General features: G+C 43.8%; 4 protein-coding genes across 10 annotated transcripts; 2 read left to right on the top strand and 2 right to left on the bottom strand.

Moving 5' to 3' along the window:
• Window positions 1-4,232: 4,232 nt before the first annotated feature.
• LOC109758923 (uncharacterized) lies at window positions 4,233-8,013 on the top strand. Its single transcript, XM_073502660.1, has 5 exons — window positions 4,233-4,751; window positions 4,881-4,947; window positions 5,065-5,946; window positions 6,103-6,180; window positions 6,369-8,013. The coding sequence occupies exons 1-5, from the start codon at window positions 4,442-4,444 to the stop codon at window positions 7,678-7,680; spliced, it is 2,649 nt and encodes an 882-aa protein (XP_073358761.1). The 5' UTR covers window positions 4,233-4,441; the 3' UTR covers window positions 7,681-8,013.
• A 9,187-nt stretch (window positions 8,014-17,200) lies between these two features.
• On the top strand, window positions 17,201-37,307 carry LOC109758911 (probable disease resistance RPP8-like protein 2). Of its 7 annotated transcripts, none has more exons than XM_045230207.2 (7): window positions 17,201-17,626; window positions 32,284-32,569; window positions 32,662-36,318; window positions 36,482-36,642; window positions 36,732-36,751; window positions 36,833-36,933; window positions 36,987-37,307. In XM_045230207.2, the coding sequence occupies exons 1-3, from the start codon at window positions 17,320-17,322 to the stop codon at window positions 36,296-36,298; spliced, it is 4,230 nt and encodes a 1,409-aa protein (XP_045086142.1). In that variant the 5' UTR covers window positions 17,201-17,319; the 3' UTR covers window positions 36,299-36,318; window positions 36,482-36,642; window positions 36,732-36,751; window positions 36,833-36,933; window positions 36,987-37,307. The 7 variants fall into 7 exon arrangements, with proteins under 7 accessions (XP_045086142.1, XP_045086139.1, XP_045086140.1 ...); XM_045230204.2 differs by having other exon boundaries at window positions 36,713-36,751; window positions 37,012-37,307; XM_045230205.2 differs by having other exon boundaries at window positions 36,713-36,751; window positions 37,008-37,307.
• Window positions 37,308-38,557: 1,250 nt separating this feature from the next.
• LOC109758913 (uncharacterized) lies at window positions 38,558-39,931 on the bottom strand. The gene is made up of 5 exons (XM_020317775.3): window positions 39,798-39,931; window positions 39,419-39,583; window positions 39,241-39,294; window positions 39,014-39,083; window positions 38,558-38,871 (listed from the first exon to the last, which is right to left on the bottom strand). The coding sequence occupies exons 2-5, from the start codon at window positions 39,473-39,475 to the stop codon at window positions 38,819-38,821; spliced, it is 234 nt and encodes a 77-aa protein (XP_020173364.1). The 5' UTR covers window positions 39,476-39,583; window positions 39,798-39,931; the 3' UTR covers window positions 38,558-38,818.
• A 1,896-nt stretch (window positions 39,932-41,827) lies between these two features.
• On the bottom strand, window positions 41,828-47,541 carry LOC109758912 (uncharacterized). Its single transcript, XM_020317774.4, has 18 exons — window positions 47,246-47,541; window positions 47,045-47,158; window positions 46,778-46,903; window positions 46,593-46,655; window positions 45,572-45,679; window positions 44,706-44,783; window positions 44,452-44,544; window positions 44,016-44,102; window positions 43,786-43,887; window positions 43,559-43,678; window positions 43,389-43,451; window positions 43,163-43,308; window positions 42,981-43,074; window positions 42,809-42,867; window positions 42,612-42,651; window positions 42,424-42,515; window positions 42,261-42,330; window positions 41,828-42,167 (listed from the first exon to the last, which is right to left on the bottom strand). The coding sequence occupies exons 1-18, from the start codon at window positions 47,453-47,455 to the stop codon at window positions 42,096-42,098; spliced, it is 1,737 nt and encodes a 578-aa protein (XP_020173363.3). The 5' UTR covers window positions 47,456-47,541; the 3' UTR covers window positions 41,828-42,095.
• Window positions 47,542-61,084: the final 13,543 nt, after the last annotated feature.

The raw sequence follows: 61,084 nt of genomic DNA, 5'->3' as shown, positions 1-61,084 counted from the left end.
GTGTTTGTGATATTTAATAAATGTTTATGTGTTACAAAAAATGGTGTGTGACATTTAAAAAAATGTTTAAACATTGTAAACCAGATTTGTGTAACTAAAAATGATACGTTGCATTTTAAAAATGTTCATGCATTCCAAAAAAACTGGTCATGACATTTTTTAAATGCCTATACAATGTATAAAACTGTTTGTGTAGCTTTAAAATGTTTCGTACCATCCGAAAATGTTAAAAATATAGTTGAAAAAAGTTTCAAAACTTGTATTTGAAAAAATGTTAATCATATGTTTAAAAAGTATTAAGCATATTTTTTAAAATACTCCAAACATAGATGTATACTGGAGTATTTAAAATATATGTGTATCAAAACATAGATGTATACTGGAGTATTTAAAACATCAAAACATATGTGTATCATATGGAGTATATGTTTCAATACACATAAGTTTCAAAACTTGTATTTGAAAAAAATGTTAATCTGGACGTGTTGTGTTGATTAACATTTTTTTCAAATACAAGTTTTTGAAACTTTTTAAAATGCCGCGTACCTTTTTTTGTAACACATAAATATATTTTGAATGTCATAAACACAAGAATATAAATTGTTTTCTTACATCTGGACGTGTTGTGTTGTCGGTGGTAATGTTAGTTAACCTTGACCACAATGTCACATGGTCGAGCCATGGTGCTCACTTTTTCCGTGTTACATCTCTTGTAAAATTTATTTTCAGCCAATGTTTAAATGATACAGAAATTAGTCATGCTATATAGACATGAATGATCAGCAGACTAGTGGTTGTCCACGTGAGACTACTAGGGCACGTTGCAGCTTCAAAACCCCACATCGTTTGTTTTTCCATTTTATTTTTAGGGGCTTAATACGAAAATAAAAAAGGCAAAGGCTTCTCTACAGATCTACATGCTACAGCGGATGACAGTGGGCCCTGGCCACACTGGAATGCCACATAGGCCATGGATATGTCCGTGTACATGAGATGTGATCGTATATGAACGCTCGTGCAAGTTTGATGACCAGAAACAAGTATTTTACAAGTTTGTGCACCAAACTGACCATCGCATGCAAGTTCTATGACTTCGGGTGTATTTACCTCACATAAAAACATATAAATGTAGGTCTCTAGCGGTACAGAGATAAAGAAAACCAGAGAAAAAAAATCACAAGGGCCATGTGATGGACACTAGAGCAATCATTGGTGACAAATACTGATATCCCGCTAGCTGAGGTATTGTAGCACCAGGGATCGAATCCCATTCACGCACTTTCATTTTTCTGAACCTTGTGAGGGATTGGACCCACAGGAATTGGTCAGCCAGCGGCGCAAATCAAGCAGCCCATACGCGCACGAGAAGGCCAACTGCCCCAGCATGCCTAGCGTGAGACTCGCCGCTAGCATTAACTAACCACGATTTAAAAACGCGCCGTCGGATCAGCAAAACGGACGGAGATCAGATCGTTCGGACCTATTGCGATAATCAGAACGTTTGGTAATTACAAATTTCCCTAACCGCACCCTTAAAAATAGTGGAGTATTCAGTGGAGTAAACTCTTAGTGCTAAACCCTTTATGGAGTATATTTTATCCGGAAAAATGTGGAGTATATTTACTCCTCAAAATTTTGACCGGACCTAGCCGATCCCCTATATTTAACGAAGTAATTTTTTGTTTTTTTTTTCTAAACTTTGCAATTGCAGTATGCATTGCAACTATATTTTAGTACACATATAGAAACTGAACGTAAATTTGACTGTCCAAGCAAATCATAAGTTTTGGCCTGCACTTGTCTCTCCATATACATTTCTTTGGAGTTTGAACCAGTCATCATATCTCTCAACGGCTTTTGCAATGGTCAGAAAAATACTTTGTGTGCATCTGAAAGCGTCGGCGAAAGTACTTCTCCGGATAGGTTGGCTTTGGGTCAAAGTAGTCTCTCATGATCTTGGCATGACCCTCGGCTCTATCACGATTGATGTGTATGCGGCCAAACTGTGATCCTCTCCTAGGCCGCCGAACATCATCATTGAAAATCATGCCTAAAACGGTGTCAAAGTGATCGTCGTCTTCTTCCTCTTCAGATGACAATGAGTCCTCCAAGACCATCTCCCTTAACCTCTTCATCTACAATTCAAACGGCTCAGTTCAAAAACAAATGAATAAAAAAACTCACCTAGGCAATTCGTCGAACACTTGCGGTGGGATGGTGGTGCACCGGCCGGCCGGTGTCGTTTAGACCAAACCGGAGGGTGGCAACGTGAGCGAATGACCTGCAGTGTGCAAGCTAGATGAGATGCGGCGACCGGCAGAAAAAGAAGAAGTTGCGAAGCAATCCGATGAATCAACAATGGCGACGGGGACGGCGTTTCACCTTGATTCCGGCGACGGCGACGGGGCCGAACGGGCTCAACGTCGGGCAGAAGGGCGGCGGGGGAAAAGAGAGGCACCAAGGTAGCGGCGGGGCTGGCGGGCAGTCGTAGGGAGGCGCGCCAGCGAAGATGTAGGGGCCGGGGAGGGGGGGGGGGGAGGGGGCGCGAGGGAGAGGCGCGACTTTGACTCGCCGCCGAGCGATGTTGTATATTTAGGGAGAAGTTTGGGGCCGGAGTATAACTTTTACTCCCTTACGGCCAATTGGGGATCGGTTAGGTGCGCGTTAGAGGAGTAAAACCGACTTTTTACTCGTCTAACGCCGAATAGGGGATCGGTTAGAAATGCCCTAAGAAATTTGTATTAATATAAGTGCACATATAGTCTATTATTGTAGCTGGTCTACTATGAATGATTTCGGTGCTCAAGAAAAGTTATATTATGTGCAAATTATTTGTTAGTTAAAGACCAATTTGTTTCATTTCCATATAAAAATAAACATTTCTTATTTCTGGAAAAATAAAGTTAGTGGAATATATATTCTTCTTGATAAATGATGAATTTTATTGATTTATATATAATGAAGACGATACAAGCAAAATGAGCCCACACCGGCTTCTGCATAGTTAGGATGCACACAGGCATCACCAATGCGCGTGCGCACACACACAAAACACGCTGGCAAGTAGCAAAATCATATAAAATTAGAGCTATGTGTCATATAAAATGCATTGTGAAATTACCTGGTTGGAGATCCTAGTGTAGCCTTCAAGTACTCTTGACGCGTAAGATGCTTCTGTCGGGCTTCCTTTTTTCAAACTTTATCTTGACTTGTTTCGTGTGATACTTGACCATGCATGTCGTGGAAAAGATTCTTGGCAATATTTTCTAAGACCGAATTTACGTGATTTTGCTCATCTTCGGCACAAGTAAAGAAACCCTATACTCATGCATACATGTGCAGAGGGTGTCATGAGTACAATTTTTTTAAGCTTTTGGTATTGAGCTTGTGGTGTTCCAACAGAAGAAATCGTTGACCACCCGCATGGCGGGCATACACCCTCTTTCTTCTATCTGGGGAATCCTTTGAGTGCTTATAGTGCTCCCATGACCAGGCTGTTTCTGTGGTATCGTTCATGCCAAGGTAATGTAACTTACATAGGAGGCCAATGATGATGCTCGACAGGTGTGGCGGAAGGATGTCTACAACATGTGTGAAGCTCGTGTACAATGGAAAGCCAAGTCATTCTGTACTTGACGGAATATTCTAGGTGCGGAATCAAGTAATTTGTAAGAGTCAAGCTAACAACATGCACGGAAAGGCCCACACAACACACTTTTGTCGTCATAGCACCTCATGGTTTGCATCGGCCGCCACTTGTGAGGGAACATCCCCAACCTGCGGATCTTGACGAACAACCATCTTCCTTCGCCTCCATATCCTCCTCCTATGATGAAAGCGCAGATGTCTCCAAGCTCATGACAGGCAGGTGCAACACTTGGGACGTGTCAATGACGAGGAGCAGGTCCGTGCGTGGCCTCACCCAGTCTCTATGGTTGTTGCACGCAATGCCGTCGTCGTTGACTAGGAGGGCAATCGACGTCGGGGGTTGTAGAGGACAAATACGGGGCGACGTCCCAGAATGTGGTGACAAGGAGAAGAGCTTACTTCGCCCCTCCCGTGGGCATCACCTTTGAGAGGAGAAAGGAAGGAAGTGGTTCCACTGCCTCCTGAACCCCTCGGCTCATCTTGATGTTTTGGCAAAAGTGTGCCAAAAAACAATGACAATGAAAACATGGGCAAATCATCAAATTCTTGGCTTTGGTGGTTACTTCTGAAGTGGAGGTCATCTTAGAGAAAGACCCAAACAAGAACAAAAAATTCAGTCCGAAACCTTCTTCTTCCTCCTCTGAACCCCTCGCTCGCTCGCTCACTAGCTGAAGGTCTGAACTCCTCGACCATCGGTACTACAAGTAGCTGTCATATAGGCGGGTTGGTGCTCTCTCCCTTGCGCTCCCGGCTTCTCCATCGCCGTCCGCCTCCACCGGGATCTGCCGACGGAATGGAGGCGTCAGACGACACCAGTTCCCTCCAGGCGGCGATTCGATGGCTGCTGCACACCATCCTTCCGAGCCTCAGCAAGCTGGACGGGTGGATCCGCCACGCAGGGCTCGGCAGCGAGGTGGAGAGGCTCAGGGATGAGATCGACCAAGTCGACGGCAACGTCTCCGCCGTGAACGCCAGGTCTGATATCCGAAACAGGTCGCTGGCCAGATCCCTTTCAGCCCTCAAGGAGCTGCTCTACGACGCCGACGACGTGGTCGACGAGCTCGACTGCTACAGGATCCAGCGCCAGCTCCACGCCCACGGAGGTACATGCGTGCCTGAACATCCGTCCTCCAAGCACGCCACCTGTTTGTGTTAATTACCACTTGCGTTTTCTTTGGGTCGACTCGAGCACCACCATACTAATTTCCAGTACATGACTTCCTCTGGTGCAGGCCCATGGCATTGGCACCATCCCAACCAAATTGACGGACCAAGTAACCAGCTGCCAAGTTCTTCAAGGTAACTAAATGCTTTATTTATACCTTGCACATTTATAAGGCTCTGTTTCTATACATCTGCGTAAACAGCCCAATGTGATTCTAATAGCCAATCCACTGCACTTTTTTTTTGTCACAGGACCAGTGACTCCACTCAAAATGCAACTGCTGATAATTCATCCAGAAGAAAAAGGAGAAGGGGTGATGATTCAACAGACATCACCGCAGCCAACACAGGCCCTTGGAGCAAGGACCAAATTTCTGAAAGGATACAAGACATAACTGGTCAGCTGCGAGATATCCGAGGGAACGCGCGACGTGTTCTCAAGATGCTTGGGCCAGGGTCTCGTGCAGGTCCAAATCACTGCCAGAGTACAACCACCGCGGACCCACGCCGAGGGGCATCATCAAGTCTTGTTCAAGGGAAAGTGTATGGGAGAGCTGAAGAGAAGAGTTACATCATAGAGTTGATAAAAGCACGCAAATCAGATGCCGGGGTGACTGTTCTGCCAATTGTAGGCATTGCAGGGGTTGGGAAGACAACTCTGGCACAACTTGTATACAATGATCAAGACTTGGAGAGTCAGTTTGACCTCCGCATATGGATCTGGGTGTCTAGCAGCTTCGATGAAACTAGAGTCACAAGAGAGATGTTAGATTTTGTGTCCCTGGGAGCGCATGGAGGCAAATGCAGGTTTCCCAAGCTTCCGGAAGTCTTGAAGGATCATGTTAAATCAAAGAGGGTTCTGCTTATTTTGGATGATATTTGGGATGACATAAGTGATTGCCAATGGAACAATCTATTAGCACCGTTTAAGCCTAACAATGCAAAGGGCAGCATGATACTCGTGACAACTAGAATACCATCTCTTGCCAAAAAACGAGGTACAACTGGACCGATTAACTTAGATGGTTTGAAAATTGATGATTTCTGGCTAATGTTTAAAGCGTGTGCATTTGGTGATGAGAACTATGAAGAGCAAGTTAGTCTGGGTGAGCTTGGACAGCAGATAGCAAAAAGGTTACAGGGAAACCCATTAGCTGCAGAAACTGCAGGGACACTGTTAAGAGAGCATCTTACCATTGATCATTGGAGTAATATTCTGAAGAACCAATATTGGAAATCTTACAACTCAGTAGTGGCATCATGTCTGCTTTGAAGCTTTGCTATGATCAGCTGCCCTACAATTTACAGCAATGCTTCTCTTACTGCTCCATATTCCCCTGCAATTATCATTTTCTTGCTGAGGAGCTGGTACGTATGTGGATTTCACAGGGATTTGTGAAGTGTAACCATTCAAATATGATACAGGAAGAAGGGTGGCGCTATCTGTGTGACTTGGTAAACCTGGGTTTCTTCGAGCAAGTTGAAAGAAAAGAACTCCCTTCTGGCCATACTCAAACTTGCTTTGCTATGTCTATTCTTATGCATGATTTGGCTAGGGTAGTTTCAGAAACAGAGTGTGCAGCTATGGATGGTCTGCAGTACAATGAAATATTGCCAACCATACATCATTTGTCTATAGTAATGGATGGTCAGACTGGGAACATACCTTGTCGTGAAAAGTTTGAAGAAAAAATACAGAGCATATTTACATCAGTGGCAAAACTAAGGACATTTGTGTTGATTGGGCAGTATGAACCTTCCTTCTTCGAAGAAGTTTTCCGAAAGGCATATAATTTGCGTGTATTGCAAATTTCTGCAACATCTGCTGATTTCCATTCATTCCGGTATAGTTTGGTGAATCTTATACATCTTAGATATCTAAAGCTCGATGGTCATGGTGAGCAGGGGAGCTGCTCGCCTCAAGTTCATTTGTATGATAATTCTGCTGTTCAGGATAATGCTACTTTCCTTGCCTGGCAGAATGTGTGTCTAGAGAATTGCAGAGAAAAGCAAGCAGTTCTATCTCTGGAAAACCTTCCATTCCTTACAACATTGAAGTTAACCAACATGTGGGGAGTAAGAGAAGTACTGATTCCGTCAGTGGAGGAGCTAGTTTTAGTTAACATGTCTGGGTTGGAGAGATGTTCCTGCACTTCCTTGGGGAATCTGGTCTCTAGTTTAAGGGTACTGGAGATCCGGAAGTGCAGTGCACTTAGGGTGTTTGATCTGTTCGAGAAAGCTCACAGCTCGGAAACTCAGCTTAAGCCATTGGATTCTCTACAGCTGCATTCCTGCACGTCTCTGGAAGATTTGAGAATTGAAGACTGTGGAGGGATCATCGCAATAGAGGGCCTTCACCTCATGAAACTCAGGCATTTGAATGTATGCAAAAAATCAATTTTTCGTGGTATATCAGGGAAGGGCTATCACCTAGGATCTCAACTGGATCTATTTATAATTAGTGACTTGTCCCTCCTTACCACATCAATCTGCAAGGGGCTCACCTGTCTCCAGAGCCTAATAATTCAAAATTTAAAGTGCAAGGCCACGAGATTAACAGATGATCAAGAGAGCGCGCTTCTGCTCCACAAGTCCCTGCAAGAGCTAGTGTTTGGCGATTGTGAGTACCTCGTGCATCTTCCTGCAGGACTGCACAGCCTTCCTGCCCTCAAGATATTGAAGATCAGAAGCTGTAGCAGCATATTAAGGCTTCTGAAGGAGGAACTCCCGCCTTCGCTGGTGGAACTGGAAATCGACTATTGCAGCCTTGAGTTGGCAAAACAATGCAGATTGCTAGCAACAAGCAAGCTAAATGTCATAATTTATGAGGACTATGACCAAGAAGAAACCGATACTTCCAGCAACTAGCGTATCTGTATCGGATACCATATCCGATACTGATTCTTCCCGGATACGTCCCTGATACCTCTCAGGCTTTCGTAGTGCCGGATGCTATTGGTTCTTCCTTTTGTTGGAATCATGGATTAGAAGATACTCCCTCTGTACCATAATATTTGTTGTTTTAGCAGCTCAATTTATCAGGTTGCTTTGTAAGGTATTCTTCTGCCATTTATCAGGTTGGAATTGTAAGCAGTTGTATCATTGTATGGTACGCTCAGCCCAACTGTGTTTCAAGAAAAGAAAAGAGAAGCTAAATGTATATTCCTTCTGTTATGATATATAACACTTGGCTCTAGACTATGCACAGATTTGAGTTCCCTTCAAAATCACATCATCATGCTGTCAAGTTGGTGATTACGGTGTCTCTTAATCTTAATTTTAGTCTCAACCTGTTTGGATTTCAGAAAGCAAAACCAGGAGTCATGCTTCCATGTACAAGTTACTACTATCTCTGTGCCATATCAACCAAAGCGTTGGATGGTAAACCTGCCTGTTTCATTGTTTCTTATTTATTCATATGATGTTGTGAGCTCAGAAAGATGATTATTTTCCATTGCCATAGATGTGTTCTGCTGATCGTTCACAAGTTGACCAGAAGAAGCCAGTCCAAAAACTCTCTTGCGACGACGCCATGCACAAATGGTAGGCGGAGCAGATCCATAGGCCCGGACAGATGGAATTCACATTTGCTTCTTCAGAAATCAGGATGGTCAGTGGTTGAGAAAAAAAAACAGGATGCACAATGGTTTGAAAAAGAAAAGAAAATAAATCAGGATCGACTCACCGGTACACAGAACACTCATCTCCATCTGTCATATATTCAGGATGATATTTGTTGTTCCGTCTTTGATTGTTGTAGTTTTCTTTTGTGATCTGACCAGGGTGTGAACAATGGCAATGGCACATTCTGAGGAGTTCAAAGGTGTGTTGCTCATACTAGAACATGAACTGCTCCCTCCGATACAAATTAATTGTCGCAGCTTTAGTACTTTTAGTACAATTTTGTACTAAACCTGCGACAATTAATATGGATCAGAGGGAGTACATTATTTTGTAAAAACACCAAATAATTCATTTTCAGAAGTCAGAATCTAAGCATAAAACAATGAAAAGAGCACGGCGATAAAATTCAACAAGCATTAACCATTTAAACAACAAAAAGACTATTAATTGTCTCAGCGAAATTAGTTGATGTTCTTTGTCGTTGACATCAAAAGAACAAAAAAACTTCTATGCCTCAGTGATATGTATAATGGAGCTCCTCTACAAACTCTGTAAAATTTCTTGCATTTACAGCGCTACGTGTTGTTCCAACCAACACTGCTGCTGTAAAGATACACTCCAAAAATAACAGTCTCTTATTTTACATGGAACAGAAATGCAACCTTCTTCAGTAGGAGAAGGAAAAGCACATCGCAGGGCTTTGTGGTGGTCCAGAACCACATGGGAAGGCCAGGCGTTCGGATCAGGTTCGGATTAACTGCAAGTGCCAACGTTCAGGTTGTCCGTGCTGCGATGGATTTGGGAGGAAAGATGCTTCAGCAAAAGTAGCGGCCATCAGTAAGTATGTTTTATCATTTTTTATGGCTCCATTCGGGTTCGGTTTGGGTTGCTGCATCATTAAGCAGGGGAATCAGCCTTAACCAGATGGGTCGCTATCCTTTGCCTTTGGCTCCACAGCAACTAAATTGTTCGGGTTCGGTTCGGATCGACATAGTAGATAGATAAATTCAGTTGTTTCGTGCGTGCGGATGGCGACAGATTTGGTTTGTCAGTGTAAGGCGACTGCATCGCTCGGGTTCAATTCGGGTCAGGTTGCTGCGTCATGATTGTTAGCGATCGTGTGTACTCCATGTATAGAGGAGTGGGGTTAGTGGTTAGTGCTGCCCTATTCCTACGGCTGGTTCTCGTTTGGTTCAGTTGAGCTGTGTAACTACATATACGTGTAATCTTTGTATCAATGAAATCAAGGGTTGCACAAAACCTCTCTCTCCTACCCTCGCTCTGGTTCTGACAATGATGTAGGGACCCAGCATTGACCAGTCGGGCTCATGCCTTCCCAGCACTGCTAATGTCCCTATAGATCGACCATGTGTATATAATATAAGTAGCCCTTGAAGTGGCTGCAAAGGTACAGGCTTCCTGCACCATTCTCCAAGACAAAAAATCTCAAATCTGCTGTTGTATCCATCCTTCCTCTTTACTGCGTGGTGGCATTTGGGGGCTTTGTCGTCCTGAGGAAGGTGAAATAGCTAAAACAATCAGCAAAGAAAGAACAAGTATGTTACACGCCATGTGACGACCCTACTGACAGGGATGAATGAATCCTTCTTCAAAAATTGAACTCGGAAACTTTTCTCAAGAAGGACAAAACTAACTAGATCATCTTTAATCAGCGTATGAGCAGCGGAAAATAATTGAACTATCAATTTTGAGAAAAATCATCAAACAAGAAGTCACTTATGAATAAAATGGTCACTTGGTTGATTTTTCTAAGTAGCTAAACAAGTCCATTTTTTTCTGCAGATCAGACAATCAGTGAGAAGATCAAGAATTACACAATAGATTCAAGGACTATAGAAATATAGTTAATATTTCCGTATTATATGGAATATAATAGATAATGATTAACTGAGATACATGATTCAAACAGCTAGACATACATGAGTCAAGGATACAATCAGTTCTCTGGACTCATGTATTTCAATTTCATTGAGCTGTTTGAAAACAGAGCAATACATGAGCTGTTTGTAATTCAATGGTGAAAGCACTACTGAGACTGCTTTTGGTAACTCCATAATACACACACATCTTCCTTGCACAATAGAAGGATAGAAACATCATCATGATTCAAGAATAATAGCAGCAAAACATGAAAACCATTCACAAGAAATAGCACAAAGAATTATATGGCATCACAAACATCATGATTCAAGAATAATAGGAGCAAAACATGAAAACAATTCACAAGCCATCACAGAACTTAGAACCCGAGTGAAACCGATCGGGTTCGCTCCTTGATTCCAGTGGCAACTAATTAAGTATCATGCACGCACGGCTTGACCTGGTTGGTGGCTTTGTCACACATGGCATGGGGACACAGCTTCTACTTTTCATCAATGCACCTTTCCTCCATCTATTATGATGCTTCACCACTTGAATCCGAACCGAACCCGAAGACCATTATGCAGGCCTATCTGCTGAACAGGGCTGTCAACTTTCGGGTTTTCGGTTCGGTTCGGAACTTCGGATCGGATCGGGTTGCTGCAGCATGGACCATCTTGCTGGGCTCGTCACCTCTCTCTCTCTCTGCCTTCGCAGCACTGCGAAATGTCCATTCAGACCGGCCATGTGCATGTGTATAAAACTATAAATAGCGCCTCAACCTGAACCTGCAAAAGCGCCATTCTCTTCTCCAAGCTCTCAAAGCCCCAACCTGAACCACTCTCTGTTGTGCCGCCTCACCACGCGCAGCTCTACGGAAAGGTCAGCCATGGACATCATCTTCACCATTCTGGCCTCCATTGCTGCCGCGTGCTCCGACAGGAAGAACCTGCCCAAGGCGCTCATCTCCGGCGGGATCTTCAAGGCCGCGGCGGCGCTGTGCCTCGTCTTCTTCCATGGCCCAGGAGGCGTGTTCCTCCACCACGGGAAGGGCGCCTACTACCTCTACTACGGAATCCTCGTCACCATTGCCGTCTTTGGGCTCATGGAGGCGTCCGTGGGATGTTGGGTTTCTGGGAGGCTGGAAGACCGGCACGCCGCCGGGAAGGCGGTCCTCTGCGTGTCCATCCTTCCTCTTGTCTGCGTGGCGGCGTTTGGCGGCTTCGTCGTTCTGAGGAAGATGAACTAGATAGGTAGCTGAGCTGGTTGTGCCATCGGAATACATCATGTATATGAATGTCACATGTGTTATTTTGGCAAAGTTGGTGCAAGAATAATCAGTGCAGTGGTGTTGTGTGACATCTATCATTTGATCTCATTTGATCAAAAGAGAAATGGACTTCTCTAATATCTTTTGATCGATTATTCTAAGTAGCTAGACAAGTCCATTTCTCTGAATATCAGAAAATCTTGTTAATTTATTCAGATTCTATAGAATAGAATAGATATTGATTAACTGAGATTTTGCTAAATGATTCAATCAGCTGGACATTCATGAGTCAAGAATACAATCAGTTTTCTGGACTCATGTAATTTCAATTTTCCTTAAGCTGTTTGAAAACAGAGCAAATAACTGAGAATCAGAGGCAACCAACCAACGAGTAACGATTCAATGGTGAAAGCACCACTGAGACTGGTTTTGCAAAATACTTAAGGATTTACTGGCATAGCTAATTCGCACAGTCGAATGATATCAGTATACCAGGCAATAAGAGCAAAACATGAAAACTGTTCACAAGAAATAGCACAAAGCTGATTCATACATCACAAACATCATCTTGATTCAAGAATAATAATAGCAAAACAACAAAACCATTCACAAACCATCACAGAGTTCCGAACCCGAACCGAACCCGATCGGGTTCACTCCTAGATCCCCGAGGTAATTAAGTATCATGCACTAACCATGGTGGCTTTGTCACACATAGCATGGGGACACAGCTTGTCCTTTTCGTCAATGCACCTTTTATCTATCTGCGATGCCCCACCACTTGAATCCGAACCGAACCTGAAGGACACCACGCAGGCCTATTGTCTGGACAGACTGATTATTTATAAAATGCTAAGCATACTTAGCCCTGCAATCATCACTAGTCATCAGAGTCAGAAATGTCCTTTCGATAGTAATATCAACATAGTGTTATTCCATTTAAACTGAACCCATTTTTTCCGATTCTCTATTTTTTCTGTAGCTCATTCAATGTATAAGGGAAACTTTAAAAATTCTGAAATTACTATTAGCAAACTGAATGTGCATTGGACGGCTGCTGTTGTTTGTGCATTAAGCCCAAAATCCTGACAAGTAAATTCTTTGGCTTGTGTATCAGTGCCTTGTATGAGATAGTATTGAGCTTGGATAATAGTTTCTGTTGTCAGGCATGTACGGTGGAATCAAAAAACTTCACTGGTGTTTTATACTGTCCAACCCGAACAGAAGATTTGTAAACACGAACCGAACCCGAAAGGAAACCCCGCATGGTCAATCCCCTGCTCAGCTGCTCTAATTTCTCACTTTGCCGTTTAGATTAAGACATAGATGTGACGCGTTGACCTAACCCATGAATTCAACCTGGACCCGACCCGAACATCTCATTTCTTGAGTTAAGTTATTTGTGGGATGTTAAACAGGGTTGTGGGCAAATTAGACTCTAGAATGGGAAAATCCAAATCCTGTTTACCAAAGTGATAAATAGGTAGGGTCAAATGTGATATCAGTACATTTTAGAGAACAGAGTACAGACCCTTGTTGCATTTTGTAATGCTAATATTTGACCTGCGCTTTGCTTAAAAAGACTGGCTGGCCGGTAACAGAGATGTTTGGGGCTCAAGGACTAAGTAAGCTTAGGTTCTCAGCACGGCAGAGGGCGATGGCGACGGCAACTGCACCGATCGGGTTCGTTCGGTTCGGGTTGCTTCAGCTGCCAACGAAATTCTGCGGCAGCTTCCAGCGTGGAAGCAGAACTTGCTGACCACATACTTTTCATCCTCTGTCTTTTCGCCACATCGCTGCCAATGGCCTGCCATTCGGGTTCTCCTCGATCGGGTTAACTGGGTTGTCACTGTCCATGCCGTTCTCTATAAATACCCATGCCCTCAACTTGAAGGCTGTGCTCTTCCATTCTGCAAGACCAAAGAAGCTCGCTCAAGCAAAACCACCTCTCCACCATGGCCATCCTCAGCGACATTGTGGGCCTCATCTCCGGCGCTTTCTCCGAGCGGAAGAACCTCCCGCGGTCGCTCATCTCCTGCGGCGTTCTCAAGGCCGCAGCGGCGCTCTGCCTCCTCCTGTTCAGGGCGCCCGGGGGCATCTTCCTCCACCACGGCAGGGGGCTTCTCTACCTCTACTTCGCCGTCCTCATCGTCGTGGTGGTCTTCGGGATCGTGGAGGCGTGGGTCGGCGTCTGGGTGTCCAGCGAGCTGGACGGCCGGCACGCTGTCGGGAAGACGGTGCTTTGGCTGTCCATCCTCCCTCTCGTCTTCGTGGCTGCGCTTGGGGGCTTCAGCATTCTGTATAGAGTGTGAACTGTGTGTGATTCCTCGTGTAATCTTAATTAGGGTGTCGTCCGATGAGCTTTGGTTATTCATTACAACGATCTACTGATTGTCCGTGAGCTTTAGTTATTTTAGTATGATATTGGTTCAGATGTGGCTTTCGATCGATGTGAAATAGTAGTAATTATGTCTTAAAGAGTAATGAAGTAATTAATCTGGTTAATTTACCGTGCAAGATCCTATATTTTGTGTTCACGATTCATTTTGGTCAACTTTTGTTATTCGCTGCTCAATCGAAATCATTTCCAAAAGCAGATGAACAATTTTCTTTGAGATTATAAAACCGAACCCGAAGACTTTATGCAGGCCTATCGGCTGGACAGCGACATACTAATTAATTACCCGTAGAATGCTAATCATACTTAGCACTGCAGTCATCAATCTGCACATTTTCATGAAGGACATACTAATTGTACTGTTATTTCATTCAAACTGCACATTTTCCTTGTCTTGTACAGTAGAGAATTAGTGATGAATACTCGGTTGCCTAGTTTTTTGCTAGCTCACTCCGTGTGTAAGGGGAATTTAAACAATTCTGAAATTGCTAATTAATTACTGTTGTTTGTGCATTAAGCCCAAAAATGCTGAGAAGTAAATCCATTGGCTTGGGTATCTTCAGTGCCTTGTTTTTTAGATAGTATGGGAGCTTAGAAACAACTTCATAAGGACCAACCTGAACAGAAGAGTGGCAAACACGAACCGAACCCGAGAGGAAACCCCGCGTGGTCAATTCCTGCTCTAATTGCCCATTTTGCCGTTTAGATTAAGACAGCGACATGGCGCATTGACTTAACCCATGAATCCAACCCGAAACCGACCCGAACATCTCATTTCTTGACATAATTTATTTGTTTAGTGCTAAGCAGGGGTGTGGGAAAATTCCAAAATACCGTTTATCATATGATAAACAGTCATATGATAAACAGGGACAACTGTGGTAGGAGTACATTTTAGAAAACATAATGCTGCATCTTGGAATGCAAATATTTGAACTACGTTTGCTTAACCATACTGTCAGGCCGGTAGCTAGCAGAGATGTTCAGGGGTTCAAAGACTAAGTAAGCAGTAGGTAGCAGGGCAGTGGAAGTAGTTTACTATTATTAGGTTCTCAGCAGGGCAGAGGGTGACGTTGATGGTGACGCGACTACACCAATCGGGTTCATTCGGTTCGGGTTGCTTCAGCTTCCAACAAAATTTTCCACAAAACGGACTGAAAACAAAGAGCATGCATGTGTCAACACACCATTGGTAAGAAAAATCGACATAGACTCAAATCAAAATCAGTTGACTGATAATTAGACACTCCCTTTCTTTTAAAGGGGAGTCAACCAAAAACCTGAAAACATCAAATATTTGATGTTTCCAGAATTTTGACCATTTCTCAAACTCCTCCACATATATGCTTCACATATTTTCTATGTCCATTTCTCAAACTCCGAGAGCTGATAACTGAAATGTAACGTTCAGGTCAGGTTCGGAACTTCGGATTACGTGGGGCTGGGCGAAGATGGACGGCACTGCAGCATCTTCCTCTCTTGGGATTGGGTGACTGCGACTATGTGGTCCAGCGTTGACATAAGTACTGCCAAGGAGCATTCGGGTTCGGACCGGGTTCTGCTATCAGTTTGGGAGGAAAAGAAGTCTTCAGCAAAAGATGGCTCCATTCGCATGCATTCGTGTGCCCAAGGTCACCGTCACGGAGGATTCAATAAGAGCAAAACATGAAGACCCAATAGCACAGAGAATGATTCAGGCATCACAAATATCATCATGATTCAAGAATAATAGGAGCAGAAACAGGAAAGTCATTCACAAACCATCACAGAGTTCCGAACCCGAACGGAACCGATCAGGTTCGCTCCTAGATTCCAGAGGTAATTAAGTATCAATGCACTGACCTTGTTGGCTTTGTCACACATGGCTTGTCCTTTTGGCCAATGCACCTTTTACCTATCTGCGATGCCCCACCACTTGAATCCGAACCGAACCCGAAGAATACTATACTGGCCTGTTGGCTGGACAAACTAATTACCTAAAGAATGCTAAGCATACTTAGCGCTGCAATCACGGCTCCTCATCTGACCCAGAATGTCCTTTCAATAGTAATATCATCATAGTGTTCATCAAACTGAACATTTTCTTTGTACAGTAGAGAATTATTGATGGATACTCGGTTGCCTAGTTTTTTCGGTACCTCACTCCATATGCAAGGGGAACTAAAAAACGAAAATCTGAAACTACTATTAGGAAACTGAACGTGCATTTGACCGGCTACTGTTGTTTGTGCATTAAGCCCAAATCTGGAACTACCATTAGCTTGTGTATACCCACAGTGACCTGATTGAGATAGTATTAATTTAAAATAGAATGTTCATTTATACAAACAAAATTCATATATGTGAAAAATAATTAAGGTAATTATTATTTTTCATGTATTAGGAAGTACTCATGCTTTAAAATAATGTTCTTATGTTAGGCATGTATTTGAAAATATTCATGCACTTCAAAAAATCTTGATGTCTTATGGAAAGATATCATATATTTTAGGAGAAAAATGTTCCAAGTGTTAGGAAAAATAAAAATAAAGACAAGGAGAAAGCACAAAAAGGAAAAAGGTCAATGAAAATAAAATTGGAGTATGGATTGGTGGGAAAACGGGCAGACATACTTCAAAAAATATGAGGGAAAACTCCGAGAAACGATACCTCCGCCCCCCTCAGCCGGCAAGTGCTGCTGCACATCACCTCGACCTCCCCCACCATTATTCTGGCACCGCCTCGACCGTCCCTCTAAGCCCTATGATCTGCAAAAACTGTGACGACCCCCACACCTGCTAACCTGATTCCTTGCATCCACTTGGCACGCTGCAGCTCGCTACCGCTCCCAGTGTTGTGCCGGTGAGGTCCTGGCTCGGGCTCGCTGCGGCCGATGCCCATCGCTGTCACTCCTCATGTCGTCCTCCCCGCCAACCTTGTCGAAGTAAAAATATACTAGCGGTTGTAAAATTTATAGGCGCCTAATGTTTAGCAAACGCGAAAATAAAAGGATTATCCCAACTTTCTTGTTCGTTACTCAAAGTGAAATCATTTGCAAAAGTGAAGGAACGCTTTCTTATGTTCTTGAGATTAAAAGCAGAGGAACATCGTACTAGAATAGGAGATTTGATGGGCCACAGTGTCAGTGTGTGTGCTCGTTGGGAAGATGGCCCATGTAAGAAGCTACATTTATGATTTATGGGAGTACTAATCTGAACTGAACGTTTCTAAAGTGAACCACCTTCCTTCCTCTTCCTCTGAACCCCTCCCTCTCCCTGCCGTCTCTCCATCTCCCATGCCATAGATCTGCTGCCGCTCTCCATCACCTGCTTTCGTGGTTCCGCCGGATCTGATCATGGAGGCGGTGGAAGACACCAATCTGGAAGCCGCGATCGGCTGGCTCACAGATACCATCCTCTCGAATCTCCCAGCCGGCGGCAAGCTGGACTCATGGATCGGGCAAGCTGGCCTCGGCAACGACATCGGGAAGCTCAAGTCTGAGGTGGAGGCGGTGGAGATGGTGGTTTCTGCTGTGCAGGGGAGGGCGGCCGGGAACAAACCGCTGGCCCGATCTCTCGCGGCCGTCAAGGAGCTGCTCTACGACGCCGACGATGTGGTCGACGAGCTGGACTGCTACAGGCTGCAGCAGGAGCTCGAGCCAGGTAATTTTGGTGATTCATTTAGATCCAAAGTACCTGCTGAATTGCTTACTATGTACTCCCTCCGTTCCTAAATATAAGTCTTTGTAGAGATTTCTATATGGACTACATACGGATGTATATAGACGTATTTTAGAGTGTAGATTCACTCATTTTGCTTCGTATGTAGTCCGTATTAGAATCTCTAAAAAAAACTTATATTTAGGAACGGAGGGAGTAGTAGTATTTTTTTTAAAGAAATGTTATGTTAATTTAGATTGTAATAACAACGAATTGCGTGTTAATTGGCAGTTCCAATTTTATTTTGTTCTGTCTTAGATACACTGCTCGAAACGGATGGACATAGAACACAGCAAGTTGAGAGATCTAGAGAAAATGCTGATGTGCAGAGTAGCAGCAATGGCAATGGCAGGTTACGTTCCAAGGAATGGAATCACTTTGACATCACACAGTTTGAACAAAACGGAGGGCCTGCCAGAGCAAGATGTAAGTACTGTGAAACAGAGGTTATGTGCACAACCAAAAAGGGGACATCAGTTTTGCGCAATCATCTCAATAGCAAAGGTTGTAGCAAGAAACGTGAAGCAACTGACCCTTCTTCAAGGTGCCTAGATTTTTTTTCCGCATCGCACCGGCACACTTTTGCGAGTCTTTTTTAATCACGTCTGCTTAACTGTGCATTAAGATTCTTACTGCCAATCATGATCCATGTATTATTGCAGCATCGTTGATGCTACTACAATTCATGTGCCCGTTGCAACTGGTAATTCGTCCAACAGAAAAAGGATGAGAACTGGTCAGGAGTCAACACACATCACCGCAGCTAACCCAAACGGGTGGAACAAGGATTCATTTCCCAAAAGGATACAAGACATCACTAGTCAGCTGCAAGGCAAACGAGAGGCTGTCACAAGGATTCTCAAGATACTTGGGTCAGATTCTGGTGGTGCAACCTCAAATCACTCTCAGCTTATGGTCACAGATCCACGCCGAAGAACATCAAGCCTTGTTCAAGGAAAAGTGTATGGGAGAGCTGAAGACAAGAGTTACATCAAAATGTTGATAAAAGAATGCAAATCAGATGCTAGTTTGACTGTTCTGCCTATTGTAGGCATCGGAGGAGTTGGGAAGACAACTCTCGCTCAGCTTGTATACAACGATCCAGCTTTGAAAAGTCAATTTGATCACAAGATATGGATTTGGGTGTCTAACAACTTTGATGAAATGAGACTCACAAGAGAGATGTTAGAATGCGTCTCCCAAGAATCACATGATGGACTATGTAGCTTTCCCAATCTTCAGGAGATCTTGAAGGGTCATATTAAATCGAAGAGGTTTCTACTTGTTTTGGATGATGTCTGGAAAGACATGGATGATGGTCGATGGAACAAATTATTGGCTCCTTTCAATTCTGGTAGTGCAAATGGCAATATGATAATTATGACAACTAGAAAACTTTCTATTGCAAAGAGGAGAGGAACCATTAGACCAATTAACTTAGGTACTTTGGGAAAGGACCATTTTTGGCAGTTGTTTAAATCATGCGCGTTTGGTGACGAGAATTATGAAGCGCAAGCAAGTCTAAGTGACTTAGGACAGGAAATAGCACAAAAGTTAAAAGGGAACCCATTAGCAGCACAAACTGCCGGGGCACTATTAAGAGATCATCTTACTGTGGATCATTGGAGTAACACCCTGAAGACTGAAGCTTGGAATTCTCTGCAACGCGCTGATGGCATCATGTTTTGTTTGAAGCTTTCCTATGATGAGCTGACCTACCCTCTACGACAATGTTGCTCGTATTGTTCTATATTCCCCTACAACTATCAGTTTCTTGCTGAGGAGCTAGTTCGTCTTTGGATTTCACAGGGATTTGTGAAGTGTGATCATTCAAGTAGGAGTTTGGAGGAGATTGGATGGTACTACCTGACAGACTTGGTGAACCTCGGCTTGTTTCAGCGGGTTGAAATAGAAAAACCCTCTATTGGTAGTCAAACTTACTATATTATGTGTGGCCTGATGTATGATTTTGCAAGGCTAGTTTCAAGAACTGAGTGTGCAACTTTGGATGGTTTGCAGTGCAATACAGTTTTGTCAACCGTGCACCATTTGTCTATAGTAACTGATTGTATATATCGGAGGGATAATAAGACTGGGAGCATACGTCGTTGTGAGAATTTTGATTTTCTTTCGCAAAATATAGTCGCATCAGTGAGAAAGTTGAGAACAGTGGTGTTAATTGGGGAATATGACTCCTTTTTCTTCAAAGAATTCCAAGATGTATTTGAAAAGGCACATAACTTGCGTCTGCTGCAAATGTCTGCAACATCTGCTGATTTTAGTTCCTTCATGCGTAGCTTGGCAAATCCTACACGTCTTCGGTATCTAAAACTTCAGAATGGTCATACTGAGCAGAAGGCTTTGCCTCAAGTTTTGAACAAGTTTTTCCATCTTCAAGTATTGGATGCTGCTTTCTGTATGTCATTGCATATGGTTGATCTAGAGGATTGCAGTGAGCAGAGAATACTTCCATCTCTCGAAATGCTTCGGTTTCTTAAAAGGTTGAAGTTGTGCAACATGCGGAGAGTAAGCGAAGTATTGGTTCCGTCATTGGAGGAGCTGGTTTTAGATGGAATGCCAGATTTACAGAGATGTTCATGTACTTCCGTGGGGGGTATGAAGTCTAGTTTAAGGGTGTTGGAGATCCAGAGATGCCCTGTACTTGACGTGTTCGATCTGTTTCAGAAAGGTTGTAACTATGAAACTGAGCATAAGTCATGGTTGCCCAGTCTGAGGAAACTCATTATGTGCGATTGTCCTAATTTGCAAGTACAGACCCCCCTTCCACTTTCAGCCATATTTTCTGAACTATTAATCAGCAGAGTTTCCACAATTATGACAATGGAGGGATCTTCCATGGGAACATTCAAAAGTAATGGAAAAAGAATTTGGGATATGCCTTTTGTTCAGACAATGGCACTTGATGACAGAATTTTGGCATTCCATAATCTTAAGGATATCAAATGTTTGGAGATATCGTCGTGTGGAAATTTAACATCTATTTCATTCAAATGTTTAAGTCAGCTCATCTCGTTAAAGAGTTTGAAAATAGTGGACTGCACAAAACTTTTCTCACCAGATTCTGTGCCAAAGCATACCCATGAAGACACGATAACCGTAAAAGATGCTGCTCTTCCGGCTCTTGAAAGTCTTGATATTAGAGGATGCAGAATAATTGGGAAGTGTCTATCTCTGATGCTGCAACATTCGCCAACCCTGAAGGATTTGTATTTATATAATTGCTCGCAGTTGACACAGCAGAGGATAGAAGAGGAAGGAAAAGTCTCAGCTTCTTGGACATCAAGATATCTATGCGATGCTTCATCAGGATATGCAGATGACACACGGCCATATGCAGATGACACAAGGCCAAGCTCAGCTGTAGAAGATCTCGTGCACATTCCGTTGGATCTCAAAAATATAACAATTTGTGGATGCCCTCATCTGATAGTTGACGGGAGTAGGGAAGGCTTTGCTGGATTTACCTCCTCCTCACAGGTAGAGAATGGAAGATGTCTCCTCCCGCAATCACTTGAACATCTTGATTGGTCTGATTATTCCCGAAAAGCTCTGCGGCCCTGCTTTGTGGGTAATCTCACCTGCCTCAAAAAAATAAATTTAAATAGTGGGAGAAGTTTGGAATGTCTACAGCTGGATTCCTGTACGGCCTTGGAAGATTTGGAAATTCAGGGTTGCGATCAGCTCGTCACCATAGAGGGCTTGCGATCGCTTGGAATCCTTAGGTCTTTGAAATTATCTTATAACTCAAGATTGAAATCTCTACAGCTGCATTCCTGCACGTCGCTGGAACGTTTGGAAGTTGGGTCATGTAGTTCACTCGTCACACTAGAGGGCTTGCAATCCCTCGTGACCCTCAAGCATTTGGAAATAATCGATTCCCCTGCCTTGGATTCCCTTGCCACGTTGCAGAGTTATGAGCCAATTGAGGGAATTTCAAGTCATATCCATGAGTTATTCCCTGCACTGGAAAGTCTCAAGGTCGATGACTTGTCTCCCCTTAACACATCATTCTGCAAGGGCCTCATCTGCCTTCGAAGCCTAAATTTTATTTCTTTGGATGCAACCATACTAACAGATGAGCAAGAGAGCGTGTTTCTGCTCCTCGGGTCCCTGCAAGAGCTCCAGTTTATAGATTCTAGGCACCTCTTAGATCTTCCTTCGGGGCTGAGCAGCCTCCCTTCCCTCAAGACGTTGAAGATCATAGGTTGTAAACGCATCTTAGGGCTTCCAAAGGAGGGCCTCCCACCTTCGCTGAAACAACTGGTAATCAAGCAATGCAGCTTCGAGTTAAAAGAACAATGCAGATCGCTAGCAACAAGCAAGCTAGAGGTGTTGACTACGTGGATTGATTTCTGAGTATCTTTCTAAGGTACACTTCTACCATATACCCAGTTATTTTCAACTGAACACCAAAGTCGTTCAATTATATGCTATTGGAGGGATTGCCGAGGCCATCCCTGTCCTGGGTCATCACTCACCTGTCATTACTTATATTTTCTGAACCTTCCATGCAGCAAAGGAGGATCCAGATTCCAGGGGCATATGTTAGTGAGGAGTCACAAGTTGTTGGCCTATTGTCAATGCGTTTGTTTATCCTGAAGCTTATCTGTGAACCAACCAGAAGATGGATTTCAGCGGCATTGTGGGTGGCGAAGGCGCATTTCTGGTCAACCTTATGTTTTTTTTATCCGCCAAATGCAGTTCTTGAACCCCATCAACTTGTTAGATGTTGTTCTGTTACCATTTGTTCAGACGAATGCTTCCTTTATGCTAAGTCATGTTTTTTGAGAGGTGTTGCGACGTTGCTCCTCCAGCGGCTGTTTGATGATGCCATTGATTTGAAAATTTAGAGATACTATTAATTTCACACTACAAAGTTTAATACTACTGAAACAACGTCTACCTGAAAGTCTGTTAGCTTCTTAATTACGGGCATAGTACATAAGAACTAACCTGTCAAAAAAACAACACAGAACTCCAAGTTGGTCAAGCAAGTTTGTAGAGAGACAAAATGTACGATTTCGCCTCTCTGGGTAGAACTCTGAGGAGCTTCTTGTCGATGCGTCCTTCATCGGTCACACGACTCATTAGTCCAAAAAGATTCTGCCCTAAAGCTCAGCAAATCTTACTCTTCTTCTCAGATGAGTGCAACACAATAATTTACTCTTCTTTCTCGAAAAATCACACACAATAATTTACCGATACAGCTTCACTCATGCCTAAGCGCACAAGCCTAAGCGCAAGTGGAAGCGCAAGATTTATCCAGCGTCGGCTGTGCGTAGAAGCGCTAGATCCGTACGACTAAAAAATTTCATGATGAGTTATGAGAGGAATTTTTTGGAATAGCAGAGGTCTGACAGACTTGGCTAAAAAAAGATTTCTAGCGGATGCTTCTATCGAGCATAGGTTGGATTTTATCGCCCTCTCTGAAACAGGAAGGGGTAATTTCCCCCCGCAATTCCTAACTACGTTATCAGGAGGTGTCGATTTTGATTGGCACTGCCTCCCCGCGAGAGGAAGATCAGGTGGAATCTTACTTGGGGTTAGATGCGAGACGTTGGAAGTCCGAAGTGTGGTTATGGGAGATTTCGCCGTCAAGTTTCGGGTTAGATCGAAGGCCGATGGGTTTAATTGGGCACTGGTGGCGGTATATGGGGCCGCACAGCCAGAGCTCAAACCAGATTTTTTGGCGGATCTTGTCCGTATTTGCGGGTTTGAGCAGCTTCCAATCTTAGTTGGGGGTGATTTTAATATTATTAGAAGGAGAGACGAGAAGAATAATGACAATTTTGATGGCCGGTGGTCGTTCATGTTTAATACTATTATTGAAAGCTTGGATCTGAGAGAGATAGAGCTTTCGGGTAGAAAATTCACTTGGGCTAATACTTTGCCAACCCCCACGTTTGAGAAGCTTGATCGTGTCCTCACGAGTGTTGACTGGGAACAGAAGTTTCCTCTAGTAACAGTCCAGGCGTTATCGCGTGGAATCTTGGACCACACCCCTTTACTGCTTGACTCTGGTGAGGCAACGGATGTGGGGAATAAAAATATTTTCTCTTTCGAATTAGCGTGGTTTGAGAGAGAAGGTTTCTTCGATCTAATAGCCAGGGAATGGGCTAAAGATGCAGGAGGAAGGACTTCTATTGAGAGATGGCAGAATAAGATAAGACACTTGAGAAGTTTCTTACGTAGATGGGCTAAGCATCTCAGTGGGATTTATAAGGTTGAAAAGGAAAGGCTCCTTACTCTTATTCAGGACCTAGATGTAAAAGCCGAGTCCACAATCCTAGATTCCACGGAACTTCATGCTAAAGTAGACGCGGAGATGAGATTAAAAGAACTCCTGCGAGAAGAGGAATTGGAGTGGGCATTGCGGGCTAAGGTTCGCAAAGTTGTCCAAGGGGACACCAACACTCAATTCTTTCATACGATTGCTAACGGCAAACATAGAAAGAAAAGAATCTTTCAGCTTGAGCAAGACGAGGGGACGATCTTAGGACAGGAAAACCTTAAATTATACATTACGAACTACTACAAGCAGCTTTTTGGGCCTCCGGAGGATAATTTCGTGTCCCTGGATGAGTCGAGGATTGAGGATGTTCCTCAACTTGCTGGGAATGAGAACGATATTTTAACTGCCCCGTTTTCGGAGAAAGAGGTGTTTGAAGCTATTTCTCAGATGAAAAATAATAAAGCTCCAGGGCCGGATGGATCTCCAGCGGAGTTTTATAAAAAATGTTGGCATATTATCAAAGGGGACTTGCTACCGATGTTCCATGACTTATTCTCTGGACAGCTTCAGTTGTTTCATCTGAATTTTGGAACTATTACTTTGCTTCCTAAGAAAGAAGAGGCCGTGAGAATTGAGCAGTTTAGGCCGATCTGCCTTCTTAACGTAAGTTTCAAAATTTTCATCAAGGTTGGGACAAATAGACTCACACAGATTGCGCACTCTGTGGTGCAGCCGTCCCAAACCGCCTTCATGCCGGACAGAAACATCCTAGAAAGGGTTGTGGTCCTCCATGAAATTTACATGAAAAAACTAGACGGGGTTGTTTTCAAAGTGGATTTCGAAAAAGCGTACGACAAAGTCAAATGGTCATTTTTTCAACAGGCTTTGCGTATGAAAGGATTTGATCAAGCCTGGAGACAATAGGTAGAATCTTTCACGCAAAAAGGGAGTGTTGGAATTAAAGTGAATGATGACATAGGTCACTATTTCCAAACACATAAGGGCCTGAGACAAGGAGATCCGATGTCACCTATTCTGTTCAACATTGTAGTCGACATGTGACGATTCTAATAGGGAGGGCTAAGGATGCTGGTCAAGTAGGTAGTCTGGTACCTCATCTAGTTGATGGAGGTGTTTCTGTCCTACAGTACGCCGATGATACTATCATTTTTATGGAGCATGACTTGGCAAAAGCGAGAAACATGAAGCTGGTGTTATGCTTATTTGAACAATTGACTGGACTAAAGATTAATTTTCACAAGAGCGAATTGTTCTATTTTGGAAGAGCCAATGAGGAACAAGAGGCATATAAGCAATTGTTCGGATGTGAGTTGGGGGCTTTACCTTTCACATATTTGGGTATACCAATTCACCATCGAAAGCTAACAAACAGAGAATGGAAGTGCATTGAGGATCGTTTTGAGAAGAAACTAGGTTGCTGGAAGGGCAAATTAATGTCATATGGAGGCCGTTTAATTCTCATTAATTCGGTTCTCACAAGCATGCCCATGTTTCTTCTGTCTTTTTTCGAGGTACCAGTTGGAGTTCGGAAAAGACTTGATTTCTATCGGTCCCATTTCTTCTGGCAAAGTGATGACCTGAAGAGGAAGTATAGACTCGCTAAATGGGACATTATTTGTCGATCGAAGGACCAAGTGTGTCTAGGTATCGAAAATCTTGAGGTGAAGAACAAATGTCTTCTTAGCAAATGGCTGTATATGCTATCTGGTGAGACCGGGGCTACATGGGCACAGATTCTATGTAATAAGTACCTTCATTCCAAAACTTTATCCCAGATGACAGTGAGGCCAATGGATCCGCCTTTCTGCAAAGGACTGATGAGAGTTAAATCAGTATTTTTTTAATCGGACAAAGTTTGTTATCGGTAACGGTACTTCTACGAGATTCTGGGAGGATACATGGCTAGGGGACACGCCCCTCGTGTTTCAATATCCTTCTCTCTATAGCATTGTTCAACGGAGAGACGCAACTGTTGAGACAGTATATCAGTCCACGCCTCTCAATATTCACTTCAGGAGAGCGTTAGCCGGAAACCGTTGGGAAGCTTGGCTCCATCTTGTGAGAAGATTGATGGATGTCCAACTAACTCAATGACCCGATCAGTTGTGTTGGAAGTTGACTAGGAATGGAGAGTTCACGGTCAAATCCATGTATTTGGATGTTATTAATTCTAGCTCTATTCCTACTTCGAAACATGTTTGGCATGTCAAAGTACCCTTGAGAGTTAAAGTGTTTATGTGGGTTGTACACAAACAAGTTATTTTAACTAAGGATAACTTGATAAAACGCAACTGGATTGGATCCGCTAGATGTAGCTTTTGTGATCGGGATGAATCCATCAAACACCTCTTTCTTGATTGCCCTTTGGCAAAAATTCTTTGGCGGACAGTTCACATAGCCTTTAATATTACTCCTCCGAATAATATCAACACGTTACTTGGGACATGGCTAGATGGGATTGAGCCCCAAACAGCGAAACACATTCGTGTAGGAGTATGGGCTTTATTATGGGCTATCTGGAATTGCAGAAATGATTTAGTTTTTAACAGAACAACAAATACTCATTTTTTGCAGGTTATCTTCCGAGCCACTGCGTTGATCCGTTTGTGGTCGCTACTCACTCCGACGGAGGCCAGGGAACGTTTGGTTACTGGATCTATCCGATGGAAGATGGTAGCATGGGTTTTTTCAACCGGTTTGGATGGCGGTCATGTAATAGGATAGGCAATTAGTTTTCCTATCTTTATCTTGCTAGCCGGTTGTGGCTTTATTCTTGTTCTTTAGCTCTTTGTGAGCACTTTTTGTTCTTCTTTGTTTGAGACTTTGAGACCTCTGTCGAACTGTTTTGCTTGGTAATAAAGGTGGCCGTATGCATCGCTCTGATGCAGAGGCCGGGGATATCCCCTTTTCGAAAGAAAAAAGCTTCACTCATAGGTTTCAGACTCACACTACCAGCTTTGCAGTTCACCACTCATGTCCAGTAGCACGGTTACTTTCACTCTTCCAGACAGCACTAACACTTAACATCGTATTCATGTCCAGTAGAACTTCATTTCACTTTTCATCCATCAACCCTGCTAGAGTACAGTTCCACAGGTAAAGGCACTACACATTTTGGCCTGCAGGCAGCCATTGACAGGCAGTACTACTTGATTTCAAACTATTCCCAGGCGTAGGCATTAACACATCAGAGCCTTCCAGAAGATGGATGACATCAGGTGTTTCTATGCCCAACAATGACCAATGGACCAAGAAAACAACGACTGATCACAGAGAAGCTCCAGGAACACACTTTAGAGTAGGATTCGCCTGTACACATCCGTGAGGGGCTGCAAATCCAAGTAAGAAAATTTACAGGACTCTATCTATTGACGGGCAAAGGATGACAAACTCAACTAGAAGTAATTAATCTTACACAGTAATTTGCCTGGAATGCCACAAAAGATAAACAAAACCCCTGTTTCTTCTCAAAAACCTCCAGGGTCAAAACCACTGCTCATCACAGAGATAGGCTTACAGCAGGACAATTGAGAGAGCAGAGTGGCATCTCCCCTGTATCCATTCCCTGTACAAGATTGCAAGTACATGCTCTGGCTGATATATGGCATGAACACAAGTGATGTTTACTAGTACAAGAAAAAAGGTTAATTACTGCCTGGAAACCAACACAAGAAAAAAGGTAACATGCATACATCGGAAGTAGGAACTGAATACTCAACAATTGCATACATTCGTCTCACACCCATAACTACTCCCTCCGTTCAAACTAGGACGTAAATAGATGCACAGACCCCTTTCCAACACATGCCACTGGATAATCATGTCACCGCATAATCGGTTCAGAAAGACTCAAGCAGTAGGTCTACTTGGCTCAATCATATCATCGTATCACCTTCATAATGTCTATTTTGACTACAGTCCCGTATATAGTCTCCATGTTCAGAAATGATTCATTCGTCTCACACTCATAATTAGCAACCAGCTTGTAGCGACACAATTATTACACAGAAAGCTACATGAGTTGCACGTTGTCTAGCACTCCTAAGACAATCGTTTAGAGAGGATTCACGGAGAGGGGTGGATGAATGAAGCAGCGTAAGTTGCAATTTGAAATTTCTGCAGTGAACCTTCATGATGCCTGATACAGCTTCTGCAGCTTCGCCTTGGTCATATCAAGTTGCTCTGAATAAGAATTAGAGAAGGAGGAATCATGTCATGTTACCACAATGAAGCACCACATAGACAATAAGAAAACACCACCACCACTTCCAATAACAACAACAACAAAAGCGATGAGCAATCGTACTCTGTTGGGATGCCACGGCAGATTTGATGTCCCGGTGCGTAGCTGCATCATTTATTTATTTCACATAGTGAAATATCCTGCCTTACTCTTTGTTCTTGATTAAATAAAACTTTGAGGCTGGTGTTAAATCTTTTTTTTCAGTGTGCTCTGTGTTAATATTTTAGCACAATTCATACACTATTCAGTCGACATTCTATTCTCTTTTTGAAGAACAAGGATCTCTCCCCGGTTCCATTGCATTTAAAATTAAACCACATTGTACGTGTAGTTCAAATCACCCTCCAAATCGACCTGCACCCGGCGAGCTCTCTTGCGACCTTCCATGGCGTCTGGCTGGCCGAATCACGAACTCGTGGAATGCTCATGAGCTGGGGATATGTTGCAGGCAGGCCAGAAATTTTGGGTTCCTGCACTAAAACCATAATTCGAAACAGAGATGGAATTCCTATATATAAATCCCCTACCCCTCCCTCTAGAATTCGTGGAGAAGAGATGGGGATGGTGGAGGCTTCTACCCATCTACACGTGCCAGTACTACATCCGCATTCCTCTAGAATCCGTCGATTTGCGTGGACGAACGAGAATGGCCGCCTCTCCTCTTACCCACTTGGTAATCTAACTGGAGTATGTTATTTGAATAATATAGTTTGTTCATTTAAAGTGTCTCAAGATGGAGACTAAAGCCCATGTCCCAGTGCGAGAGGCACAATGTAACCATGTGCACTGACATCCGGGAGGAAGCCTGCAACATCCTGCACGACATGCGCAGCGAAGCTTCTGCTCTTAACAAGACAACAAGGTAATTATGATTCTTCCACAATAAAAAGAGGAATTCATTTGTTCTTGTCCAGGATATGTATGTGATGTGATACATAGTATCTTGTATCTGCACTGTCGTTTCCGGATCTACTAGCAGCAGCAGCAGCATGGAAAAACTTGTAGTGAAGTTTGTTTGTGTTGAATCTAGTGACGAGGAAGAGCCTGCAATGAAGCTTGGGAGTGAAGGATATCCTTGAACGAGAGGGAGGAGGACATGGAGAATGTATGTACAATAGGAAAAAGAAGAAGCACGAGGACTCCGAATTCTAGCGGAAATCACAACTTAACTGTTATCTTGATTAAGCTAATGGGTTGACCTATATGTATTGATTTTGAAGTTTGGTTTATACAGAGCAAGCCTACTGATATGCTGTCAGAATATAGCAAATGCCATTTTTGTGCTTGTGCCCGGCATAGGGACTTGATAGAGAACCCTAACCTCGAGAGAAAGTGTGCCGTGTCACCAGAAGAACGTTGGTAGTGACAGAGCCAAAGCTCCTAACACCTCCTCAGGTTCATGAGACACACGCAGGGGATAACAGAAATGAAGGTCGACATAATCTGATAACAGGGATGGCTAAGGACATTGCTATCATTAGTGAGAGACATGAGAAGATGTGACAAAAACAAGAGATGGACTATGGGCATTCGGCATCAGGTAGCAAGTCGGCAATCAAGCCCACGGTCTAAGGATTCCCTCTGATCCTCTTTATTTCAAACAAATGAACTAGCATTTTGCTTGGTTGTAGGGTACCATTTGATTAGAAAAAAAATATTGTTGCTGACAAATTGGCCGTGTAACCAAATTAAACTAGTGCCACAAAAGATTTACATATGCTTCTAGATGTGTGCCACAGAACCAAAATGAGCTTAACAACCACCAAAATGCAGCAGGGCAAAACAAGACACGTGGCATTATCACTTTGTAGGTCTTCCAAATCTTAGTGAACTTGTGCACCTTTGGAAAACCTGCAATAGATCAGAAAATGTTACATACAACAGTTGCATTTAGAACTTAAGGAAGATGTTACAACAATCACATATAACAACCGCATATGTTCTGAAATATAGAGCAACCAGTAACATCACTAGAATAAAAAGACAATCACATATAACAGCTGCATATGTTCTGAAATATAGAGCAACCAGTAACATCTCTAGAGTAATCACTACTATAGTAGAGAACATGTCCTGCACATCAACATGTCCATTTTTTATCATCTTAACAATAGCAAGCTGATCTTCTCATCAAAATGTAGTGTGCAACGTGTGTACAAATATTAACATGAAGATGTTATAACAGCCGCATATGTTCTGAAAGATGTTATAAGCAGGTAACATGCGCAAAGTTACTGTACTAGCCAGCGAATTAAGTTAGCTTGTATTTGGGCTTGCTTTTCCTTCTAAGCTCTCTGAATCTACTACACAGAATAAGAGGGGAACTAGCTGGAGCATATATTTCAGGATCTTCTAATTGGGGGTTGTTTAGTTCCCTGGTTCCATGCTTTTGTTGGACAAGTTACAAATGAAGGTCCCCTAAAATGGTATCTGATTAGTGGACAAGCCCACAGATTTACAAATCCACTGAAACGCTAAGAACATTTGGTTCAATAATAAACATTTTTATCGGTTCACCTTCCTACATCACGCACAACAAGTTGAATTAGCCTAGAAAATTAAACCAAGGCTTTCTACAGACAAACAAGCTGAAATACTTCATGTACATGAAAGAAAGAGGATCCAGTTACATTCAATTGTTGTGAGCATGGAATCAAATGAAACTCATTACTCTACATGGCGGAGTCTATCATGTACATGAAAGAATGATGATCCAATTGCAGTTTATATTTGTAATGGACTAAAATAAGTACTGTAGGAGTGTCTTTTTTTATACCTGCTGTCAGAGTATCTATATATACAAAAGTTAATCATTATGCTTGTGAGATCAGAGTAACCATATTTATTCAGCTGACCTCTCTACAAATTCATGGCGGTTGGACACAAAAGCCCACTTCTAAAGAACTATAATGATCTGTTTGAATTACTAATTAATAATATAAACTGGAACAGGAGGTCAAGTTTCTTGGACACAAGTTGAACATGCAACAACTACATGAGCAAAGCATTACTATCTGTGACAAACCTAGAAGCTTGATACAAAACGTTTTGAACTGCAGAGACAACAGAATCAACTTTGAATATTTTCTAAGAACAAACCAACAACATCTATGAACTAACAAAATTGTAACATCAAAACAAGAAATCATAAAAGCACTAAATACAGGCCGAAGAAAATGATATGGCAGCTGACATGTACATTCACTAGAAATATAAGACCTTTTTTTAGTTCAGTTTGAACTACAAAAACGTCTTATATTATGGTACAGACGTAGCAGTAAGCAGCAAAATGCAAGGTCAAACCATTTTTACACATGGTATGCTTCCTTTTTTTTTCCAAAATTGCATGCCAAGCATACACTGAAAGGGTTAAACTGTACCTAGTAGTGGTGGAGCTGCTGCTGGGCCTGGGCAGCGTACACTGCCGGTGCGGTACTGTAGTACACCACCGGGACGCTGGTGGCCACCGCGAAGAGAGCCGGCACGCCGGCTGCCAAGTAGAGACTGCAGGTACCGTCGGTGAACTTGTGGCACTGGTGCAGGGAACGGCCCACCAGGTCTGACACCGTCAACGAGCAGGCAGAGGAAACTAGCAGTAGGCCCATCATCACCTGTGACAAGAAATTTTCAGTTACAAAACATGGTATGTGCATATGTGGATGTTTATGCATACGTGATAGCTCACCGTGTCAAAGAGGCCAAGTGCAGTCAACGTCCCAGCACCTACTGGGGCAACTGCCCTGCAGATCATGGCCCCATCGTGTACTACACGAAGAAGGCTCACGGTCATCTGCAAGGGCAGGACGTAGCGCAGAAAGCTATAAAAGGAAATATAGTTAATTGAGTTCATGATAAAATATAGTTGAGCAGTGTCTCCAAATTACTTGTCGCTGAAATGGATGTATCTAGATGTATTTCAGTTCTAAATACATCCGTTTTAGCGACAAGTAATATGGATCGGAGGGAGTACTACGTTTAGATCCAAGTACCTGCTTAGTTGTTAGTAATTGGCAGTTCCAATTTATTTTTCCTGGAGCACGACGACTATGCTAAATGTCTGCTTCTCTTTTTCTTCTGCCTTAGAGACACTGCTCCAAACGGATGGACATGCTGGAGCGCAGCAAGTTGAGAGATCTAGAGAAAATGATGACGATGTACAGAGCAGCGGTAATAGCAGGTTCCAATCCAAGGAATGGAATCACTTCGAAATCACAGAGTTTGAACAAAACGGAGGGCGTGCCAGAGCAAGATGTAAGAGCTGTCAAACAGAGGTTATGTGCGAAACCAATAAGGGGATATTAGTTTTGCGCAATCATTTCAAAAGCAAAGGTTGTCGCCAGAGACGTGGAGCAAGTGACCCTTCTTCAAGGTACCTAAATTGTTTAATGCCTTCTTTTGTGCATCAGCTTAAGAGCGTATTAAGGTTGTTACTGCCGATCCATGATCTATTTCTTATTTCAGCACCACTGATGCTACTACAGTTCCTATGCCTGTTGCAACTGGCAATTCGTTCAGCAGAGAAAGGATGAGAACCGGTCAGGAGTCAACACACATCACCGCAGCTAACCCAAACGGGTGGAACAAGGACGAATTTTCCGAAAGGATACAAGACATTACTTGTCAGCTGCAAGATGGACGAGAGGCTATCACAAGGCTTCTCAAGATACTTGGGTCCGGTGGTGCAATATCAAATACCTGTCAGAGTACAATCTCAGATCCATGCCGAAGAACATCAAGTCTTGTTCAAGGGAAAGTGTATGGGAGAGATGAAGAGAAGAGATCCATCAAATCACTGATAAAAGAACACAAAGCAACCGTCGGTTTAACTGTTCTGCCTATTGTAGGCATCGGAGGAGTTGGGAAGACAGCTCTTGCTCAGCTTGTATACAATGATCCAGCTGTGGAAAGCCAATTTGATCACAAGATATGGATTTGGGTGTCTAATAAATTTGATGAAATGAGACTGACAAGAGAGATGTTAGATCACGTCTCCCAAGAAACACATGATGGCATATGCAGCTTTTCCAAGCTCCAGGAGGTCTTGAAGGATCATATCAAATCAAAGAGGGTTCTACTTATTTTAGATGATCTCTGGGAAGGCATGGATGATGGCCGATGGAACAAATTGTTAGCTCCTTTCAGTTCTGATGGTGCAACTGGCAATATGATAATACTGACAACAAGAAAACCGTTTGTTGCCAAAAAGAGAGGTACAACTGGACCAATTAACTTAGATGGTCTGAAAAATGGTGATTTTTGGCCAATGTTTAAAGCATGTGCATTTGGTGATGAGAATTATAAAGAGCAAGAAAGTCTAAGTGATTTAGGACAGAAAATAGCAGGATGGTTGAAAGGAAACCCATTAGCAGCACAAACTGTTGGGGCACTACTAAGAGATCATCTTACTATGGATCATTGGAGTAACATTCTGAACACTGAAGATTGGAAATCCCTACAACACACTGCTGGTATTATGTCTGCCTTAAAGCTTTCCTATGATGAGTTGCCCTACCCTGTAGGGCAATGCTTCTCATATTGTTCCATATTGCCCTACAACTATCCATTTCTTGCTGAGGAGCTAGTTCATGTTTGGATTTCACAAGGATTTGTGAAGCGTGATCATTCAAGTAAGAGTTTGGAGGATATGGGACGGTACTATCTTACTGACTTGGTGAACCGGGGCTTGTTTGAGAAGGTTGAACTTCAATGCCAAACTTACTATGCCATTTGCGGCCTGATGCATGATTTTGCAAGGCTGGTTTCAAGAACAGAGTGTGCAGTTTTGGATGGTTTGCAATGCGATGAAATTTTGCCAACTGTACACCATTTGTCCATAACAACCGGTTTTGTATATCAGAGGGATGGTCAGACTGGGAATATACCTCGTAATGAGTGGTTTGAACTTTCATTGCAAAGTATAGTCGCATCAGTGAGAAAACTGAGAACATTGGTGTTAATTGGGGAATATGACTCCTTTTTCTTCAAAGCATTCCAAGATGTCTTTGAAGAAGCACATAATCTGCGTCTGCTGCAAATGTCTGCAACATCTCCTGATTTTAATTCCTTTCTGTGTAGCTTGGCAAATCCTACACATCTTCGGTATCTAAAAATTCAGGATGGCCATACTGAGCAGAAGGCTTTGCCTCGTGTTTTGAGCAAGTTCTTCCATCTTCAAGTATTGGATGTTGTTTTCTTTAAATCATTGCATACGGTTCATCTAGAGGATTGCGGAGAATGGATAATACTTCCATCTCTGGAAATGCTTCGGTTTCTTAAAAGGTTGAAGTTGAGCAACATGCGGAGACTAAGAGAAGTATTAGTTCCGCCATTGGAGGAACTGGTTTTAGATCGAATGCCAGATTTACAGATATGTTCCTGTACTTCTGTGGGGGATATGAAGTCTAGTTTAAGGTTGTTGGAGATCTGGAGTTGCTCTGCACTTGAGGTGTTTGATTTGTTTCAGAAAGGTTATAACTATGAAACAGAGCTTAAGTCACCGATGCCCAGCCTGAGGAAACTCATTATGGTCGGTTGCCCTCGTTTGCAAGTACAGACCCCTCTTCCGCCTTCAGCCACACTTTCTAAACTAATAATCACTAGTGTTTCAACAATTATGTCAATGGAGAGACTTTCCATGGAAACATTAAAGCTTTATGGATATGGACTTCCAAGTGAGATGATGGCAGTCGATGAGAAAATTTTGGCATTCAGTAATCTTAAGGATGTAAAATACTTGGAGATATTGTCAGGCAAAAGCATGACATCTATTTCATTCAAAGGTTTAAGTCAGCTCATCTCTTTAAAGAGTTTGAAAATAGAGTACTGCAGAGAACTTTTCTCTTCAGATGTTGTGCCTGCAAATGAGGATGCTCTTCCATCTCTTGAAAGTCTTTATATTAGAGATTGTGGAATAACAGGGAAGTGGCTATCTCTGATGCTGCGACATTCACCAGCCCTGAAGGAATTGACTTTATATGAATGCCCGCAGTTGAAACAGCTAAAGATAGAAGAGGAAGGAAAGGTTCAATCAAACTTTATCTCAGCTTCCGAGGCTTCGTCATCAGGATATGTAGATGATGCATGGCCAAGCTCAGATGTTGACGGAGTCGTGCACATTCCGCTGAATCTCACAAAGATAACCATTGGTAAATGCCCTCATCTAATATTTGAGGGGAGTAGGGAAGATTTGGTTGGATTTACCTCCCTTGATGAAGATGCCCAAGAGAAGGGAAGATGTCTCCTCCCTCAATCACTCCATCAACTTGTTTGGACTGGTTGTCCCCAAAAGACAATGCGGCCCTGCTTTGTGGGGAATCCCACGTGCCTCAGAAAATTGGAATTAAATGGAGGAAGCTTAGAATATTTACAGGTGGATTCCTGTACGGCGTTAGAAGAATTGGAAGTTGAAAATTGTCATTTGCTCGTCGCTATAGAGGGCATACAGTCACTTGGAACACTCAGGTCTTTGGTATTGCTTGTGAACTCAAGCATGGAATCTCTACAGCTACATTCGTGCACGGCGCTGGAACGTTTGGAAATTCAGTACTGCAGTTCGCTCGTCTCACTAGAGGGCTTGCGATCCCTCGTGAACCTCAAGCATTTGAAAATACTCTATTCCCCTGCCTTGGGTTCCCTTACCCCATTGGAGAGTTATGAGCCAATTGAGGGAATTTCAAGTCATAGCTATGAGTTATTCCCTGCACTGGAAAGTCTCGAGGTCCATGATTTGTCTCCCCTTAACGCGTCATTCTGCAAGGGCCTCACCTGCCTCCGAAGCCTAATGCTTATTGAATTGGATGCAACGAGGCTAACAGATGAGCAAGAGAGAGCGCTTCTGCTCCTCAGGTCCCTGCAAGAGCTCTGCTTTGTTGAGTGTGAGGATCTCGTACATCTTCCTGCGGGCCTGCATGGCCTCCATTCCCTCAATACGTTGAAGATCATAAGTTGTAGTAGCATCTCAGGGCTTCCGAAGGAGGGCCTTCCACCTTCACTGGAAAAACTGGAGATCTACGACTGCAGCGACGAGTTATCAGAAGGATGCAGATCACTTGCAACAAGCAAGCTAGAGGTCGAAATTGATGGGTGCTATGTGAACTGATCGCTGAGTAACTTTCTAAGGTATACTTCTATCATACATGCCCAGTTTGTTTTGGGACTAAATACCTATATGCTACTGGAGGGATTGGCCAGGCCATCCCTGTCCTGGATCACCTATTACATTAGTTATTATATTTGGTTGGGAGGGAAAATGCTTAACGTATTTTTCTTGTGATATGAACAGGCTCGGTTTCACTTCAGAACCTCGTCCTCACGTGGTCATGATAACGGTGTTTTACACTCACAATCTCAACATTTTGTTCCCCACTCGTTGGGTCAGAAATGGGGATTCATGCTGCCGGAAAAGCCTCTATTTTCGCTGTCATATAAAATAAAATGAAAAAGGTAAGCCTGCTTTTCGCTGTTCATTATCCATCTCATGTTTTGAAGTGAAAACAAGGTGATTGTTTCTCAGGTTTCTTGGCTGCACGCAGAAGATAGATAACGCTGGGAGGTCAGTTGATAATCAGAACCTCATACCCATGTGGCCATCTTTGATTTCGATGTCTCGATAATCAGTACCTCTCTTCTCCAGTTGCTGGGGTTTCAGAAAACAAACTGGGGATTTATGCTGCCATGTCGGAAAAGCCTACCTACTATTGTGCTGCCATATCAGAAATCTGAAATCTTCAACAGGTAAACCTGCTTTTTTCGTCTCTGTTTATTATTCACAACATGTTCTGAACTAGTTCCTTGACTGCATTCAGAAGACAGATCCAGAGATGCTGGGACAGGAATTTGATGATGAGACCAGACCAATATGCTAGGATTGATCGAACTCGTATCTCCCTCCGTCAGAAATTTGTGATAGCCTTGCCAGAGGACGTACATTCTCAACTTGTTGGCCTATTGTCAGTGCATTTGTTTGTATTCTGGTATTGACGGTGGTTTGTTGTCTTGCGTTTATTTTCAGTGGCAAAGTCGCATTTCTTGTCAACCTTATTTTTTTTCTGCCGAATGCAGTTTTTGAACATCATCAACTTGCTAGATGATGGTGTGCTACCATTTCAGAAGAATGCCTTCCTTTATACACGTTGCTGGATTACCATTTTTATGTTGGGAAGAATGCCTTCTTTAGGTCAAGCGACGATGTCTTCGAGAGTTCTTGCAAAGTTGCCCCTGCGGCGCTTGTCTCATGATGCCTTTGATTTGATACATTTAAAGATGCTGTTAATTTAACACTACAAAGTTCAGTATGTTAATACTATTGAAACAACGTCTACCTGAATGCATGTTGGCTGCTTACAGGCATACATCACAACAAACCTGTCAAAGAAACACAACACAGAACTGCAAGTTGGTCAGGCAGTTTGCAGAGAGACAAATGTACAATTTCGTCTCTCTGGGCAGAACTCCGAGGAGCTTTCAAAAATCAAAATCATAGAGACAAGAAAAGAAAACGAATTTCTATGAAATCAATAGAAGGATCGTTTCCCTGATTTGAATCCCGTCCTCCTTAAAATAGGATATCTCTCGTCGATGCGTCCTTCATCACTTACATGACTCGTTAGTCCAAAATAAATCATGTGCTAAAGCTCAGCAGATATTACTCTTCCCCAGCACTCATGCACTCTTATTCAGGAACAACACAATAGTTTACCGATACGGCTTGCAGGCAGCCATCGACAGTCAGCACTGCTGAATTTCAAGTTATTCACAAGCATAGACAGTAGACACTTATTGACAGGCAAAGATTGAGTCAAAATCTTCCATAACGTCACAACTAGAAGAACTCCACATCCTTCTCATGCTTCCTCTTGCTGCAAATCCAAGTAAAAGAATATCACAGGATTCTATTTATTGACAGGCAAAGACGAACCTGAAATGCCAGAAAAGAAAAATGAAATCCTCTTTCTTCTCAAAAACCTTCAGGGTCAAAACTAGTGCTCATAACAGAGATATGCTTACAGCAGAACAGTGGAGAGAGCAGAGTGGCCTCTCCCCTGTACAAGACTGCGAGTACATGCTCTGGCTGATAGACATGACAAGCTACGACATGAAACAAAATGATGTTTATTACAAGGTTAATTATTGTTGCCCGGAAACCAACACAAGGAAAAAGGTAACAGGCTCTTCAATTGCATAGCCTATAAGCTGAATGCTCAACAATTGCATATATAGCCTATAAACAAAATACTCAACAATTGCATAGCCTATAAACTGATGCACAGATTCTTCGCTGACACATACCCCTGGATCCATAATCCTGTCGCTGCATAATCGGTTCAGAAAGACTCGAGCAAGCAGTAGGTCAGCTTAATTAGCTCAATCAAATCATCGCATCACCTTCATAATGGGTCTATTGTGACAACAGTCCCGTATCCAGTCTCCACCATATTCAGAAAGAAATGATTTGTCTCGCACTCGTAACTATTAAACACACCATTATTACACAGAAATCTATATAAGTTGCATCCTAGTCAACTGGCACACGGAAGACACTTGATTAGAGAGAATTCAGCGAGGTGGATGGATGAAGCAGCATAAGTTGCAATTTCAAATTTCTGCCTGCAGTGAACCTTCATGATGCCTGATCCAGCTTCTGCAGCTTCGCCTTGGCGATATCAAGTTGCTCTGAGTACGAATCAGAGAGGGAGGAACCATGTTACCACCACCAAGAAGCACACAGAAAAAGACGAAAACAATTAACACCACCAATTCCAAGTTCCAACCACAACAAGAAGAAGAAAAGCAATGAGATGAGCATCGATCATACTCTGTTGGGACGCCACGGCCGACTTGATGTCCTTGCGGAAGAAGATGTTGCAGGTCTTCTGGTAAGCGGCCTGCGCATCAGACAAGTGGCAAGTGGTCAGTTTCTACTACCTAGCAACTATCAAGTCATCATCACAGTAAAACAGCCCAAATTGACCATCGCCCAAATTCATTCAGCAATCTATCGTAAAATAGTTCACCGGGTCCAGGAGGAGGAGGGATGCTTACCCTGGATGGAGGAAGGTTGTTGAGCTCGCCGATCGCCACTTGGTGCGCCCTTACCTGAACCGAATAACACACACATGCGGGTTATCTATCTTTTACTGTCGTCGAACAAATCGAAAGATGAAGGACTGCATCAAGGTAGAGAGAGAAACATCCATCAGAGGACAGATATCCCTACTACCTCCTTCATAAGCTCCATCTTCTTCATGTCCACCTCCTTCCCCGCCGCGGCAGCCATGTCCCGCCGGTGCCGGACTTGGAGCTCTGCTTCAGCTCCAGACCTCCAGTACACCTCAGTCAGGCGACCGCAAATCAGCAGCAGCTACGGATGCCTAAGCGAACGAATCTGGTTCATACGGAACGAGAAACGACTCTTAAATTAAAGCTCAAACCACGCCGCCGGCAAACATCGAAGCTACTGAAATTCCAAACACACTCCAACCCCCAGCGAACCCACGGCCGATCCAGAAGCAAGCTATGAGAAGGGAGAGAGAGTGGCGGGAGATGGAGAGGGTTCTAGCAGGAGGTTCCGGAGAGAGAGAGGGAGAGGGAGAGGAGACCTGACGGGGTGGCGTCGCGGCGGAGACGGGAGGGCGGAGGACGACGGCGGCGCGGCGACCGGGGAAACAGGGGACGGAACGAAGAGACGAGACGGGGCGTGTGTGTCGGCTCTCGTCAGGCCCTGCCTAACGGCCCACTACGGCCTGGCTAAATGCCTCAAAACGAATATGGGCCCCCCTGAATCGCGCGGGCTGGCTCCTTCTTCCGCTCGAGTGTACTAGGTTCGTGTTTCTCAAAAAAGAAAAAAAAAAGAGTGTACTAGGTTCGTTCCACAGAAAAACGAATATCGGTCAACCAGCTGATTAATTCTGGTACTAGAGGACCTCACTCAGCGATAGTACATGAAATAACAGAACGGAGTAGTAGTTTTTATTTTGTGCTCTTTTGTTCATGAGCGTAGGAACCATAATTTCGAAGCTCATAATCTCACCAAATCGGCCTGTAATCTAGGCCTAGGTAGACATGTTTGGTTGGGCACTCCTCATGACCCGAACCGTGTACCTATGAACATTATTGTTGAGTCATAAAGTGGCGAGATTTCTCAAAAAAAAAAAAAGCTGACTGACCGATGACCTTTTAAAAACATCTTTGCGAAATTTCACAAAGTTCATGGGTTCGAAAATGATTAATGAACACATAAAAATGTCCACCCTTTTTCTAGAAAAGTAAAATTCAAAAAAAGTTCAAGAATTGGAAGAAGTTCACGAATTTGGAAAAACATTCGTTAATTTAAAAAAGTTTCATGAGTCTGAAAAAAGATCATGAATTTGAAAAAACAAAAACCCGAATGAAAACTGACCTGCAAAAACAATAGAAAAACTGTCCAAAACTGCTGAGAAAAAACATGCACAGGCAGGCCCATATTGGAAGTAGCATAGGGGGGTTTGTGAGCGCGATGATGCTATCTACAGCTAACAAGTGTTTGACACTTATTTAAAAAAGGATCAAAAACTCAATGTATTAGAAAATGTTCACTGTGTTTAATAAAAATATTTGACATGCATTAAAAAAGTTTTACATGTTTTAAAAATTGTTCCTCGTGTAGAGCGAAATAAAAGGCAAAAAAACTGGATTTAGCTCCGTCAATGGGCATATATGGCGAGTTGAAACTGTCAGAATATTGATATTCGAGAGAAAGTGTGAATTCCAGATTGTGCTGATAGAAAAATTATCACTCCTAAAGGGGGTCACTTGTTATCTCGGATGGCGGACTTTATCGTTCCGGTATCTAATAACTGCGATGAAGATCTGGTTAGACAAACTTTGTGGCCTATTGATGCACAACATGCCCTTGCTATCCCTCACCCTCAACATGACATGCATGATTTCGTCGTTTGGAGTTACACGAAAAACAGATTGTTTTCGATTCGATCAGCCTACTTTGTGGAATGGGATCACCAACATGAAATGAAACCGAGACGTGCTAATGGAATGGATGATAAACCACTGTTAGTCCTATTTTGGTGTAAGATTAGGAAGCATTCTCGCCCGGCAAAAGGTAAATATTTTTATCTGGCGTACATTGCATGGTACTCTCCCATGTCGTGTTACGCTTGCCAATAGACATATGGAAGTCTCACCCTAATGTCCGTCCTGTTCTTCAAGTCCAGGGGATACAAAACACATAGAGCCTATGAAGTTGATGGCGGCTCTGGAGTTCCTACTTCTTTTGCCATAATAGGATTTGTCCATGATGGATATTCAGCATGTTCAAGAGATGATTGCACCTGGTATTTTTTATGGAAAAGGCATAAGCTGTTCCATGAGATTGACCTAAGGGGTGACAAAGGCAAATTCATTGCAGGGGGGACGGGAGGACCGATTGCATATGACAATATTATTTTTACGTGGTAATAAAAGGCCCTTTTTCTGTTCAGCAATTCAAAAATATGACACCTTCATCTCACACCAAGACTCTGATTTGTCCGGAAAGATTATTCCCTAAAGCAACTGTTCCCCAGCAGAGCACTCAAAGCTCTCTTCTCAGATGAGTATAGTACAGTACAAAATAGTAAATTCACCACGTATGTCGATCATAGCAAACTTAGCATATCATTCTTCATAACAGCAATAAACTAATGCTAGCAGTTACATTTAACATCATAACTTGTTCTCATGCATGGACTACAGCTTCATTTCTTTTTTTTCGTCCGGCCTTCTCGTCCAGCACTTCAACATTTGCCAGAGGCCAAGTATACATACACAGCTTGATTTAGAGTAGAGTACAGGCTACAGGAAGAAATGGAAACATCCTCCTCCTGGGAAGCGGAAGAGCAACGGTAACAAAACGGCGCCGTCTAGAACTTGAAGTCCTTCTTTTTGGAAGATTTCCCGTCCTTCTCGTGCTTCCTCTTCCTCTTGCTCGCGTTCTGCAAATCGGAGAGGGAAAAAAGATTCAGCTCGGTGAAAGTTGGTATTTGCTTCTGGCTCAACAATACAGAAGACTGCTCGTAAAAACATACCTCCGCCACCATGTCGCTGAAATCTTCCTTCTGGTTCCGTAGCTTCTCCTCCTCCCGGGCTTCTTCGTACCTGTTTCATCGTTTTAAAGGGAAGGCGTTAGTGTTTCGATTCATGGCTACTGACAGGCAAAGCTTGGCAGACGCGGGGGAGAGGTGATCTTACTTGGCTGCCAGAACATCGTCCATAACTTCGAGCTCCTCGGGATGTATGGTGACATCCACTTTGTCGGACTTTTGATTCTTGAGAAGATCAACCTGCAAACAAAAACCACGAAGGTGTGTCAATGAATCATCGAGCATGCACGGTATGGGAATGCTTGTATACTTGGGGCAAGGTATGTAAAAGCTCACCCTTTTAACCCCAGCCTTATCCTGTGCCCCAACCACATACCTGCAAAAACAGCAAGATAGAAAATGAGTTCTCCACATGATTGAAACAGGAATCTATCAGATATTATTGATACAAAATGAGTTCTCTGTATGGCTGAAACAAAAATCCATTGGAAAAAATATTGTAGAGATGACTAAGTTGTATTAGAGTTGCATACGTATGGCTTGACCCATAGAGGGTTCCAGGTGCGATTTTCTCCTCCTTCTGCTCAAGAACCTTCAGATGAAAAAGAACAAATTGTTGGTTATGAACTGCAATAAGTAAGCCAAACTAAAGCTCCATAATAAGATTTGGCCTGAAATGCCACAAAACTGAAGCTAAGCCCTTACCTGGTATAACTGCTTATCTGTTGGCCTTTCAGACTCTTTCCTCTGTTGCTTCCGAAGATCAATGACGTCAGGTGTTTCCACGCCAGTGGGAGTGCTATAAACAGAACAAGAAGAGGCGTCAAAACGTAGTTCCTTTAGGGAAGAACCTAAGCTAGTCATCAAATAATTATTATAGAAATAACCTCGACATGGTGTCGACAGACTGCATGCCAGCTTCCATGTCTTCATCTTCCATTAGTTCCTCCTCCTCTTCCTCCTCATCATCTTCCTCCTCCTCCTCTTCCTCCTCCAAGTCTCCCCAATGCTTGCTGCGGTCAACAGGCTCCTCCTGGAATACAATGCAACACAAGTCAGTTAACTAGTAGAGCTGCAGTTCAATTTCAAGGAAAATTAGCCGATCAAACATACATCATAATTAGGTTCATCCAGCTGTAGGATACCAAAAACATCTCCATAGAGGGGGCGTCCATGCTGTTAGCCAAAACAGATAAATAGATCAGAAAAGAAATTTATTTTCATTACAGAAGCCACATTTAACTACAGCCGAGCCCATGAAAAGCACATTTGTTGTAAATTACCTCATCCACAGGAGGCTTTCCCCATTCCCCGGGCCGGTAACCAAAAGTAGCACCAAGAGGAATTGGGGCATTCAGACCAGGAATCTTCAGTGAAGGATAAGAGGGCGGAGGACCATATCTCTGCCAAAATTATTTGATGTCAGTTGATATAGCTGGCCAATAACAAGAGATCAGTCAACCAGAAAACCAGCTGCCTGGAGTTTTTTTCTTCTTAAAAAGAACAATACCTGCATGTTTATAAGCCATGGAGGCGGTGCACCTTCTGGCATACCAAGTGCTTCTTTAAGTTCTCGGGACAGCATACCTGGCTTCATTTCCCTGAGTTTGACCTGTTGAGTTCATACATGTATTATGCTCGGTAAGACAGGTTTGAGAACACAGACATATGGATCTCCCAAACAAATATCAATTATCTCTGTTTCTGACACTAAGAAGAGAGCGAAGCAAAAAAAAGTACCTCAAACTCTTTTCCTTCGTAGTAAAGGTCACCATGACTAGTCAATTTTGGTTTTGTTTGATATTTGAAGAAGGCGTCGTGTAAAACCTGCACACAACAAAATTACGGTGAGACTTCCTTTCCTGCACATTCAGAAGTTAACTCATGTCTAAAATTTGAACATATGGAAGAAACACATCGTACTTATCAGCTATGATATTTTCACGTGTACATTATCAGTATTAGTCATGTAATTAAACACCTGGCAAACAGATATGCATGTAGAGAAGTATAGCACAAGGAGAAAACGCAGGCATGTGCTTGTATGCGCAACTATAATCAGGGGGCAAATAAATAGTGCTCTGTATCCATCTTGCACATTATGGCGAACACACAAATATATATGGCATGTGCTTCTATGTGCAACTCAGATTGGCCTCAAGAGGAATTAACTGACCTGATAATCTATATCCATCTTGCCCATTTTTGGCTGCATACGCTCCCGCTGCTTCTGCTTCAACTTTTTGCTATCCTCTTTCTCGATATATGCCTGAAAATGCATTTGGAAAGGTACTTAAAATTTGTCCATCTTGCCCATTTGTGGAATAAAAATTAGAAGTGACAATAAAACAAAACTCCTGAAGTTACCAAGTTGACAAGGGAGATACAATGTCCATAGCATTGCTACAAAGGACCAAGATATTAACATACCTGTCTAATTTTTTCTATTCCAGTTGCAGCAATGAAGTCAGGAAGTTGGAATGGTTGTTTTTCGATACCTCTCTTGCCCTGAAAGAAATAACATGGTGATATAAAATCTATTCGACAAGATATAGATAATATGAAGCAAAGCGTAATTTCATGTTTTGGAGATATATACAAAGTTGCAAAGGCCTGGGCAAATGATATACTTGTATACGCAAACAAAGGAGGACCAAAGGTCAAGATCCTAGATGGACCTAAATGTCTTTCAAGGGAATGCCTAGCATGAATCAACTAGATCAAACACTTTAGCATTCATACTACAGCAATCACTCAAGTACAGTACCACCAAGACCTCGCTCCCAGGAAGTTGCAGCATCCCTGCAAGAATTATATATCTGTATAAGAGGGAGGGGAAAAACCTTATCAACTTTATGTTCCCTGCCCTCTACTAATAAGACCCACCCCATGGCACTTTGCAATGAGTTACACTAGCATATCCGTGCTGGCCCGAACAGTTGCAGTTATGGGCTTACACTTTTCAATGATGCAAGGATAAACCCCAAGTGTGTTCGACATTGAGTGAATTCAGGCCTGGCATATTGTCTGTCCCTTGGCCCTTATGTTTGTTTGAAAAAAAAAAACCTCTGTAATACATGAAGGCATGCAGTGTTTGTTCAATGACAGATATTAATTGAGGGAGATGCTCCAACACTTTTTTTCGAAGAAAACTGATGGTCTGTTTGCATCTGCCTACCACTCCACTACTAACAACACTAAATTATGATTGTGTGGTTGATTTCTCAGAGGAGCATCCAAGCACTCATTACGAAATTATGCAGAACAAGATTACTCATGGTACATGTATTACAAACCTGCAAGAATTTCCTCTTTTGAGACCAGTGCCTTGGGACAGGTACTGTGTTCCTGTAAGACTTCAGATAGACAAGTAACTTGGGATCTGACGCAGTCGCATCCCAAACCTGGCAGGAATAGCATAATTGCATCAGTTGAAGCTAATCCATAAACAATTTTACACTGCTAATGGCAATGAGTTAAACAAGATGGCACACAACAAATAGTTTAGTGACATTATCTCATCTTATGTTCACACCACCGATACAAGCTGCATGGGTACACGTGTGTGCATGCTGTCATGGCCTTTAATAGGAGAAATACATCTTAATCTTGGAACTGTGAAAGGTGAAAGTTGCTGGCACATTCTTCTAGCAATCTAGATTAAGATAAGTCTAAGTTGCCATGGACCTTACTACGGGTTATTTACTCAGATAAAACAGAAAGTTGACATAATTTCAAACACGTCCTCACTAACAAAGTGCATTGTTACAAACTGCACAGCCACTGGAAACTGCATGACCGGTCCAGAATAGTAGACAGACTTGAAACAAATTCTCCAATGCAACTTTAGTTATATCAACAAGAGGTGATGGTAAAAGTTGCAAGCACAGTTTTCTAGCAATCCAGCCTAACATAACCTTTTACAGTTGCCTTGAAACTTATTATGTATTATCTACTTGGATAAATCAGAAAGCTTAAATGACACCCAAAACATCCTCACTGTTAGGAACCAAGGACAAAACAAAATGTGTTGTTACAGAGCCTGCAGCCAATGGCAACTGCATGACCAGACGACAATGGTACATGACTTTAAGCAAAAACCCAAGTGCAATTTGAGTTATATCAACTAGAGACCATTGGTAGTGGTCAGATCACATTAGCATTGGCAACCTTTGGCAATGCAAAACACTAGACGGGCAAGCACAGAAGTATAGGATGCTGCATCAACACATTCATTCAAAGCAATACAGGCACACCAGACTGCCAGCAGCCCAGCACACCTGGTTCACAACAAAAGAAAGAGAGGGGGTGGCTTACTTCGACGACGTCGGGCCTGTTGCATATCTGCTTCAGCTCCGCAATCTTCATCCTTTGCTCCAGCTACAAAACACAAACCAAAACAGCAGAATTCATGCTTAGCGCCTTCTACGAAACCACAACAATCGCGCATAAAAGAACAGGTAATTCAACAATCAGGCAGACACAGAGAGAGAGAAGCAAACCTTCTTCTTCTTGTTGGAGATGCCCCCTTCCTTCTTCTTCTGCTGGGTCTCCTGCTCGTCGTCGTCCGAGTCGGACCCCGACCCCTTCTTCGCCGCGTCGGCCGCCTCGTCCTTCTTCTCCCCATCCTGCCAGCACAAACTACCAACCCATTAAGACTAGTGTAGGTTGCCGAGCATATGTATACCCAATGTCCACGGCAGAGCAGGTAGAACTAGAGAGAGATTCATAGGTAGGGTTTTGCTTTGGTAATCGACGGGCTCGGGTACCTCGGCGGCGACGGGCTCCTTGAAGGTGAACTTGTCGAAGATGCTCTTGAAGTCGGCGAGCAGGCCGTCGGCGAGGTCCGGCTCCTCCGGCACGTACTCCACCTCGATCTCCACCTACACACACGGCACCGCACAACCCAGCGTCAGAGAGGCCGTCGCGAGCCCCACCCGAAGAAACCCTAGGGGCGCCCGTCCACGTACCGGGGGCTTGGAGTCGGGCTTCTCCTCCTCGGCATCTGCGGCCGCGTCGGCGTCCGAGGCGGCGGCGTCGGAAGCGGGCGCCTTGCTCTTCTTCTGCTTCCGGCGGCGGCGGCGGCGCTCGCTCTCGCGCGACTTCTTCTTGTCGGCGCCCGCGGCGGGGGCGGGGGCCGGGGCCCCGTTGGCGAGGTCGGAGCTAGGGTCGGCGGCCATGGCGGTCGGCGATGGGGAGGGGAGGGGAGGAGGAAGGGCCAGAGGGCTCCGGGGTCAAGTAAAGTTAGCCACGGCGGTTCTGGGTCGGTGGGCTGTGCAGTTCAGGCCCAAACTTCTTGGGCCGGTTCGTCGCCGATACGGACCGAGCTGCTTTCTCGCAGCGGATCCTCTCTGATCCCCGCGCAGGTCGGGGAATAGCGATCAAAACGCGCACCTGGTTATCAATGGGTCGGGGAATAACATTTTCTTCCATATCACAAACACTTCCTAATTCGTCATAATTTAATTTAATTTGTGGGACATTTTTTGAGATTCTAAAACATTTTTTCAAACCATGGAAAATTTTAAATTCATGAACATCTTTTGAAATAGAGGAACATTCTTCAAAATGCGTGAACAATTATCAAAATCCTGGCAATATTTTCGAAGCACATTAATGTTTGCATAATTCAAGAACTTGGGAACAACAATAACAACAACAAAGCCTTTAGTCCCAAACAAATTGGGGTAGGCTAGAGGTGAAACACATAAATCTCATGACTAACTCATGGCTCCGGCACATGGATAGCAAGCTTCCACGCACCCCTGTCCATAGCCAGTTCTTTGGTGATACTTCAATCCTTCATGTCTCTCTTAACGGACTCCTTCCATGCAAAATTCGGTCTACCCCGACCTCTCTTGACATTCTCCGCACGCTTTAGCCGTCTGCTATGCACTGGGGCTTCTGGAGGCCTACGCTGGATATGCCCAAACCATCTCAGGCGATGTTGGACAAACTTCTCTTCAATTGGTGCTACCCAACTCTATTTCGTATATCATCATTCCGAACTCGATCCTTCCTCGTGTGGCCACACATCCATCTCAACATACGCATCTCCACCACACCTAACTGTTAAACATGTCGTCTTTTAGTCGGCCAACACTCAGCGCCATACAGCATTGCGGGTTGAACCGCCGTCCTGTAGAACTTGCCTTTTAGATTTTGTGGCACTCTCTTGTCACAGAGGATGCGAGAAGCTTGGCGCCACTTCATCCATCCGACTTTGATTTGATGGTTCACATCTTCATCAATACCCCCATCCTCCTACAGCATTGACCCCAAATATCGAAAAGGTGTTCTTCTGAGGCACCACCTGCCCATCAAGGCTAACCTCCTCCTCCTCACACCTAGTAGTACTGAAACAGCACATCATATACTCAGTTTTAGTTCTACTAAGCTTAAACCCTTTCGGTTCCAAGGTTTGTCTCCATAACTATAACTTCCCATTTACCCCCGTCCGACTATCGTCAACTAGCACCACATCGTCCGCAAAGAGCATACACCATAGGATATCTCCTTGTATATCCCTTGTGATCTCATCCATCACCAAGGCAAAAAGATAAGGGCTCAAAGCTGACCCCTGATGTAGTCCTATCTTAATCGGAAAGTCATCAGTGTCGACATCACTTGTTTGAACACTTGTCATAACATTATCGTACATGTCCTTGATGAGGGTAATGTATTTTGCTGGGACTTTGTGTTTCTCCAAGGCCCACCACACATGACATTCCACGGTATCTTATCATAGGCCTTCTTCAAGTCAATGAACACCATATGCAAGTCTTTCTTTTGCTTCGTGTATCTCTCCATAAGTTGTCGAACCAAGAAAATGGCTTCCATCGTCGACCTCCTAGGCATGAAACCAAACTGATTTTTGGTCACGCCTGTCATTCTTCTTAAGCGGTGCTCAATGACTCTCTCCCATAGCTTTATTGTATGGCTCATCCCCTTAATTCCACGATAATTAGTACAACTCTGAACACCCCCCTTGTTCTTTAAGATTGATACTAATATACTCAGTCTCCATTCTTATGGCATCTTGTTTGCCCAAAAAATGAGGTTGAAAAGCTTGGCTAGCCATACTATCGCTATGTCCCCGAGGCCTTCCCACACCTGAATGGGGATACAATCAGGGCCCATCGCCTTGCCTCTTTTCATCCTTTTTAAAGCCTCCTTGATCTCGGACTCCTTGACCTCGAGAACTTGGGAACCTTTTTTGAAATTCAAAAACAAAAATTGTGAATGTTATTTGAAATCGAGAACATATTTTGAAATTCAAGAACTTTTTCTCAAATTTGAGGGAAAAAAATTGAAATTCACTTTTCTCAAATTTGAGAACATTTTTTGCAATTTAGTAGCATTTTTCAAATTCTTGAAATTTTTTGAAATTCAAAAAAAATGTGAATGTTTTTTGAAATCGAGAACATTTTCAAATTCGTGAACAATTTGTAAATATTGAGAACATCTTTTGTAATCATGAACATTCTTACAAATTTGTAAGAAAAATGAATTTAAAAAAAATGAAATCCCAAACATTGGGATTCATGACCATTTTTCTAATTAAAAAATAGCACAAAAAACAAGGACTCCACACCCGGTACTTGGGCCGGCCAATGGGAACGCTTTTCTGCACATATGACAGGTGGGGCCAGGCACCCTTTGATGAGAAGAGAGAGCAAATTCATTTCTCAACACCTCCATCTGGTCAGATGCAATGAGAAGTATGTATATATATGGAATAGCCCATTTCTCAACCAGTGGAAATTTGCTTATTATGTATACATAATTATGTTCCTTTGATCAGAATAATCCATTTCTCAACACCGCCAGGCACAAGGTCTTTTGTGCAAACAAACGAAGGCCATTTGATTTGGAGCATGTAAAGATGAATCAATGCACCTGACCTATTATCTATCTACTATCTACGTACAGTTATATATCATATATAATAAATCCACCGTCATAGTTTGATGGGACATCCGACTGAAAACCGATCAACATTTATTCGAATTTTGCAGGCAATTATAAGCTGACAGGCACTAAGGCCCTATATTAGCATGACCGACGTCTATTGAGAAATAGTATAACGAGGCTAGTTAGGAGCCTCCACAGTCATTTGATTGTCTCAGCCGTCAGATCTTTCAATCTATGATCCAGATACAGTATAACGAGGCTAGTTAGGAGCCTCCACAGCCATTTGATTGTCTCAGCCGTCGGATCTTTCAATCTATGATCCAGATTAGCGCTGATCGTCCCAGTTCGCCCGCTTGCCTCACATACCGTCTTGCGGGCCGCTTCTCCACGGAATGACCTGGTCTTTCTCTCCTTAATCGGGCCGTGCAAGGCCCACTTGTTTCCAGTTCGCTGCTAACAGCCCACGTGGTACAGTTTCGAGCGCTATCCCTCCCATCGCAGTTTCTCTATTCCTCCTGCGCCGCCCTAGTTTCTCTGTCCCTCCTCGATGCGCCGGCGTCCTGCCGTGGGCGAGCTTGGCGACGATGGTGCTCCTTCGAGGACTCCGGTCCCCTCCGTCCCGATCTTCTGGTCCTCTACCATGTTTTCACGTGCGGATCTTAAACATGTATTGGTTGCTTATCATTGCTATCGCCTAATTTCGTTTGCGATGCGCTGTATTCATTGAACCACATGGCATCTCAAGGTTCCGGGTTGCATCCAAACAACGAGACTATCTTTGTTTGCTTCCCACCCAATATGCTATATTGACTGTATTTACTAATTTACTGCTAACTGGTTTATGCTGATTTGTATCAGATCTAAGAATCTTGGATCCCCAACTAATGGAGGGCTTGGAAGCTCTGCACGTGTAAGTATGCTATATGCCTTAATGCCGCTCTTTTTTCTATACTGTGTTTTTCTCTTCATCTCATCACTCTTTAAGACCGTAAGGGTGATAATGATAGCCCAGCGCCGCTGCCCCACGCCCATGTAGATAGAAGGCGGGGATTACTTTGTCCGGCCGATAAATGATCAGCAGGGCAATAGACCTAACCAGCCGCCGGAGAAGATCAGCCCCATCCGCAGGAGATTGAAGTATTTTAGCAAGGATTCAAGTGCACATGTAGTCAAACGTCAGATATATGCATCTCATTGGTAAGCAAAATTTCAGTTGCCAGATCATCATATTAGTTATGGTACATACAGAGTCATCCAAAGTATTGAATTATGGGCTATCGAGAGGCATTTTTATTAGTGCTATTAGTAATTTTCTAAGGTTGCTTCATGGCCAGTTGATAATCTTAATTATTTACTTCATGCGATGTTGGATATGTAGCAATAATACATTCTGTGCAGTTTTGCAAGAATATGTGAGTACTGTATTTGTTAAGGCTGGTATTTTTGGAACTTCCAGAACTCTCTTTTGTTTTAAAAAAAAGTCACCGACGATAGAGATGCACTGTTGGCCCTATGTTCTGAACTTCTGGTTTCATTTATTTCAGTACCCAGCTCATCCTTCCTGTCACCGTGGCTCATGATAGGAATTATTTGCTTAACCCATTCCAACTATACGACTACTCTTTTTCTACAAATCCAGTTTTACTAATGAAGTTTTTGTTTTAAGAAAACGGTTTATGCATGGAGAAGTGGCGTTCAGGTGGGAAGGCAGATACAAGCCAACTGATGCAATTTGTTTGCACACTCTTAATTCATTGCCTATCTAATCAAATGTAGTATCTGGTTTACAGATCGCGAGGAAAAAGAATCGATGAATGTTAGTTGCCTCCAGGCCAGGGTATGCTTGATCAAGGGCCTTTCTGAGCAACTTGGCCATTAACGCTACTTCAAGTACCAAGAATCGGCATGGAAGGTCAGGCAATTAAGCTCGCGTGTATACCTAGTGCTTTTTGGATCAAGCTATGCATGATTAGTACTACTAATAATTCATTCAGAAATGTGAATGATATGCATTCAACTAAACCACAAATGACTGTTGAGGGATGAGCGCGGCAACGCGCGCCATTATGTTCTAGTAACAAATTAATACTTGACCAGTGGACAAACTTTTAGCAACATTACCAGCAAAAAACCTTTTAGCAACATTAATATTGGTTTTTTTTTTTTGAATTTTCACCGGGAGGAAGGGAAGCCCTTCCACCACATGAATCTATAATACCTAAATAGTTCATCCCCACTAAACTAATTCTCTTAACATGCAAGCTATCCACATCATCATCCTAGCCACGTCATCGTTTCACTACCGGCTTACATGAGGGACCCAATGAGAAGCACAAGTTACCACGTGAGCACTATAGAGACAAATCCTAAAAAAAAAGCACTAGAGAAAAGATAAAACTTCAATGCCACGCCCGGTTCCACTCGCGTAGATCCTCTGTTCGTTTCCCATCCCTCTTTCAGTAACCGATGAGTCACTCTCATCACAAAAATCCACCACCAGCCTGCATCCAGTACGCATACCCTCCTCGATCGAGAGTGCCCAGCGAGCGCACCGACGCTGCCATGCGCGACTGTTCAGCCACCCCCGGCAAGCGAGGTACGCCATCTGACGCGACCCCGGGGAGCCGCCCCCACAATCTCGGTGACGTCGCCCTGACCCCGTCGACAGTACCTGCGTCAGGCGAGGCGCGACCCACTGCGCGAGATGCGCGCTCGGGCGATCTTGACTGCTAATACGCGCCCGCCCTTCTGCTGACAAGTGTAGATGTTCAGGTGGAGGCCTCTCCCGTGGGCGCTCTGGCCGTCGCAGAGGTCTCTCCGGACAAGATTTGCTGACAACCCAATGCGTGGTGTTTTTTGTGTTTTCTATCCTGGCTATACAACCCTTGTGGAGGAGTGCCTTGGAAAAGGAGGTGCAATCGGCTGCTGTAACTCCCCCTACGCATCCATCCATTTGAGGTAAGCTGTAGGACAGATAGGCCACAAATTGATCTGATGTTCAGTGTTGTAGATACACCACACAGACAGAGTCCAGTGAGAATGTTTCTTCGAAGGTTAGGACAAATAGGCCACAGATTGATCTGATGTTTAGTGTTGCAGATAGTACAACATATAGACAGAGCCCAGTAGAATATGTTTCTTCAAAGGTATGTACTGTAGGCTTATCTTTTCAACAGGGTTTGGTAATGATATGAGAGGTCATTTTCCTTGATTTTCTTCAAAGGCGTGGATCTGTTATCATTGTTGACCACATGTACTGTCATTTTTGTGCTTCTTAAGATCTGAGAAGATTAAAGTCTGAAATGCAATATTCAGTTAGACGGAAAGATTCAATATATTCAGGCCTATATTCATGGGAAGTTTGTTCCTAGAGGACCAAAGAAGATTTACTATAAATACTTATGAACTTAAAATTGTATAACATTTGATCTTTTGTATGTTATGCCATGCAGTATGCAGTTGAAAACGGTTATTTGGAACTTCATACAAAGTACAAGCGAATGTACGAAGATGGCATAAATCATTCCGCTGCTTTCTAGAGCAAGGTAGATGTATTTGAACATATCAGCAGCAGCACAGGTTATCTATGCTATGGTATATTCTCAGTTTAAGTTTCAGCCCTTTTATTTTTTATTTTTGCAAGTTGCCTCTCATCTCTGTTCACTAATTAGCCTTGCTGGGTCATTGATCTACCTGTCCTCCTCTGCTCAAGTATCTATGCTATGAATCCAGACATGATGTCATTTTAAGTAAATAGTTTTGCAGTTTCACATATATAGATATGGCTCCTTTGCGACTCAAGTAGTATCATGTTACCCTACTATATTGTAGGGATAAACTTCCTTTTGCAGATCTGAAGTATACATAGATTAGGATTGATTTACCTTTTAATGTCTGCATTACCATTCATTCTTTGCAGATCTTAAGTACGCATATATAGATCAAGATTTTTTTTTTTACATTTCCAATCATAGCGTCCCCATTTCGGAATCACTGTTCTTAGTGTCCTTACATACATTACTATTTATGTAAGTCATATGAGATTGCTTATGTAATATCTTGATCGCATAATTCACATTTTCAATCTTCATAATTATCCTGTAAGTACTATGTCTATAGCACTTTTTTCATCTAAGATAATATATCTTCTATGCAAACAAAGTTATTCGAGTTATGTATTATCATGTGCACATGACTAACAGCTCCCGCAGCAACGCGCAGGGTATCGTCTAGTATATTACGTGGAAGGAGCACGGGAATATATTACGAAGGAGCACGTCCACCTTTTAGCAACATTAATATTGTTTTTTTTTGAATTTACACCAGGATGGTTTTGCGAAGGAGCATGTCTCGCGTATGGATGCGAGACTGCGTGAGTAGCCACCAGAAGAACTTGACCCGCGACGGAGCACGGGAAGACGAAAGGAAGGACGCCGACGCCGCGCCCACACCGCCGTAGAGGGAGAGGGCGTAAGCACTTCTCGATGAGAATCCTCCACACGGAGACACGCAGAGAGTGGCGGTCCGGGCGTCGGGCCCGTCCTGGGGGAGGCACTCCGCCACCACCAGTTGAACCGCAACACACTCACCGGCCGCCCGAGGGGTGAGCCGGGGCACCAACAGAGCACACACCCCGTGGCGGCAGGCCGCCCAAACTGTGACCTCAGAGCAGACAGCGTGAGCGAACAAGGCGGGAAACTTCACCCGCAGCACCCCACAGGGGAGCCAATGGTCATGCCAGAAAGAAGTCGTGCGCATGTCGCCGATCTCCACCCTGGTGAGCGTTCTATACACCGGCAGGAGCTTCACGAGAGCAGTCCAGTGCTCTCCCTCAAGGGGGGAGCGGCCGGGCCCAAGGAGGGACCTCCCCGCCAGCTGGTCCCAGACCCAGGAAGCCCACCTTGACGGCGCGTGGGAATGAAGACGATGCATCAGTTTGAGGAGGAGGCAGTCGTTTTGGACACCGAGGGCCTGCACTCCAAGCCCGCCCTCCGCTCTCGACCGGCAAACCCGATCATTAACCAGGCATTGAGCACCCGAGGCTCTGTCCGCAACATTCCAGAGGAACGCACGCCTTAGCCCGTCGAGTTTGCTTAGGACCGAGGTGGCAGCCGCATGGCAGCCATGGCGTAGGTGGGGAGCGAGTCGAGGACCGCGTTGATAAGCACCAGGCGCCCAGCGGGCGACAGCAGCCTCGCCCGCAACCCGGCTGTTGGGGAACGTAGTATTTCAAAACAATTCCTACGATCATGCAAGATCTATCTAGGAGAAGCATGGCAATGAGCGGGGAGAGTGTGTCCACGTATCCTCGTAGACCGAAAGCGGAAGCCTTTAGTAACGTGGTTGATGTAGTCGAACATCTTCACGATCCAACCGATCCAAGTACCGAACGTACGGCACCTCCGTGTTCAGCACACGTTCAGCTCGATGACGTCCCACGAGCTCTTGATCTAGCAGAGGCTCGAGGGAGAGTTCCGCCAGTATGACGGCGTGGTGACGGTGATGATGAAGTTACCGGCGCATGGCTTCGCCTAAGCACTACGACGATATGACTGAGGTGTTAAACTGTGGAGGGGGGCACCACACACGGCTAAAAGATCAACTTGTGTGTTCTAGGGTGCCCCCCTCCCCACGTATATAAAGGAGGGAGGAGGAGGCCGGCCGGCCCCTAGGGCGCGCCATAGGGGGAGTCTAACTAGGATTCCCATTCCTTTTCCAAGAGGGGGAGAGAGGGAAGGAGGAGGAGATGGAGAAGGAAAGAGGGGGGGGGGGCGTCGCCCCTCCCTAGTCCAATTCGGACTTGCCATGGGGGGGGCACCCCTTGTGTCCCTTCTCTCCTTTCCACTAAGGCCCATGAAGTCCCAATACTTCCCCGGGGGTTCCGGTAACCCCTCGGTACCCCGGAAAATATCCGAACCTATCCGAAACCATTCCGGTGTCCGAATACCTTCGTCTGATATATCAATCTTTATGTCTCGTCCATTTCACTAGTAGAAAGCAGGGCTTTGGTTCTGGCCGGGGAGGCCCATTAGTCCCGGTTCACTCACGAACCGGGACCCATGGGGGCATTTGTTCCGGTTCGTGAGGCCAGCGGGCCGGCCGGGCCTCGGTGGCCATTGGTCTCGGTTGGTCTGGCACCTTTGGTCCCGGTTCCAGACACGAACCGGGACCAATGGGCCTCGCTCCTGGCCCACACCCATTGGTCCCGGTTCGTGGCTGGAACCGGGACAGAAGGGGGCCTTTAGTCCCGGTTCCTTTCACGAACCGGGACCAATGAGTTGCCTATATATACCCCATCACCGGCGAGCAGAGCACTCCACACTGCTCTGTTTTTTTTCTGGCCGGCGAGGGGGGAGAGCTTTGTGGTGCTCTAGCCCACCTCCTATGCACATGAGGTGTTCGATGAAATGCCCGAGCCACACTAGTTAAGCTTTCTCTTCTCGAAGCTCGACCTCCAAAGCTCCATTATCTTCGAGATTTGTCTAGGTTTAGCGGTCCGTCATGTCCCGTCCCCGTCTTCACCGCCGTCGATCGCCCGCGCCGATCTCGTCGCCGGCACCACCGTGGTGAGCCTCTTGTTCTGTCTATGATTTTCTTACTTTTATTATTGCTTGTTATTATTGCTTTAGATAGATATTTGTCTAATTTTCTTACTATTATTATTGCTTGTTATTATATAGTGTGATGGTTTTGGTATCCGCCCACGCCAGCCCTCGTCCTGTCTATGATTCGGATGTGGTATATTATCTTTAATTTATAACTATTTGTTTTAGTGTTTATGACAATTATGCTAACCAACGTGACATAGATGTGTTTATCTAGGAGGTAGTTGAACCAGAAATTCCAACCAACCCTTTTGTGGAGAAGTTAAATTTAGTTGAAAAGGGAAACATTTACTTGAAGAAGAAATTGGAAAAAACGAAGGAGGAGAAGATGGAATTGGAGTTGCATGTTGCGGAAGTCGTCGATGATCACAAGATCAAGATGGACCCTATTGTCAAGAGGTTAAATTTAGTTGAAGAAAAAAGTAATTACTTGAAGGAAAAAATAAAAAAAATTGAGGAGGAGAAGATGATATTGGAGTTGCATGTTGCGGATGTCGTCGATGATCACAAGATCAAGATGGATGCCATGCACTTGAAGATTAGAAAGATTAGAAAATATGCCATTCATACCGAGGCTTGGTATCATTATGCCGTTGGATCAATTGTTACCTTGGTTGCGATTATGATCGCATATGTTGTTGCATTGAAATGTTCTACATAGTTTCAATGTATGGTTTAATTAGATGCTCTGGAGAGCTATGTATGTACTTTGAATTTAATGTGATGATGAACTTCTATTAATTTGATCACTTATCTATCCATGATGTTCTGTAATGGTTTTTGACACACTTAATTATATATAAATGCAAGCAGATGAACCGGCAATGGATGTACGGTGACAGACACACCTCTGAGTACATTAATGGCATGCATAATTTTCTCGAAGTAGCTGAGGCAAACAAGCAGAATGGTTTTATGTGTTGTCCATGCCCTATGGGAATACAAGGTCTTACTCTGACTCGAAAACCCTTCATACCCACCTGCTTTATAAGGGTTTCATGCCACACTATAATGTTTGGACCAAGCACGGAGAAATAGGGGTTATGATGGAAGATAGCGAAGAAGAAGAGGACGATGACAACTATGTGCCCCCGGAATATGGTGATGCTGCAATGGGGGAAGCTGTTGAAGGTCAAGAGGAACCAGACGATGTTGTGCCCGATGATGATCTCCGCCGGGTCATTGTTGATGCAAGGAGACAGTGCGAAAGTGAAAAGGAGAAGCTGAAGTTCGATCGCATGTTAGAGGATCACAAAAAAGGGTTGTACCCCAATTGCGAAGATGGCAACACAAAGCTCGGTACCGTACTGAAATTGCTGCAGTGGAAGGCAGAGAATGGTGTGCCTGACAAAGGATTTGAGAAGCTACTGAAAATATTGAAGAAGAAGCTTCCAAAGGATAACGAATTGCCCGACAGTACGTACGCAGCAAAGAAGGTCGTATGCCCTCTAGGATTGGAGGTGCATAAGATACATGCATGCCCTAATGACTGCATCCTCTACCGTGGTGCGTACGAGGATTAGAACGCAATGCCCGGTATGCGGTGCATTGCGGTATAAGATCAGACGAGATGACCCTGGTTATGTTGACGACGAGCGCCCAAGGAAGAGGGTTCCTGCCAAGGTGATGTGGTATGCTCCTATAATACCACGGTTGAAACGTCTGTTCAGAAACAAAGAGCATGTCAAGTTGATGCGATGGCAAGCAGAGGACCGTAAGAAAGACGGGAAGTTGAGAGCACCCGCTGACGGGTCGTAGTGGAGAAAAATCGAGAGAACGTACTGGGAGGAGTTTGCAGGTGACGCAAGGAATGTATGGTTTGGTTTAAGCGCGGATGGCATTAATTCTTTTGGGGAGCAGAGTAGCAATCACAACACCTGACCCGTGACTCTATGTATCTATAACCTTCCTCCTTGGCTGTGCATGAAGCGGAAGTTCATTATAATGCCAATAGTCATCCAAGGCCCTAAGCAACCCGGCAACGACATTGATGTGTACCTAAGGCCATTAGTTGAAGAACTTTTACAGCTGTGGAATGGACAAGGTGTACGTGTGTGGGATGAGGCCAACCAGGAGGAATTTGATCTACATGCGTTGCTGTTTGTAACCATCAATGATTGGCCTGCTCTCAATAACCTTTCAGGACAAACAAACAAGGGATAACACGCATGCACGCACTGTTTAGATGACACCTAAAGTATATACCTGGACAAATGCAGGAAGAATGTGTACCTGGGGCATCGTCGATTTCTTCCGACCAACCATCAATGTCGAAAGAAAGGCAAGCGTTTCAAAGGCGAGGCAGATCACCAGAAGAAGCCCGCCATGCGTACCGGTGATCACGTACTTGCTATGGTCAATGATATACAGGTAATCTTTGGAAAGGGTCCCGGCGGACTATCTGTTCCGAATGACGCCGAGGGACGCGCACCCATGTGGAAGAAGAAATCTATATTTTGGGACCTACCCTACTGGAAAGACCTAGAGGTCCGCTCTTCAATCGATGTGATGCACGTGACAAAGAACCTTTGCGTGAACCCGGTAGGCTTCTTGGGCGTGTATGGGAAGACAAAAGATACACCGGAGGCACGGGACGACTTGCAACGTTTGCACAAAAAAGATGGCATGCCTCCAAAGCAGTATGAAGGTCCTGCCAGCTACGTTCTTACCAAAGAAGAGAAGGAAATCTTCTTTGCATGCCTGCTCAGTATGAAGGTTCCGTCTGGCTTCTCGTCGAATATAAAGGGAATAATAAATATGGCAGAGAAAAAGTTCCAGAACCTAAAGTCTCATGACTGCCACGTGATTATGACACAATTACTTCCGGTTGCATTGAGGGGGCTTCTACCGGAAAACGTCCGATTAGCCATTGTGAAGCTATTGCATTCCTCAATGCAATCTCTCAGAAGGTGATCGATCCAGAAATAATACCAAGGCTAAGGAGTGATGTGGTGCAATGTCTTGTCAGTTTCGAGCTGGTGTTCCCACCATCCTACTTCAATATCATGACACACGTCCTAGTTCATCTAGTCGACGAGATTGTCATTCCGGGCCCCGTATTTCTACACAATATGTTCCCCTTTGAGAGGTTCATGGGAGTCCTACAGAAATATGTCCGTAACCGCGCTAGGCCAGAAGGAAGCATCTCCATGGGCCATCAAACAGAGGATGTCATTGGGTTTTGTGTTGACTTCATTCCTGGCCTTAAGAAGATTGGTCTCCCTAAGTCACGGTATGAGGGGAGACTGACTGGAAAAGGCACACTTGGAGGGGACTCAATAATTTGCAGGGATGGACATTCTTGGTCTGAAGCACACTGCACAGTTCTACAGAGTTCTACCTTGGTGACCCTGTATGTCGATGAACACAAGAACAGTCTGGGCTCCAAACACCTGGAGTAGTGTGACGACTGGATTACATGTGAACACATCAAGACTTTCGGCAGTTGGTTGGAAACACGTCTCAGAGGTGACAACACTGTTTGTGATGAGCTGTACTCATTGTCCAGGGGACCATCTTCGACTGTATTGACTTACAAAGGATACGAGATAAATGGGAATACATTTTACACGATCGCCCAAGATCAAAAGAGCACCAACCAAAACAGCGGTGTCCGCTTTGATGCAGCAACCAAGAAGGGAAAGGACACATATTATGGTTACATAGTGGACATATGGGAACTTGACTACGGACATGATTTTAAGGTCCCTTTGTTTAAGTGCAAATGGGTCAATCTGTCAGGAGGTGGGGTATAGGTAGACCCAGATTACGGAATGACAACAGTTGGTCTGAACAATCTTGGGTACAAAGATGAACTGTTCGTCCTAGCCAATGATGTGGCGCAGGTTTTCTATGTGAAGACATGTCTACCAAACCCAGAAAAAGAAAAGATAAGGAAGCGAACACATCATACGATGAGCCAAAGCGCCACATAGTTCTTTCAGGAAAAAGAGACATCGTGGGAGTGGAGGGCAAGACAAACATTTCCGAAGATTATGAAAAGTTCCATGAAATTCCTCCCTTCAAAGTCAAGGCTGACGCAAGCACCCTGATAAACGATGAAGATTACCCATGGTTATGGCGCAATAAGCAAAGGACACAAGCGAAGAAAAGTGAAGACTTTCTCTCCACAACTATTATGATGATGCCTTTGATCTAGAACATCACTGCAGTTACATGTGAAGAAATGAAATCCCTTTGTAACAGACGAGTTTTCATATGAAACCCTGATACCTCGAAAGAGATTGTCCGTTTTGTACACGAAGTGCATCCAGTTTTTGCCGTAACCCT

The sequence above is a fragment of the Aegilops tauschii genome, chromosome 6, assembly GCF_002575655.3.
Source record: "Aegilops tauschii subsp. strangulata cultivar AL8/78 chromosome 6, Aet v6.0, whole genome shotgun sequence".
NCBI classification, from domain to species: domain Eukaryota; kingdom Viridiplantae; phylum Streptophyta; class Magnoliopsida; order Poales; family Poaceae; genus Aegilops; species Aegilops tauschii.
The sequence above is the reverse complement of the archived record's forward strand: the minus strand, read 5'-3'. Positions and strand labels throughout refer to the sequence as shown.

Bases quoted from the DNA above. Each gene is read 5' to 3' on its own strand.
- LOC109758923 (XM_073502660.1), top strand. From the start codon at position 4,442: ATGGAGGCGTCAGACGACACCAGTTCCCTCCAGGCGGCGATTCGATGG. The intron at 5,947-6,102 runs GTTACAGGGAAA...TGCTATGATCAG, and splicing joins GGACAGCAGATAGCAAAAAG to CTGCCCTACAATTTACAGCA. The intron at 6,181-6,368 runs GTACGTATGTGG...TGATTTGGCTAG, and splicing joins ATTTTCTTGCTGAGGAGCTG to GGTAGTTTCAGAAACAGAGT.
- LOC109758912 (XM_020317774.4), bottom strand. From the start codon at position 47,455: ATGGCCGCCGACCCTAGCTCCGACCTCGCCAACGGGGCCCCGGCCCCC. The intron at 46,904-47,044 runs GTACCCGAGCCC...TTGTGCTGGCAG, and splicing joins AGGAGCCCGTCGCCGCCGAG to GATGGGGAGAAGAAGGACGA. The intron at 42,168-42,260 runs GTATGTTTTTAC...TCCGATTTGCAG, and splicing joins TCAGCGACATGGTGGCGGAG to AACGCGAGCAAGAGGAAGAG.
- LOC109758913 (XM_020317775.3), bottom strand. From the start codon at position 39,475: ATGGCTGCCGCGGCGGGGAAGGAGGTGGACATGAAGAAGATGGAGCTT. The intron at 39,084-39,240 runs GTAAGCATCCCT...TCTGATGCGCAG, and splicing joins ACAACCTTCCTCCATCCAGG to GCCGCTTACCAGAAGACCTG. The intron at 38,872-39,013 runs GTATGATCGATG...ATTCGTACTCAG, and splicing joins GGCCGTGGCGTCCCAACAGA to AGCAACTTGATATCGCCAAG.
- LOC109758911 (XM_020317768.4), top strand. From the start codon at position 17,320: ATGGAGGCGGTGGAAGACACCAATCTGGAAGCCGCGATCGGCTGGCTC. The intron at 17,627-17,941 runs GTAATTTTGGTG...GTTCTGTCTTAG, and splicing joins GCAGCAGGAGCTCGAGCCAG to ATACACTGCTCGAAACGGAT. The intron at 18,228-18,345 runs GTGCCTAGATTT...GTATTATTGCAG, and splicing joins GCAACTGACCCTTCTTCAAG to CATCGTTGATGCTACTACAA.